This window comes from Pelophylax lessonae (genome assembly GCF_965119305.1).
Source record: "Pelophylax lessonae genome assembly, chromosome: 7".
Lineage (NCBI taxonomy): Eukaryota > Metazoa > Chordata > Amphibia > Anura > Ranidae > Pelophylax > Pelophylax lessonae.
Window position 1 is genome coordinate 178,693,724 of NC_138774.1, and position 72,089 is coordinate 178,765,812.

General features: G+C 44.6%; 1 protein-coding gene across 2 annotated transcripts; it reads right to left on the bottom strand.

Annotated features, from left to right (window-relative positions):
- Positions 1 to 5,357: 5,357 nt before the first annotated feature.
- Positions 5,358 to 57,804, bottom strand: LOC309560989 (protein CutA homolog). Of its 2 annotated transcripts, none has more exons than XM_082264693.1 (6): positions 57,615 to 57,804; positions 39,671 to 39,819; positions 29,397 to 29,456; positions 20,112 to 20,148; positions 12,066 to 12,115; positions 5,358 to 5,601 (listed from the first exon to the last, which is right to left on the bottom strand). In XM_082264693.1, exons 1-6 carry the CDS (start codon positions 57,675 to 57,677, stop codon positions 5,499 to 5,501), a joined length of 462 nt encoding a protein of 153 aa, XP_082120819.1. In that variant the 5' UTR covers positions 57,678 to 57,804; the 3' UTR covers positions 5,358 to 5,498. The 2 variants fall into 2 exon arrangements, with proteins under 2 accessions (XP_082120819.1, XP_082120818.1); XM_082264692.1 differs by having other exon boundaries at positions 20,103 to 20,148.
- Positions 57,805 to 72,089: the final 14,285 nt, after the last annotated feature.

The window sequence follows — 72,089 nt, forward strand, 5'->3', positions numbered from 1 at the left end:
ATGGAGAAGGAAAGGAACTGCTCATGATTCAAAGCATACCACCTCATCAGAGAAGCATGGTGGTGGTAGTGTCATGGCATGGGCATGTATGACTGCCAATGGAACTGGTGCTCTTGTATTTATTGATGATGTGACTGCTGACAAAAGCAGCAGGATGAATTCTGAAGTGTTTCGGGCAATATTATCTGCTCATATTCAGCCAAATGCTTCAGAACTCATTGGACGGCGCTTCAGAGTGCAGATAGACAATGACCCGAAGCATACTGTGAAAGCAACCAAAGAGTTTTTTAAGGGAAAGAAGTGGAATGTTATGCAATGGCCAAGTCAATCACCTGACCTGAATCCGATTGAGCATGCATTTCACTTGCTGAAGACAAAACTGAAGGGAAAATTAACCAACCCCCAAGAACAAGCAGGAACTTAAGACAGTTGCAGTAGAGGCCTGGCAGAGCATCATCAGGGATGAAACCCAGCGTCTGGTGATGTCTATGCGTTCCAGACTTCAGGCTGTAATTGACTGCAAAGGATTTGCAACCAAGTATTCAAAAGTGAAAGTTTGATTTATGATTTTTAATCTGTCCCATTACTTTTGGTCCCTTAAAAAGTGGGAGGCACATATACAAACTGTTGTAATTCCTACACCGTTCACCTGATTTGGATGTAAATACCCTCAAATTAAAGCTGAAAGTGCAATTAAAGCACATCTTGTTTAATTAATTTCAAATCCATTGTGGTGGTGTATAGAGCCAAAAAGATAACAATTGTGTTGATGTCCCAATATTTATGGACCTGACTGTATAAGAATGTGGCAACATACTATAGTATAATCTACTATTAAAGCAATATCTACACAAAATAAACCTTTAGATATACATTTGAAATGTTTTCTATCCTTAGCCGAAGAAGACAATTATTGTCACGGTTTGTTTCACTCACAAAAAACATATATATATATATAATACACACCCCCTTGCCTTTAGGATTCGACCAGTAGCACCCGGTTCCAAGGACACAGTGAGTGGAATGGTTGTTCTGCCCACTGTGTGACGTCAGAAACCAGAATTTACGAGGATTTTATCACTGCTGATTTCAGCCTCGTGTAAACAAGCCCACTGTCTTAAGCAAGCATCTGATCAAACCGATCTTGGTTTGATCAGATGTTTTGGAGGCCAGAGGACAGATATGGGATCTAGAAGACCCCAGATCTCTCTATAAAGAGGAGCTTTCATGGCTCATGCTATTACAAGGGTGGTTGTTCATCCCTTGTGATAGCAAAAAAGAAAGAAAAAAAATCTAAAGATACAGTGTAAATGTTTTTTTAAATAAAATAAATAATACAATTTAAAAGTAATTTAAACTGCCTTTGTTCCTTCATGCTTATGCTCAATTGGGAACGCATGCGTTGGTCCCGCACGCATATGTAAACGGCAACAAATCTGCATTTTTGTTTCGAAGCGGGGCTATTGGGTTTGGTCAAGGACCTGTTTGATGATTTCTAACAGCAGCTCTGCCCATATTAACCCCCCACAGTGTGGTATGGTAGTGATGGGGGCAGGGGTGGACTGACAACTCATGGGGCCCCCGGGCAATCAGAGATCATGGGGCCCCCTGTGTCTACACTCAAGCCACACAAAGCCCCACCTACAAATTGCAGCTCAGCCACATAGAGTGGGCATTTAAATATCTACCACAGCATAGCCTGCATGGAAGTTCCTGGCTTCTTTCTGTAGTATGTAGCCTCTCATGGGGCCCCCTACTGACCCTGGGCCCTCGGGCAGTGCCCTAATCCCCGAATGGTCAGTCCGCCCCTGGATGGGGGGCCAGGACTTTGGAGCTGATGTCTAGAGCCCAATGTTTCAGTTGTGATGGCTTTTTAAAAGTATCCAAACTTGTGTTCTATATTGGTGTGTTGTCTATACAGATGCAGGTTAAGGTGCTATATCAAGAAGCACCTCACACACCTGGTGTTTCAGGGCTGCATTTTTTAGGGCCTACTCCTGTCATCATAAGGTTTAATACGAGAAGCCAAGAGCATTCATCAGCCTTAGCATAAGAAGACCAAGAAAGACAGGCGGAGGCTCATCCTTCTCCTTTATCTGCTTCTTGAGTAGGTGCATACAGACCCTCTAAGCTTCATTCTCAAAAGGCCTGCTAGGCTGCAAGCAGGAAATCTTCCTTCAGCGTGAAGGATTCCTCTGTCTTTTCTAAGTTGGGGGGATAGTTATTAATCCTTGCATGTCACTGGGTAATTTGCCCTTCAGGTGTTCAGGTGCACAGAGCTTCTCTTTAGGTTCTCAGACAAATCCTTTGCCTCTGGCATTCTCTTTAGTTACTCACCCCTTCTACCCTGTGCCACCATACAGAAGAATAACGGACGTTCAGCTGCCCTTTTGGGGTCTCCTCAACCTAGACCTGGTTTTAGTTCTTTTTTCAATTTGACCGCTGGAGCCATGTCTCATTCTGGCCACCACCTCTGAAAATTGCTGATCCTTTGGAGCATGTAAGGTCTTCAGTGGTATCTGGTACCCCACATGTCTTTCCTCCACTTCTCCAGAAGAACCCTCTCTCAACTTGCTTGGTTCAATGGAGCCATCTTTAGATGTCCGGCTTTAACAAGGCTTTTACTCCTCACTGCTGCTCCTGCAAATTGTCCCAGAATGTGAACTCCTCTCTCTGTCCTAGTGCCTATTCTTGGCTCCCCCATTTTGGAACACTCGGACAATCTCCTTTGAAGAAAGCAGTCACTGTGGGCCCATGCCTCAACTTCTCGAGGGGCTGCAAGATCCGTCGTCCTGCAGCATTTGGCAATGGAAAGGGCCAGTTACTTGTGAGCAACAGTAACCAGCATAGCTCTGGTATGGTTGCTCTTAGACCCCTCAACATCAGACAGGGAATTACCATTCTCTCCTGTTGCTCTGGAGCATAGTGGGTTGGGGGGCTTTCCTATCAGAGGCACCATCCTTTCTGTCAAAGTCTTACTTGCCCTCCTGTTGGCAGCAGTTGTATATTTAGGTTTTGTGCTGCCCTAGGCCAGATTAAACTTGTGCACCCCCTAATTTAACTGATTGATTATTGATCAAATGCTCATTCACACCTTGCCTCTTCACTCATGTTATCTTAGTGTGAATGAATCTTGGGTTCTCTGCTGAACTTAGGATTCCTTTTTCACACCTTTCACAGATTTTGGTTTCTAGTCAATTTTATTTTTTTTTATTTTTTAAGGGTTTTCCATGGTGAGGTAGTTAGTAAAGTGGGGCTTTATTTATCCACTTGAAGACATTTCCCTTTCCTGACATTTGTTTGCTTACAAGACAGGTGCTTTGTCTGCAAACATCTGAATTAATTCTCAAGAAAAGTTGACAAGGCCTAAAAATCTTCTTATGACAATTACATTGGAGTCAACAAGAGGAGTATATAACAAGAGGAGTACATATTCCGGTGATCTGGGTATAGCCAAGCAGATAACCAACACCACTTCCTGAATGAACTAGAGGAGACATCCTATGAGCATATATATTGTTATATCTGGTAAGAGGCTCATTTGTGTGGTCACACCAGGGTGGATCTGCATGCCTTTTGCAGTGTTATATTGCCTAAGAGATACATATATCTGGTAAGCAGGATTAGCAGCTGGTGTTGTGATCTTAATTCACTTGGAAGTCACATTTTTTGGAATAATACTTCAAGCACCGTCACTACATTACTTCAGAACACCATTTTGTTATCACTTGATGGACTTTTAATTTGTTTTGAATCACTCCAAAGATAATTTTGTTGTTATTTTGGAATTATTTATGAACTGTTATTTTTCATATACTGTATATTTCACCTATGAAGAGTCACTTTATATGTCAACAAATTTGTTGAGCAATATAGTTACTTTTTCTTGTTTAGCGCACCAATCATCTTTTACATATTCCCTTACTTGTTAACCGTGTCCCCCATGTCCTTCCATTATTATTATTATACAGGATTTATATAGCGCCAGCAGTTTGCACAGCGCTTTACAATATGAGGGAAGACAATACAGTTACAATACAATTTAACATAGGAGGAATTAGAGGGCCCTGCTCGTTAGAGCTTACAATTTAGAAGGGATCAGGAAGGGGGAGGGGGGTGGTATCTGGTTCAGGCATTGGTTCCTCGGCAGCTCTTGGGCTTCTGGGAGTCTATAGCCCTTTTCGTGCTTGTTGTTGCTCGCCTGTGTTTATTTCTCCTGTAGGTGACAGTATAACCTGACAGTATAGGACTTCCTGTGTCCCACAATAGACTCCAAGAAAAGGGTTTTACAGTTAGTTAAAAAATATTCAGGTATGATATCTGCTTCCTTCATTAGCAAGAGGAGAATGAGAAGAGGCTGGAAATGAAGCCTCAAAAAAATTACGAAATTAATCATTCAGATTCTGATTTGGTATGAGAAATGTTGCCCCTGCTTATGTGAAAAAATCAACCCAAAATCATGATGAAGTGTGAATAATATACAAGTAGGTCTCACCAGAGTCAGCAGTTTTTGAGCTAGCTTATGGCTCTCTAATCCTGAGTGTCCGAGAATAACTGCATACCAAAACTTGAGGTCTGATATTATATAAGTATCATAGAACTATGCTTAAGGATGGAAAAATTAACATATCACCTATAGACTGATCAAGTCAGCAAGAAGTTGTCAGGCTGGTAGAGGGATATGTGCCTCTATTGATATAATTGAAAAGGACCAAAAAAAAAAGTTCCAGCTGCAATGTATAGTCTTTAAAGTTGACATATTGCAAACCACTTCATAGGCCTTTTGTTGACCACTTGGCCATGGAATATTTTAGGTACTTTGGCTCCCAGGACTAGCATGTTTAACATTTAGAGCAGACCTTCAAGAATTAAAAGAAATTCTTCTTTGTTGCAGTATTGCACATTAGAGGTGTTGCATTGCAATTCATTTTGTATGGCACCCAAAAGCACTAACACACCACAAAAATGTAAACGGCCCTTATAGTTTCTTTTATATTTTATTTCCATGTGGTATAAGGCACAAGTGCAAATTGTGTGAATACCTTTACCAACCATGTTTAAGGCTCTCTGCTGTCATCGTTCTGGTGACGCTCTTTATGTTTTAGTCTGCTTGCTTTGTCTTTTCAGACTTCTATTGTAAGCTTTTGTATCCAAGCTGTTTTTTTTCTTACATCCTTTCTATTTTGTCCTGCTTCTTTAAAGGTTGAATTTTCTCAGTGTACTCGAACTGTATCTTGCTTTACTGAATCACTTTCTCTTCTTGTCCACATTGATCCTCTTCACCTGGCCCCAGCTGTACAGCTTGTCCTGTTTTCTGAATATCTGGAGTATCTTTTTAGTATTAACTACCGTATTCATGGAAATGCTTATCTGAGGACATCCAGATCTGACTTTTAACTATATCTAACAATACTGACATTTACTCAGATATTACAAACTGAAAAGTCATAAAACTTCTTGAGAAAGCTATTATGAATGTCCAGACACACAATCCATGATCATTTCTCTGACATGACGTCTTCAATCCATCTGAAATAATCCGGGTTTCCATCGCCAATTGGCACAGTCAGAAAATCTGGTGCTTCAAAGGGATGAACATATCTAAAAACCAAAACATAACATGCCTAAATTTGTTTTATTCATCTATTTATGAATGGCAAATTGCAATGAAAAAAACCTGCTCAGATCTCCATCTTTAGAATGACTGATGTGATCTTAACTGATATAATATGCCGATAGGGATCCTTTCACACTGGTCACATGCAATGCAGTGTGGTACCCAACCCATTTTAATGTAGGCTGCAGTAAAGCAGCCCCTTTAATTTTATATAAGCTGCCAATACACCACCACAAAGGTTTAACAGACCTGCAAAATTCGCAGGTGGTTTGTTACAGGCAGCTACAACGTAAGGCCTCTTGCACACGATACTCCTGTTTGAGCATCTCGCAGCTTGAAAAAGCTCAGTACAGCTTTTTTTTTTTTACTGAGCTAAAATACAGCCCATTTATTGTAATGTGCCTGTGCACACAGGCACGTAAACTGTGCATTCTTCAGTTCTTCAGTAAGAACAATATAGAAAATCTGCATTTTTGGTCAGTAATTGTAGCCTCAATGCATGCAAATACGCACGAATACGCGCAAATACGTGCAAAAACATACAAAAAAAAAATGTCTGGAAATAGTAGCTGCTCAAACAGGAGTATTGTGTGCAGAAGACCAAAAGGAGATGCTCAAACAGGAGTATCGTGTGTAAGAGGCCTAAGTGTGCTGCAGTGAACTGCCACAGCAAGGTGTGTTATGGGGACAAACAATAAAACACATACTAACATTAGGCGTATGTCTAAACAGCCGCCTACAGGAAAGAAACAACCCAAAACCAAAATTGTAATACATTGCAGCTTATCTATCATAAGATGTGGTGGTTACGTCTGTTCTCTTTCCTTAGGCTTTTCTCCCTCTGTTTTCAACTGGTGATCTGACCAGTAACACATCTCCTGTAGTACAGTGCTCCCATTCTGAATGAATGAGCATGGGCAGCATCTTTGGACAGCAGCATTATCAGTCTGGAGGGAGGGGAGTGTTATATGTACTAGCAGATTTAAATACAGTAACAAATTGAAGTCAAGCTCCAGGTAATACTTTGCAGGCAGTTACACTAAATAGTTTTTCCCTCTGGGATAAAGCTTTTAAATGAATAAAACTGATCATTGTACGCACCCCTGCTAGTGTTAAATGGTTTGTCTAATTTCTGTGACTGATACATTTGATTGGAGAGCTTGTTCTTTTAAAAAATAACACACTTACTGGCTGGATCACCAGGTGGAAATAGACGAAAGAAAGAAAGCCTAAAAAAGAAAATGAATGCAGCCATCACATTAGAAATTGGTAAGCTGCAATATAATAAACATTGGCTTTGGGGTTTATTACCCCTTAAAACAGACTGGTAACTGTTAGGAGATGACTCCGCTCACAGTAGATTAAGTTGGGAACAAGAGACAGAGGTCCTGTGAAAGATATAAAATCTGGGGTAAATTGACCACCCAGGTGGGTAAGAGTGGGAGGAGGATACCCAGGGGAGGGCATTCCAGTAACAACTGAGGGAAAGAGGGGGTGCAGCTTCCTAACTAAGGAGAACTAAAGAAAACACCAATCTTCAGGCTATCCTGCCCTCAGGTGGAAGAGGAGTCCAAAGAAGAATACTACTGTTGATGTGGACAGAAAGGTATGATCGGAACTTTAAAAAATGCCCTTAGAGTGTAATCCTTCTATTTACAAGGATTGCTAGGGATGGCCCTGAGGTCATGTAGGAGTCCCATCGGGTGATAAGGAAGAACCCTGTTTAGAAGAAGGATGTACAAGAAGTGCAAGTTGTCAAGAGACCGGAAAACCATGTATGTAGTCTACCAGGATCTACAGGACTCCAAATGAATTGGACAGGTCAAAGTACAGTAATTGTACTGTCTCCCTTTATATTGTAAAGCGCTGTGCAAACTGTAGATAAGTAAGGGTAGGGAAAATGGCGCTGCCAAATTAGGGTGGGTAGTATAGTAATGAATTCTACAGAGCAGATAAACTCTCGTAGGTAAATCCCAAAAGGGTGGTAGTGTATAAATAGTATGTATACCCACGTAAAAAATTATTAAATAAGCAGAGAGTTATTAAAACGTGCAACACATCAATAAATAGTAAAAAGTTAAATTGAAAAATGTGCACCATAAATCACCATACAATGCATAAATATAATCAATATCAACAATATTAATATAAAGTGCTTAGTGACGTGGTCTGGTTAAATAAATCCCAGTAAAGTGACTTTGTGACATAAAGTGCAAACATATATATAGTGGTGTCACTAGTGGCTTGAGGGAGGTGTAGTAGGAGTTATGTTCATAGATAATAATAATAGACCGGTGACAATAAATAAATATAATAAAAAATTAAATATATATAAAACGGAGAGTGGAGACAAAATAAATATAAATATGTGTGAATAAGCTACACGGGGAATTAAGTGCAAGGTGGACAATATCAAATTGATATGTCATCATGGAATCATGGAAATAATGTCCATAAGTGGGGGTGCTTGATCTTCATGCGGCAATCCCAAATCTCTTCGTGTTATAAAGGAGGGTGCCTGGGGTGGTTGTAATAATAGATTGCACTCACCAAGAGTGCCTAACCCCACACAGGGGTATTAGGCGGGGTTAGATTTAGGCTGTATACCACAGCATGGAGATAGCTGGTCCTGTAGGTCCTAGGTAGTGCTCCTACATCCGTACGTCTTGGTACCAGGAGGGTGGGGGGGGAATAAATGTTTTTCCTCAGCAATCAGTATGCTCCCAGGTTAGACTCCAGCAATAAGGTATATAAAATGAACAAGGGGGGACACATTGTGTGATACCGTAACAACAAAATTTATTAAAGCTCTCAAAGTTACTTTTCCATATTAGTAAAAAGGCATTAAAAAAAAAAACATTCATGCAAGGGGGGAACCGTACAGGCAATCCACCGAATGGATAGGACTCCGGATCGCTGTGCATTCCACAAAGGCTCTGGATCAGGAAGTGACGCAACTACGCTGTACGCGTTTCGTCATAGACGTCCTCAGCAGCGTTTATCTGCTCTGTAGACTTCATTACTATACTACCCACCCTAATTTGGCAGCGCCATTTTCCCTACCCTTACTTATCTACATCCTTGACATAGCCTTTGGCTATATTTTAGGGAGGCTGCAGCCCTTTCTCCTCTTCCCATTATTTTCATAGTGCGGGACTTTCTTTACATATACGCCGTGCAAACTGTTTACAATATAAAAATCCTGTATAATAATAGTAATAACATTACCCTTTAGGCCCAACAGTGAAATATTAAAGTTGGGGAAAAACATTAAGAGTACAAGGACCCTTAACACTTGTGCCCATGAATCGCTTGCTTACATTGCACTGTGGTATGTTTTGTAGAATAAGAATGTAGTGTATATTACAGAGCCATCAAGACATGTAGCTGACAGACCTAGACCTGTATAGCACTCTAATTACACTTGCTGCACCATAGTGCTTGCTGCACCAGAGTGCCCAACACAGAATCAAGTGTGCAAAGCAAACATTACAGGCTGGCCCTGTGACTATGGGGTCCAGGGACGGTTCCCAAGATGTGCTCAAGTGTCACCGATCTAGAAACTGCTAGAGAGGCCTGAGGGCAGTAAGCAAGTAGATCCTGATAGAAGTGTCAATCGAAGAAAATAGTAAAAGCGTAACTCCACTTTTGTTGAGAAAAAAACATTCCCCTCTGGGTGATCTATATACATTACACAGATTTTAACACATTTTGTTGCAGATTTCTACCTTTCGTTATTCTAAAGAAATCCCTGTGTGTTTGTCTATATCCAGGGTGGAAAGTCAGTTTAATGGGAGTGGTTTCATAATTATCAACCAGCTGTGCACCTGCAGGGCTCTAATGAGGAAAGCTGCTGGGCATGTATCCCTTTAGATGTGATTTCCTATAGGGAGTATCTCACCAAAAATGACATGTTTGTTGCGGGGGATGCCTGAAATCTGATTAGTCTCTTAGTGCAGACTTCTGGGAAAATTGGTGAGCCAATCACAAAAGCAGGCAATGATGTTTCTGAGGGACGTTCTGTACACATTCTGTGTACAGAACAATTCCAGGTTGCCATATTGTATTGCATTTTCAGAACAATACAGAGCTAAAAATGGAAGAGGAAAGGTAATTTTTAATATTTTTAATATTTTAATGAGTATTTTTCAATTACAATATGACCTGTGCCGCAAATGTATACGCTATATTTTTTATTTTATTTGACATTTTCTTTCCCCATGAAAGTGGAGTTACCCTTTAAACCTGCTATATATAAAACTGCTCAAAAGAGGAAGAGCTTTCCCTTTAGCTAAGGACACTAGCAAACAAATAGGAGCCTCACAGAGTTGCCGGGGTATACTATATGGCTACACCAAGGGGTGGTCCCAGCGAAGCTTTTACCAGTGTCCAATCACCTGAAAGTAGTGATGTAACTCATGGTCTATGAACTGGTTCTTATGTCCTGTACTGTACAATAAAGATGAACAGTTTTACTTACCCAATGTCCACTTCCACAGTCTTCCTTCAAGCTGCTAAACCGGACCCATAGCCTTTTATTCCCTATGCTCTGGTTCTGGATTTTGCAGGCCCTCTGATGTCATCAAGTCCAATGCAGAACCAATACTCCTGCATTGGATGTGAGGATGCTGAGGGACAGTCTTTGACCAGAGTGTGGGGGGAATGGGGGGAAGGGGGGGGGGGGTAGAGGAGAGCGCAGGCTGCCAGAGGAAAGCAGGAACAAGTAAAGTAAATCAACTTTTTCCTGGTTCCCTAGATATGTATAGCTGCACCAGATTTTGGTTTCTCCAGTTTTAGTAAATAAAACCCATTGTCTCCGAAGATGAGATCAATGCTTACTTTCATAAAAAATGAGTATAGAGTTTTATTAGATAAGGGGGAATGTGGGGAGCAAGAGGGGGATGTTTGAGGTGGAATGTAGATGTTGTGACCTAGGGGGTGAGTGTTGCATGGCACAGATGCAGTAAAATTAAATAGGTTGGGGGGAGATGGGTAGGAGGGAAGTTATGGAGAGAAGTAAAGATGGAGGTATTAAGGTGGTATGAGAAGGAGGGGTTTGAGTTCCGAGTTACTGTGATCTGGGAGGTAAGGTAGTTGTCAGAGAAGCACAGTGACCAGGGAGGGAGTTGGGTGAAAAATATTGTAACTGGAGGAGAGAAGATGAGGTGGTATGTAAGGGGGGGGGGGGGGGCGCTTAAGGTGGCAAGAAGTTTCCTTAACTTGGAGAGGGGTCGAACAGCAGACTTTTTAGCTTCTAGCAGAGGCATGTTCTGTTCAGCAGACTCCTGAATCTAAGAGCTCATCCTTTAGATCCAACACTGCTGATTCTGCTTCTCATAGAGCAGGGGTGCCAAACCCAATTTCATCAAAGGTCCACATAAGCAGTATGATTGACCACAAAGGGCCAGCTGTGTCTAGGGTGCGCTACATACAGAGTGCAGAGTTCAGGAGTGCATTAGGTACAGAGTGTAGGGATTAGGGGTGCATTAGGCACAGTGTGCAATCCAACCTGCCCAAAGCTTTCTTGCATCTCTCTCTCCTACCTGGCCTGGCTCTAGCACCTACCTGTGTATGCGGATTTGTCTCGCCTTTCAAAAAAGTCATTTTCTCTCTCGGCTTCTGGAGATCCGTCCCTGCCATTGGTGTGTGCAGGGATCTGTTACTCCTGTGTTTGCAAGTGACAGCGGGGAGCGGAGGGCCGGAGCTGGAGGTGTTAGAATGGAATTTCACCATGTTCTGGCTGCAGAACTGGGTGCGAGGGCCACTTGATAAATCCTGGAGGGCCAGATTCGGCCCGCGGGCCTTGTGTTTGACATTTGTGTCATAGAGGATGCCAGAAAAGCCACCACCCTCTCCTGCAGTGATCAGTGCTGCTGGTCAGCCTGGGCCAGCAGAACAGCTCAAAATTGTTCCACCTGCTGTGATATCACTCCCTGCACTGTGGCTGAAGTGCAGGGCAGGGGTTCAGTGTATTTGCATTTGTTTTGTTTCTGGAGCCAGTAAAACTGTGCTGCAAACTGCCTGAACTGAGGTGTACTGATGCAATTGCAGAGTTGTCAGCACACCTCCGTCTGGTAGCTTGCTAGCAGTAGACTCCAGGAACTAAATGCCCGTGATCACACAGAACTTCTCCTCCCGCAACTCAGCAGCACAGAGCAAAGATTGATATGGCAGCAGTCAGCCTGCTGCAGGAGGATGGCTGGCTTATAAAAATGCAGGAGAGAGTGGTGGATTTGCTGAGGAGCGGGACCAGCAGCATGAAAAACACTGCATCTGGGACACATGCCCCTCCTGCCCATCCTTGCCCCAGATCTGCCGCAATGCTGCTATTTTTCAGGCTCAACTGTGACTTTTTTGTTATAAGCCCTGCCTAAACTGCAAGGGAAATTTCTATGTGCAAATTCTGTAAGGCCTTTTGGGAGCAGAGTAACATTCAGTGCATTCATACCTGACATATCCTGATAATTCGTTTATCTTTGCTGTCCTGGTTTTCACTAGCTGCACAAAAAAAAAAAAACATATTTAGCAACAACAAAAAAAGGTAAAATAGAAATTTTAATTTAATTATAAAACTATTTTTTTAAATGCCTATAGGATTTATCAAAATATTAACAAAGAAGTCTAAGTTGTTAATGTTAGCTGACGATGGTTTGATGGCCAATCAGAAAGTGGTGTTCAGTGCACTCTATAGAAAACTGCTCTATGACGAAGCATACATAACATTGTGACACACCAGGAAGAGATCAGATCACTCTGCAAATGACTGCTGCTGCCCAATTGCAAATGTACAAAGTGGTACTCCAGCAGTTTTGACTAGAGAGGGGAATGATTAAAACCTCATTCAGCTTTCATTCAGTAAAAAAAAAAAAGTTATGTTGCTATTACACTTTTAAGGGGTGTTGTGGAAATTTTATTAATATTTATGTGGACGTTTCTTTAGGATGTGTTTTTAGTTAAATTGCCATTATGTCTCCCAGTGTCAGTTTACCGGTAATTGCTATGCACAGAGAATATTGCTTTAACTGGCCTTGAGGAAAGACCTGTAATTGTGGAAACCTTCCACTGCATGCTACTTGTAGCCTGAAAATCCGTATCGGCGGTGCCGGTCCGGATCTATGGCAGTGCAAGGAGAACTCCACTGCACAAATGTATATCAGCCAGCTGGGGCCCTGGTATTCACTGACGGTGATATGTTTGTGATGTGGAATTCTTATCGTCTTGATAATATCTGCCCTTTCCCAAGAATAATGGCCGACATCTTTCTGTTATATTAGATCCATATGATTGATTGATATACTGCTGCTATTGTCTTTTGCAGATATAGTAAAGTCCCATTCACTGGAACAGTGGCACGATCACTATCAAATATGGTTTTTATGAACTATATTATATAGGATTCATTTTTAACAGGTTATGATGAGAGTGCATGCTTGTGAATTAGCATGGCTGAGTCAATGAGAATCCATGTGGCAGCCATGTTGCTTTGTTTCACTTGGAAGTTGGAGTCTCGTGCACACTACCCTTTCCTATTGTACTTTTGAAAGTATACATGTTTGTGATTGGTGGTGTTGACGCCACCTCCCCTGTAACCCCCTTTTGTTCTCTGACTATAAATAAACCTGGGCTCTGCTCTAAAGGCACAGAATCTTCAGTTGGCATTGATTTGACACAGCATGCGCCTGTTTCTTTCTTTGTCGCCGAGTGCTTGGATAACCTTATACAAAAGAGCTGTACATTGTACTTTTCAGTACAAGGGATTAATATCCACAAGTGCGCTTTTGATCGCTCGCTTCTCAGAGTTAGAGCCAAGGGGGACAGATACAGCATCAGACTGATGCTGCATCCACCTAGGTAAGTATTAATCTGCAAAAAAAACAAAACAAAACCATACTTCTCTTTTAAGGGGATAACCTAGACATGACCTTTAAAGAATGGGTTCTGTGTTGGGTGATCTCCAGATTCTGTTCTGCTAAAAATTACCTACAGATCGCTTTACAGATCCAGAGCACTGCCTCATAACTTGCTGTGTTTCGGAAGACTTATTGAATAGGTTTGTTAGGCCAACCACCAGGGGCTTTCACATTTGCATAAGTTGCTGGGTGCCACTATTAACTGTTTCCTGACAATTTCTATGCAGAAGAGATTAAACTTAACCCAGAGAATGTTGTCAGCGCTCAATCCCACACAACATTCTCTGGGTTATGTGTCCCGTGTGCATACTCCTCATGCTCTTTTATAACCTCAAACTTTGAGGAAGCATCTCCCCACTGCTGCTCCTGCCTGTAAAGAGCCACATGTAATTTCAATCTTCCATCTGCTTCCTCCAATCCAACCATCACCTGTTTCCAGCTGGCCAGGTTTCATGAGTGTTTGAGGCCTTGCCTCTTACCCTCAGTCTATACATTGTCCTACAACCATGCGGTCGCAGGATGCCTGATTGTAGACCCAGGGGAGACAGCCTTGCTGTTTCAGATGCCCCAACTCAATTGCGCTAACAGCTCCAGGGCTGCTTGCAGTGTGCCCACTGAAAGTATGAAAGCCTGAAGCCTGGACTCAGGCTTCCTCTAGTTTTTCCCATTCTCGTAGACTTTTTAAGCACTGTCAAGTGTGGCTGGATCTTCTGCCCATTTGACTGAGGTTTTCAATCATGGTCATTCAGGACATCATGGCCCAAATCACCCAGTTATTTGCTGACTCTGATTGTAGAGGCCACAAGCTTATTCCTGCACCCATGGGCATCTGCAGAACTTTTTTCAGGGGGGGCATCATTTTAAGGTCACCCATGCTCCAACCCTTTTCAACAATGTCATTAAGGGGAGGGGCTTAGTCATTATACTTATTTTGAGTATTTATTTTTAAAGAGCAAGCAGCAGCATTTGTTTTTACTTTCAATAAGTTTTTATTGGTTTAAATGCAAAGGAAAAGAGTACACAATAAAACAGTGTAGAGGACTTCCGTTGTGAAATACATAGGTACAACTTAGAAAACAGAACTAGTGATACAGTCCCCGAAGGGATGCATAATAATAGTCAACAGTTCTAGGCGATACATTGTCTGCTACGTCCCCGGCCGTGCGGTCCGGGCCAGGCTCGGACCCGCCCCCCTCTCGGCGCCCCGCAGGGGAACACACTGCGCAGCATTTGTTTTTAAAGCATTTGTTAACCTAAAAAAAATATTGATCCTGTTCCCTTAAGCACAGTGTTTTGCTGTGGAATTTGGCCCCATCTATCACCTAAAATACCTGAATGATCCTGCCTGACTTTTTCCTCCTCTGTGTAAACTGACCATGGTATACCATGGCTGCTGAGCCCTGACAGCGTGGTCAGTTTATGTGCCTCTGTCATCCGCAGCCCTCCTGTCCTCCTCTGTCCTCTCTCCCGCCTCCCTCCCTGCCTGTCCTCTCCTATGTCAGTTCCCCTCCTGCTGCTGTAGTTTCATTTAAAGTTTAATATCCTGTCTACAGTCTGTTTATTAATCCTGTGTGCCCCTGTGTCTGTTTTATAAAAAAAAAAAAAAAGCCATTCTTTACTCGGTCCTCGGTCCTGCCCACTGCAGGCAGCTGTCAGACGGGGAGAGGAGAGAGCCGGCGGGTTTTTATGGTTTATGAGCCAGCAACCGCAAAGTCTCTGTCTGATTCTGAGTCTAATACAGTACCTAATACAGTACAGTCCAAAGTCTGCAATTGAACAGCCACAGACAAGGCCTGTCCTGTCTGTCTGGAGTGAGTTGTGCACATGCCAGTTTGTAGCCTTTTGGCTATAGTCAGTTGTAAACAAAAGCATAAGGTGCACCTGCTGGCGCTTGTGTTAGCGTGCATGGGTGCGCATCTCTGAAGATGAGCATGCTCACAAGCCCTGTAATACAAGGATTCCTAAACTACGGCCCTGCAGTTGTTCAGGAACTACAATTCCCATCATGCCTAGTTATGTACAGTATGTGAATGTCAGGGTTTTACAATGCCTCATGGGATGTGTAGTTCTGCAACAGTTGCAGGGCCGTAGTTTGGGAATCCCTGCTGTAATACCTTAAATACTTTCCCTCCTTGTGGCTGGTTCTGTGTCTTTACCAACTACCATATGCTTGAGATTGCTGCTGTTCTGATTACCCATTGCAGGCTCGAATGCCGTAAACCTGCTCATGTATCCAGCACCTATTGCCAACTCTGCTTCTTCTTGTTATCCTCTTGCTAGTCTCCTGCCTTGAACTCTTCCTAGATTACGACTACTCTCTTTTGCATGCCACTTGCCTTGACTTTTTATTTGTACACTGACTACTACCTGCCCCTGCCTCAATTTTTGCCTTGATACTGGCTTGATAAAAGAAAAGGAATTGGCAGCACTTCAGGTTGAGTCAAAATCCAGATTTATTGACTGGACATCCAAATTATGACAATCGTGACAAGGTAGTACCTTGTCACGATTGTCATAATTTGGATGTCCAGTCAATAAATCTGGATTTTGACTCAACCTGGAGTGCTGCCAATTCCTTCTCTTTTATCTACCTTGTCACGATTGTCATAATTTGGATGTCCAGTCAATAAATCTGGATTTTGACTCAACCTGGAGTGCTGCCAATTCCTTTTTTTTAATCAAGTTTTCACGGAGGCGAGCCGGGGCATGCACTTGTGTGAGTCATCAGGCAATTACACCACTTTGAGCAGTGAGTCCTTGTCTCTTCAATTGATACTGGCTTGCTGTCTCATCTCATCCTGTCTTCCCAATAAAGCCCCTTGCTCCTGCAACCTCTTGGTGGAGCAAACTTGAGGCCACAACCTGGTTTTGCTTAAAGAAAAGTAGCCTGGGGGTCACTAGGGTCTCAGGCTCTTTACCATGTGCTCTGGTAAAGACCATGTTTTCACTGAGATTCCTCACTTTTGGGGAGTCCATGTGGCCTGCTATGGGTGTCACCCATACCAGAGTTGCTTAAGTCGATATAGGTAATCTGTGATGGTTTTTTGGAAGCCTCCCCTCCTGTCCATGGGTTTCATTCATAACAGCTGTGCTTAGTATTGTAATGCTGTGATTGGCTTACAGCTATCATATGGTACCTGAGCCAATCACAGCACCCTATACCATGTAATAGCTGCGGGCCAGTCACAGCATACGATAGTAATAACAGCTGTTATAAATGTAACCCATTCACGACAGTTCAAAACATTGCTGTTACAGTGATCACTGTAACAGCAATCAAAGTGTAACAAAAAAACTCTGATTACCCCCAAAGTAGTACAGTGTCGCTATGGTGACATTAAACTACTCAACATACTCTAATGAAAGCATGTAAAAAAAATGTAAAACAAAAAAAGAATAAATGTTAAAAGAAAAATGTGTTTTTTTTTTTTATATACTGTCATCAGTCAGTATCCCTGATCACCACCACACCAATCATATGATGACGCTGTAATGCACTGTGGTGACAATATGTAAAATAGTTGAAGTTGTGTAGAATTGTGGAAAAAAGCTAATTTTATTTATTTTCTTCCTTTTTCCAAAAAATTGTGACAAAAGATCACAACTATGCCCCTTACTATATACTATAGATTGTTTATGTTTCAAAAAGGGGTTATTTGGGAGGTATTTGTACTGTCCTGGCATTTTAAGGGCCCCAAGAAATGAGATAGGCCTTCAGTACAGCAGGGTTGATCAATTTTCAAATATACAGTATATATATACTATAGTTTGTAGATGCTATAAATTTCACCCAAAGCACTTCATATACACTTATTGGCATTTTTTTTTTTTTTACCAAAGACATGTAGCAGAATACACTTTGGCCTACATTTTGGAAGAAATTTGATTTTATTAGATAGGTTTTATACCAGAAAATTTAAAATATAGGATATATATATCTTTTTTTGTTTATTTGAGAGAGAGAGAGAGGCCAGGTGAGAGGGTGAGAGAGAAGGAGGATGAGAGAGAGAGGGAGGGTGAGAGAGAGGGAGGGAGGAAGAGAGGGAGGGTGAGAGCGAGAAAGGGAGGGTGAGAGGGAGGGTGAGAGCGAGAAAGGGAGGGTGAGAGGGAGGGAGAGAGGGAGAGAGGGTGAGAGAGAGGGAGGGAGGGGGTGGGAGGGTGAGAGGGAAGGAGGGTGAGAGGGAGGGGGTGGGAGGGTGAGAGGGAAGGGGGATGAGAGGGAGGATGGGAGGGAGGGAAGAAGGATGAGAGGGAGGGAGGGTGAGAGGAAGAGAGGGTGAGAGGAAGAGAGGGTGAGAGAGAGGGAGGGTGAGAGAGAGGGAGGGTGAGAGAGAGGGTTGGTGAGAGAGAAGAAGAGTGAGAGAGAAGGAGGATGAGAGGGTGAGAGAGAGGGAGAGAGGAAAGGTGGGAGGGAGAGAGGAAAGGTGGGAGGGAGAGGGAGGGTGAGAGAGAGGGAGGGAGGGGGTGAGAGAGAGGGAGGGTGAGATTGAGGGAGGGAGAGAGGGAGGGAGAGAGGGAGGGAGGGAGAGAGAGGGAGGGAGGGAAGGGGAGAAGGGGGAGGGGAGAGAGAGGGTGTGGAAGAGAGAGAGGGGGGTGGGTAAGAGAGAGAGTGGCAGGTGGAAGAGAGAGTGTGGGGTGGGTGAGAGAGAGGGTGGTGAAAGAGGTTAAGAGGGGGGTGGAAGAGAGAGAGGGGGGTGGGAGGGAGAGAGAGAGGGTGGAAGAGAGAGAGGGGGGTGGGTGAGAGAGAGATAGGGAGGGTGGGTGAGAGAGGGAGAGGGAGGGGGAGAGAGAAAGGGGGAGGGAGGGGGAGAGAGAGGGAGGGTGAGGGAGAGTGAGAGGGAAAGTGAGAGGGAAGGTGAGAGGGAAGGTGAGAGGGAAAGTGAGAGGGAGAGGGAGGAGGAAGGGTGAGAGGGAGGGGGAAAGCGAGGGAGAGAAAGGGGGGGAGAGTGAGGGAGGGAGGGGGAGAGAGAATGAGGGAGGGAGGGGGAGAGAGAATGAGGGAGGGAGAGGGAGAGAGGGAGGGAGAGAGAGAGGGAGAGGGAGGGAGAGAGGGAGAGGGAGGGAGAGGAAGGGAGAGAGGGAGAGGAAGGGGAGAAGGGGGAGGGGACAGAGAGGAGGTGTAAGAGAGAGAGAGGGGGTGGGAGAGAGAGGGGGGTTGGGTAAGAGAGAGAGAGTGGCAGGTGGAAGCAAGAGTGTGGGGTGGGAAAGAGGGGGTGGAAGAGAGAGAGGGGTGGAAGAGAGAGCGAGAGAGGGGGTGGGTAAGAGAGAGTGGGGGGGGCAAGAGAGGAGGGGGCTGCAAGATAGAGAGAGGGGGTGGGTGAGAGAGAGGGGGGTGGAAAAGAGAGAGAGGGGGTGGGTAAGTGACTGGGGGTGGAGGAGAAAGAGGGGGGTAAGAGAGAAGGGGGTGGGGGAGACCCCTAGCGATGCCTGCAGTCCCTCCTGGGCCTCCCTGTCTGTGGGTAGGTGTGTGTGTGATGCACCTACCTCCCGCCGTCTTCGTCCTCTGGGCCCTCGGTCAGCCTATCTTTCTTCTTGTTGAGGACAGTGACAGCTGGCAGCGGAGGTTGAGAAAGGAGTGCAGGCTCTGACTGGGAGGTGGTGGCCTGCTGGGGATGCTGCGCCCACTGCTGCTCGGGTCAGGTCTTCTCCCACTCCCTCCCAAGTCCCGGACTGTTCCAAGGTGCCGCAGCGGCGGAAAGGGCTCAACTTAAGGCGCAGCTGCTTTTGGCCCCAGGAAGCACCCTCGGCGCGTGGAGGAGGAAGTTAAATCCTCTGCTTTCAACGCTGGGCAGGGAGGGAGCACTGGTTGCTAGACGCCAGGCGGCTCTAGCAACCAGTCAGTACTAGTTATGTGGGGGCGGAGCCGGAGCCAGCGCTAAGGCGTCCGCTTAGTCCGCCCCTGTTTCCTGCATTCTGCTCCCTGACAACCCCCCCATGTGTGGCACCCGGAGTGGACGCAGCCCCCCCCCCCCTCCCGTAGTGCATTAGGCAAATTAGGTGGCTGCAAGGCCCCCGTGAGTGTGAGGCCTTAGGCAACCGCCTAATTTGCCTAAATAGAGAGCCGTCTCTGTTCACTTGAAGTAGCACGATTTCAAAGTAGCAGGTCAGCATGTTTTCAGGTGCTACTTGAAAAGACATCTGTGTGACTTTGTGCGCAGGTGTCTATTGAAGAATCACCAGAAATCGGCAAAAGAAGTTCAGGAACTACTTTTGCAAATCGGTGCGGCGCCGCAAAGTCAGCGTCACACTGATTGGAATGATGCCATTGCCAGCAATAGGCGACGATTTGTTATTGACTTGGCAAATCGCATGGCAAATCGCTCCAATGTGAATGAGAGCTTAGGGACTGATTTACTAAATGTGTAATTTTCAGTTTTGATGGAGTCAACTTTTGTTTTCTTTAAATGTTCAATCAAGTGCAGGTGACTGTCATCTTTTAGATTGATTGTCGGGCACCTGAATGGGCTTTTGAAGAGAACACAGACTCAACCCACTAAAGAAAAAAAAAGAGCGAAACACAAACTGGGTCAGAAAGCATTATCACCAATATCTGTGAACAACTGAGAAACACTTACTAAAAGTACCTCAGAAGATTCCTCTATTTCTCCTTTCCAGATGTACCTGTGAAATATCAATAAAATATGTAGTATATATAACAGTATATATATGTTAAAACCACCTGGCTGTATTGAACACAGTAACTATATAATAGGGGTGCCTGTTCTGTTATGATTCATATTCAGGTATTTTCTATCTTTGGATGGACTGCGAAGGGTTAGAGCCTCTGTCAGGTTGCTATTACTGTCTATGTCTGAACTCTGCACTACCTTTCGCAAATAGAACAGAATAGAAAGGGGGAATTTCTCCCATTAAAAAAAAAGCAATGCAATCCTGAAAGTAGAACTCCAGCCTAAATCTATTATCTTTAATGTTCCTTTTTCTCATTTTACCTGTTGATCCTGCCTGTCCTTTTGTTGTGTCCTAATTTTCACTCTTTGCTAGCAATCCTGCAGACCCACTGCTGAATTTGCAGCGCTGTCAGACAATCATATTTGTGTCTTCCTATGTGATTCAGTAGTGATGCCATCACGTTGCCATATACTCCATTACACATGTGTTGTTGGCCAAGATACTGTATGTTGCTAACAACCGCCACAGTAGAGGTACTGTGGGGTGTCATTGGAATCTCCAACTGACCGGAAATAAAAAATAAGATGTTAGGGGTCAGAGGTCATGTGACTGGAAATGATTAAATTAAAATAAATGTATTCATGAGGAGTTTTAATCATAGGGTGATGTACTGATGAATAGAGGTAACAATTAAGGACCAATATATGATATATGCTTATTGTTGGAGATTGGGCTAATACTTAAAAGAGGTTCTCTTCCTTCTTCCATCCAATAGTACAGTATAAAAACGTTTTGGCTGCATCTCCACTTTTAAAATATATAAAAAAAAAACAATTAAAATACTAATGTAACATTTTAAACAGTAAACACAACATTATGGAATACTGTGCTCACAAATTTCTGTTGAACATGCCATTGAAGTCAACCTAATGCAGCTTCCAGTGATGGTGTAGCATCCATGCTGCCCTGCTCCTGAGTTCAGATTAGAGATGCCACTCTTTTGTAGTCTGTGCCTGCCTAAACTAAAGCTGGATGATAAAATAAATGCAGGGGCATGGCCATCAGTGTTATCACCATAGATTGTCAATCAGCACCACACCTAGTCCTGTCTACAGTAAACCCCCCTCCATTGCGGGGGTTACGTTCCGGACCCGGCCGCGAAAAGTGAAATTCCGCGAAATAGAAAAACCCTATTAAAATGCATTGTAGGCATGTTTTTTTTACTGTCACTGTACATGTAAAAGCATTTTAAACACACTTTTAAAACAATAGAAACTCATTTAAACACATAAAAGATACTAAGAGACATAGCAAGAGCTATGGAAAACACAAAAATATTTCATTTTTAATGATTTATATAGTAAAATAACATTACAAAAAAAAATGCGAATTACCGGGACCGCAAAAACTGAACCGCGATGGAGCGGGGGGTTTACTGTATTGCTATCTGAATTGACAGCACTGCCTCTGTTAGAGAAACCTCCTCCCACATTGGGTCGCAGTGTCTGTGAAGGGGAGCATGTGAGGCACAAATAAGGGAGGATTTGCCTCTGTTTTGGAAGGTAAATAAACCTTTTTTGTTTACTTTATGGGTCTTGTGCATCACATAAAAACTGGATTTAGTACATATTTAGACTGTCACACAGGAGCCTTTGGTTGTACTTTTAAAGTGTACTTTGCAAGAAAATGCAAGGCCTGCTTATCCTTGAACCTTCCCTTCGTTAAAAAAAACAGAGTAAATATAGAGAATAAATTAGATGGAGTTGCAGGCTTTCCAGCGAGATCTCAGTAAAGCTGAGAATCCCAGGAGGACATTCCTACATTGTTCTAAAGGCTATTCCCATAAGCTTTACCAGGATTCTGGGAGAAGGCCCAGTGATGTCATCCTTACCTAGGCACTGCGAGTAAACACCAGAGTATAAGGTTAGCATATGCTACACTGCTCAAAAAAATTAAAGGAACACGTTAAAAACACATCAGATCTCGAAGGGGAACACTATCATGCTGGGTATCTATACTGATATGAACTGGTTAATGTGTTAAGAAGGAAAGGAAGCCACATCGTTTAATGGAAATGAAAATTATCAACCTACAGAGGCCTGAATTCAAAGACACCCCGAAAATCAAAGTAAAAAAATTATGCAGAAAGGCTCATCCATTTTGCTGAAATTTTATTGCAGCAACTCAGAATGGTCATCAGTAGTTTGTATGGCCCCCACGTCCTTGTATGCATGGCTGACAATGTCGGGGCGTGCTCCTTTTGAGTTGACATATGGTGTCCTGGGGTATTTCCTCCCAGATCTGGACCAGGGCATCACTGAGCTCCTGAACAGACTGAGGTGCAACCTGGCGGCGTCAGATGGACCGAAACATAAGAGGTGTTCTGTTAGATTTAAGTCAGATGAGTGTGGGGGCCATTCAATCCTCCAGGAACTGGCTGCATACTCTTGCCACATACTCTCGCCACATGAGGCCGGGCATTATCATGCACCAGGAGGAACCCAGGACCCACTGCACCAGCATGTGGTCTGACAATGGGTCCAAGGATTTCATCCCAATACCTAATGGCAGTCAGGGTGCCATTGTCTAACCTGTAAAGGTCTGTGCGTCGCTCCATGGATATGCCTCCCCAGACCATTACTGACCCACCACCAAACTGGTCATGCTGAACGATTTTACAGGCAGCATAATATTCTGCATGGCTTCTCCAGCCCCATCACATCTGTCATATGCTCAGGGTGAACCTCCTCTCATCTGAGAAAAGCACAGAGCGTCATTGGCGGACCTGCTAATTCTGGTGTTCAATGGCAAATGGCAATCAAGCTCCACGGTGCCGGTCAGTGAGCACAGGGACCACTAGAGGATGTTGGGTCCTCAGGCCACCTGAAGTCTGTTTCTAATTGTTTGGTCAGAGACATTGACATCAGTGGCCTGCTGGAGATCATTTCGTAGGGCTCTGGCAGTGCTCATCCTGTTCCTCCTTGCACAAAGGATAACGGTCCTGCTGATGGGTTAAAGACCTCCTATGGCCCTGTCTAGATCTCATAGAGTAAATGTCTGTCTCATGAAATCTCCCCCATGCTCTTGAGACTGTGCTGACCTTTACACTGCTGTATTTAGGCCTAGGCCGACAAGGCCTAGGCCTAGGGCGGCACTTTGTGGGGGGCGGCAAAAAAGCCGACCCCCGCATGTAAAAATCCCCCCGATCTGCCGATAAAACCTAAAAAAAAAAAAAATGGCCACGGCCGGCCAGACATGCGCACTGCGCGTGCGCCGCCGCCGTTCGGGAATACCCGTACACGCTCGGCAATTTCCGGGCAGGCGCCAGGCGGCTCATGCACGGTGACGTAATGGCGCCGGGCGGCGCCATTTTTAAATGGAAGGAGCCTCAAGGTAAGCGAAACTCCCCCGCAGCAGATGCAGGTGCTGCGGGCATAGTACAGGAGATTTTCCTGTACCATGCCCGCAGCACTGCATCTCCTGTACCATGCTGCCCACATGTACTTGCAAAGTAGAATACCAATGTGACATTAATTTGCCAAATGACTGGGTTCTGGCCTCCATATAAGGAATGCACTCCTGTAAAGCTGTGGATGTACACACAGTATAGCATGCATATGGTTTGTTAACCGCATAGTCAGCTATGTGTTAAAGAGAAATGTCCATGCAACAATTTTATGCTTGAAAAACAAGTAGCTAGATCAAGATCGCAAGATTTTACTCTGTTATCTAATCTGTACTGGAACTTTAGTCTGCCTGTTCAAATTTCCGAACTAGTGCAAGGTGGAAAATGTACTCCCAGTTCAAGGCACACCGTGGACTACAGCTGTACAGACCAGGCTGTTACTGACAGAGTGACACATGCTGCAGTCACTCAGACACTTGCCATTGCTACAGCTGTTATTCCCCTCTTTGCCTGTCAGTAAGGAGGGAAGGGGAGAGAGGGACAAATGCCTGAACATTTCCAGGGCTATGTGCATCCACAGAGATGGCTAGAGGAAAACCCCACCCACCACCAGGGAGAGTAGAAGAAGCTGTAATGTAAAACTTTGAAGTCTGGGAAAAGAAAAAAAAAACTGCTTTGAGGGGCATGGACTTGTGGAGGACATAGTCCCCAAAGAAACTGAGCTTCTGTTGCTCTTGATATACAGATATCAGCAGATCCAGAGCTCTGCTGAAGAGGAACTGTTCCTGGGGTTGTGGCAGGGAAGTTGTTGTAGAGTAGATCACAGATCATGTAGCTGGCTGTGGATGAGACAATTTGCTGATATTTTCTGGTCCATAGTAAAGCCACTTTCAAATATGGTGTCACTGCCTAGCTGTGGGGAGGATGTCACTGCAGCTGGTATCGCTAAACCCCAGATAGAGAGCAGAGACATGTTATCATCCTATGTGACCATGAAAGGCCGCTGGCCATACCCTCTTCTCACTACTTAAAGAAACTATATTGGTTTATGACACCAATTATGTGCCTACACCTGGATTTCTGGGACTCTAACGCCAGATTTGAGCCCCAACTCACTGACCAGTGGGATGGGGTTTTAAAGAGGCTATCAGACCACTATTTCTACATTTCCTCTTAGTCAGGACCCCTTATAGGGATTAGGGGTCAGCCATTGGTCCCTTGTTAATTACTAAATTCATATATTATTTTGCAACTTTTTCATGTATTTGTTGACATATTTATTGCTGCTTTCTATTATCCTGTTCTTTGAATTATTGTGCATTGTTAAAATATATATTCCCTCCCAGCCTTTCGTGTGTCACAGGGTGTGGAAGGTCATTCATCCGGTATCGGGGACACCTTTGAGTGTACATTTAGGCCTCGCTGTCTTCTTACTCCCCTTACCTTGTTTCCCATGTCAGAGAACTCATGGTTTATTAAGGAAGTGGGTCATAAACAGTAAGGGGTGTGTCCTTTACAGGAAGGGGTGTGTCATATTTAAATTAGGCGGCGCACAAGTTTAGTCAGGCCTAGGGCAGCACAAGACCTAAATACACCACTGGACCTTTACAAACCTTCTGGAAATGGCACGTATTGATGTGCCATCCTGGAGGAGTTGGAATTCCTGTGCAACCTCTATAGTGTCCAGGTATCGCATCATGCTACCAGTAGTGACACTGACCCTAGCCAAATGCAAAACTAGTGAAAAACAGTCAGAAAAGATGAGAAGGGAAAAAAATATCAGTGGCCTCCACCTGTAAAACCATTCTGTTTTGGAAATCGTCTCATCTTTGCCCATCTAGTGCCCCTGTTGTTAATTTAATTAACACCAAAGCAGCTGAAACTGATTAACAGCCCCCTCTGCTACTTACCTGGCCAGATCAATATCCCAGGAGTTTAATTGACTTGATGCTATACTCTGATTAAAAAGGGTTCCTTTCATTTTTTTGAGCAGTGTATTTTTCACTTTTGTTCGTCTGTTTTTTATTTTAACTACTTCCTGACTGCCCACTGTGTATTTACGTGGCTACTTTGACATTAACCACTAGCCGACCGCTCACATTGCTGCTACTGCTGGATTTCGCTCTATCTCGGCGACGAGCGTGCGCCGCCGGAGGCTCGCTCCCGCTGTATTCAGACACAGCGGTAGTCGGGTCAGGGAAGGAGAGGCGGTGATCACCACCGCTCTTCCCCGATGTAAACAAAGCGGGCGGATCTCCTCTGTGACAGGCAGGGACAGATCACAGGATTCAGCATAGCTGAACCTGCGATCTGTGTCTGTGTCACACAACCCCCTCCCCCCACACACGTCAGTAAGCATGAGGCACACATTTAACCCCTTGATCACCCACAGTGTTAACTCCTTCCCTGCCAGTGTCATTATTACAGTAACCGTGCATATTTATAGCACTGATTACTGTAGTAATGTCACTGGTCCCCCCAAAAGTGTCAAAAATGTCAGTCAGGGGTCTGATAGGTCCGTCGCAATGTCGCAGTCCCGCAAAAAAAAAATCGCAGATCGCTGCCATTACTAGTAAAAAAAAAGTAAACAATAAAAATGACAAATCTTTCCCGTAGTTAGTAAACGTGATAACTTTTGCACAAACCAATCAAAATACGCTTATTGTGATTTTTTTTTACCAAAAATATGTAGCAGAAAACAAATTGGCCTAAAATGTTAAAAAATTTTGATTTGTAAATTTTTGGGGGGAATGTTATATATCAGAATGTGAAAAATTGTTTTTTTTTTTCAAAATTGTCGCTCTTTTTTTCAAAAATTAAAAATCGCACAGGTGATTAAATACCACCAAAAGAAAGCTCTATTTGTGGGGAAAAAAGGACATAAATTTAATTTAGGTACAGCTTCGCACGACCGTGCAATTGTCCCATAAAGTAACGCAGTGCCGAATTGCAAAATATGGCCTGGTCAGGAAGGGGGTAAAATCTTCCGGTCTTAAAGCGGTTAAAAATACGCTCATTGAGAATTTGTTTGTCAAAGACATGTAGCTAAATACATTTTGGCCTAAATATATGACAAAAATTGAATATATTGGATATTTTTTAAGTGTCAAAGTAGAAAATGTAAATTTTTTCGCAAAATTTTCTCGCTTTTTTTTTAATAATATCGCAAAAAATGAAAAGCGCAGAGGTGATCAAATACCACCAAAATAAAACTCTGTTTGTGGGAAAAAAAGGACGTAATTTTGTTTGGGTACAGGGTTGCATAATCGTGCAATTGTCAGTTAAATTTGCGCAGTGCCAAGTTGAAAAAAGTGGCCTGGACGTTAAGCAGGAAAATCATCTGGGGCTAAAGTGGTTAAATACCGGGTTATGGCAGCAGATAGCTGCCATAAACCAGGTATTCTTTTACACGGCTGGCGGGCCTCTTTCACATAATAGTGGTCTTATCAGCGGATTCGTCCACAGGATCACTTTTTTGGGCGGTGGAAGAGGTGCCCACCCCCCTCTCACCACTTCCCGGTTGTTTTCCCTGCTTACAGGAGCTTTTATTGCTTTTAAGTGTAAATGTGAAATCTGAGGTCTTTTTGACCCCAGATCTCACATTAACCGCTTGCCGACCGCCGCAAGTACATTTACTGCGGCAGTCAGCCCCTCCTGGGCAAAGTGACGTAGTACTACGTCACTCGCCCAGGAGCCTGTAGGGGGCGAGCGCGCGCCGCGGGAGGCACGCTCCCGCCCCCGCTCGTTCACGGGCATCCCCGTGCGAGTGACCAGCGGCTCCGATGTCCGCCGGTCACTCGCAATCTCACGCTGGAGAGGGAGAAAGGCAGGCGGCTAATGTAAACATAGCCGCCTGTCATTCTCCCTGGTGTAACAGCAGAGACTATACGATCCTGCTATGTAGGATCGTATGTCTCTGTGGTTACATCAAAAGCCACGCCCCTTGACAGTTAGAAGCACGCCCCTAGGGACACCCTTAACCCCTGGATCTCTAATAAAGTCAACCCCTTCCCTGCCAGTGTCATTTTTACAGTAACAGTGCATATGTATAGCACTGATTACTGTAGTAATGTCACTGGTACCCCCAAAAGTGTCAAAAATGTTAGTCAGGGGTCTGATCTGTCCGCCGCAATGTCGCAGTCCCGCAAAAAAAAAAAAAAACGCAGATCGCCGCCATTACTAGTTAAAAAAAAAAAACAATAAAAATGACATAAATCTTTCCCTTAGTTAGTAAACGCAATATCTTTTGCGCAAACCAATCAAAATACGCTACTTGCGATTTTTTTTTTACCAAAAATATGTAGCAGAAAACAAATTGGCCTAAATTGTTAAAAAATTTAGATTTTTACATTTTTTTGGGGGGAATTCCATATAAAAAATGTGAAAAATATTTTTTTCAAAATTAACGCTCTTTTTTTGTTTATAGCACAAAAAATAAAAATCGCACAGGTGATCAAATACCACCAAAAGAAAGCCCTGTTTGTGGGAAAAAAAGGACGTCAATTTAATTTGGGTACAGCGTCGCACGACCGCGTAATTGTCCGTTAAAATCACGCAGTGCCGAATCGCAAAATAGGCCCTGGTCTTTGAGCAGCCAAATCCTCCGGGGCTTAAGTGGTTGAAGAGGACCTGTCATGCCTATTTCCATTACAAGGGATTTTTACATTCCTTGTAGTAGGAATAAAAGTGATCAATTTTTTATAGGGATATGTGAGGTGTTGCCGAGATCGTTAGATTGAGAGCAATAATTCTAGCACTAGACCTCCCCTGTAACTCTAAACTGGTTACCTGGAAATTTTTTAAAGCGTGGCCTATGGAGATTTTTAAGTACCTAAGTTTGTCGCCATTCCACGAGCGTGCGCAATTTTGAAGCATGACATGTTAGGTATCAATTTACTCTGCGTAATATTATCTTTCACATTATAGGAAAAAAAATTTGGCTAACTTTACTGTTTTCTTATTTTTTAATTCAAAAAGATGTATTTTTTTAATAAAAATTGCTTTTGTAAGACTGCTGTGCAAAATACGGTGTGACAAAGTATTGCAACGATCTCCATTTTATTCTCTAGGGTCTCTAGCAAAGAATACTGATTTTACCTTGTAAACAACAAATGTCAGAAATAGGCCTGGTCCTTAAAGCAGAGTTTGACCTAAAAGTGGAACTTCCGCTCATTTGCTTCCTCCCTCGCTTCCGGTTCCACATTTGGCACCTTTCAGGGGGGAGGGGGGAACGGGTACCTGTTTTTGACAGGTCCCCATCCCACTTCTGGGAGACGGCGCCGCCCCTCTGAAGTTTGGCCCCAGATCTCACATTAACCGCTTGCCGACCGCCGCAAGTACATTCGGTTCCCCCGTCCCTGAGGCAATCTGAATGCGCAGCGCGCTTCGCGCATGCGCAGTAGGGACCAGCCCATGAAGCCGCAAGGCTTCACTGATGGGTTCCCTTACCAGCAATGGCGGCGACAGCACCTGACAGCCGATAAAAACATCGGCTGCGGTGCTGACATCGCTGGACTCAAGGACAGGTAAGTGTATTAGTATTAAAAGTCAGCATCTACAGTATGTGTAGCTGCTGACTTTTAATTTTTGGAAGGGGAGGCTGGAACACCGCTTTAAGTGGTTAACTCTGTATTTTTACATGGAGGGGGGTTCTGTACAAGGTCCACTTTATTATTTTCACTTTTTAGATTTTCCCCTCTTACAATATGTTTATGTTTGATATAAACTATCCACTTAGATGCAATCTTGATGAATGTTTTCAATGGCCTTGCTGGTTGTGACATGAGAATTGGTGTGTGAATTATTGATAGTCGAATGCACATAATGCACTTACAGCGATGAGCTTTTTGGCATAATATTCACACTGGCTGCCAGTTTCTTCTCCAGAATGCCCCTAAGGAAATTATACAAAATAAATATTTTTACGGCCATAGTCATACATCATGTATTTTCCTGATCTACAATGCATTGTTCTAGTTCTATACCATGAATTTCCATTGTAATAGCTATTCTTCAACAACTGTTGTGCATAAAGCTACTGTCCATCCCTTTATCCCTCTGTGTGTCATTTTATCCATAGGTACATACATCATGAACTAGCAAGCTTCACAGCAGTTACCAATTGCTGTAAGCAAACAGATATACTCTTTGATGAAGAACCCAGCCTGTTTCTAGAATATCACATTTATTACTGAGTTTGTAGGCAGGTGCTTCCAAGAGGGTTCCAAAGGGTTAAAGGTCTTTCTTCTACTGGGTTCATGCTCTGAGGTTAAAAGCGTTTTTTTACCCCCCCCCCCCCCCCAAAAAAAAAAATAAAGATCCTGTTCCTTTAAAGCATGTTATATAGCACAGTGCTTGTGCTGTGTAATTTGGCACCCTCCATCACCTAAAAAACTTGGATTATCCTGCCAATTTCTGCCCTCCCCTCTATAAATTGACCCCAGTGTATCATGGCTGCTGAGCCCTGACACTGTGGTTTGTTTACGTGTGTGCTGTTACACCAATATGTAAGATGTAAAATATAATGCTTAGTTGTGGTAATGTCTATATATTTGGTCATTATACTGCAATCTTGTGGTTATTTTGGTTGTAGCACTTTCCTTTCTGTCTTTCTCTTCTGTGTTCCCTCCTGTCCCCTCCCATTGATGATGTATTTCCTGTTCCTGCTTCTATATGCTTGTGGGAATAGAGATAGCCACGTCTGACTCTAGGCCTTCATACAATCTGCTCGCATCCGGGAACACATTATCATGTTTTGATCTGCAGATACCATCTTCAATCATCTGCCACATTTTGTTGTCTGCTTTACCTACTGCTTGCAATAAAACCTACGTGGATAGAAATAAACAATGTCTGGTGAGTTCAGCTATCTGATAACGATTGTCCGCGGTAATTGCATCCGCTTATACAGGCCAGGAATAGGTCTCAGCGCAGGATAAGTCACTATTACAACAATTGGAGTCAGAATAGTCAAAACATGGTAGAATTCCTACAGCCTGCTGTGTGGATGTGTATGTTTAATCCGCAATCAAGCTCAGTGCCACCCGCCATCTTGTGAAAGCACATGGTTGCACAAGCTTACTGCAAGTCATCTGTGAATGTTTAATATTATTTCTCTGCATTGGACTGTGTTATCTCACCTGTCTAAGCTGCTGTTCGTCTTCTTAAAGAGATAGTAACCATTTTTTGCAAATCTTGAAAATTGTCTACACAAGGCTCTGAGCACTCTTTTATCGCTGAATCAACACTGATACATCATGCCTCTGACCACACAGATGCACAGGGAGCAGATTCTGCAGATATCGCAGAGCAAATACACAATATGCCAACACAGAAACTTAGAGAAAACTACGAAACCAATAGAGATGAGTTCTCCCGCCATCTGTCAGATCTGTGGGACAGAACTACATACCACTTGTCAGTTTTTCCACGCTTTAATGATCAACCAGCTAAATTAAGAGACTCTATAGATCACTTATCTACAGCGTACAAACGCTACCAGCAGCTGTATACTAAGTACACAGCTTTCTTAAAGGACTCTAATATAGATGGCTCTTTAGCAGAACTGACAAAGACAGATGAACTAAACCAACGAAAAGATTACTTAGTGCAAGATGCTGAGGATAAGGCAGAAATCTGCATTGCTCAATTGTAGGAGACCAGATCTCATAAATCCACATAAGTCTGGAAGAAAATAAAGTGCGAAACTCCTTTGCCATAAAGGAAGCAGAAATGGAAGCTCAGAGCAAAGCTTGCCAAGCCGAAATGGACACTCAAAGCAAAACTCTTCAAGCAGAGATGGCAGCTCGCCAAGCAGAGATAGAAGCTCAGACCAAAGCTTGCCAAGCAGAGATAGAAGCCCAGACCAAAGCTCGCAAAGCAGAGATAGAAGCTCAGACCAAAGCTCGCCAAGCAAAGCTGGAATCCCAAATAAAGGTTCTGCAAATGGAAAGGTAGGAAGCAGCTGCCCTGGCAAGACTAAAGGTCCTTGAACAAGCAACGGGAGTACTAATTTGGACTGTTCTATTCCAGCAGAAATGGAAGATCCAGTTGAATGCACCAGTGAATATGTGCCAGTGTTAATTTCGTCGACTAAAACCGACTAAAACGTTTTAGTCGACTAACACAATTCAGATGACTAAAATACGACTAAAACTAAAATGGCATTTTAGTCTTAAGACTAAAATACGACTAAAACTAAAATGGCATTTTAGTCAAAAGACTATAACTAAAACTAAATTGAAATGTGCTGCCAAAAATTAACACTGGTGCATGCTCAAAGCATAAATAATAACATATTAGATTTTTCACTCCAGGACCAGCAGTAGTATATAATGAGTTTGGAAATTGTAGAGAAATGCTTAAATAATGCATTACAAATTACAATTGAACTACACCCATTTGATTATAGATGACTAAAATGAGTTTTAGTCGACTAAAATGTAGGGCGTTTTAGTCGACTAAAATATACTGGAGTTTTAGTCGACTAAATACGACTAAAACTAAAACACCTGCAGAAGACTAAAATAGGACTAAAACTAAAATGCCATTTTAGTCCTAAGACTAAGACTAAAACTAAATTGAAATTTGCTGCCAAAATTAACACTGATATGTGCTAAGACATATTGTTTACAATGATACAGAATCATCTCCTGCATCGATTACTAACATTACTGTTCGGACTCAACACAGAGAACTCCAACCTACAAAAGCCTGAGCCTCTTCAAGTCCACAACGCACCTACACAGCAAACCACATAACCTCCTGTCAACGACAAGGTGACTCCAAGCGACAAGCCACAGTTCAAGCAACAGCCAGCAGAAGCCTTAGAGCCAAAGTTAAATGCTCTTGCAACGTCATTTTATCTTGGTAAACCTCACCCTTATTCACCAGAGAACTTTCATGCCCGAGGGGTCCCACAAGTTACTTTGGGACCAAAGAGAGAGAGATCAGACCTATCTGACTTTGCCAGATATATGATAGGTAGTAAAGATCATCACAAGCTTCTAGAACTAAGCGACCTCCTCATGGAGTTAGAGTTGGCAAAGGCAGACCCTCAGCTACCTGGGCTAAGCTTTCTGGACATTGCTCATGGCATGAATCCAGTGGTGTCTAAACTGCCATACAGCCTGCTTGAGAAATGGGCACAACAGGACTCAAGATATAAAAGAGACTAAAATGTATCCTTTCCTCCATTCTCATATTTGTGCAGATTCATCAGTGAACAAGCCTGGATGAGAAATGATCCCAGCTTTAGCTTTAGTGAGTCTAGCCTGTCTGCATCATCATCATCATCATTAAGGTATGATAACAAAGCTAAACAAACAAACAGACTTAAATAGAGCTGTATCTACTAAAAAGATAGACATCTCACCTAGACTAACCACACCCTGTTAAGAAATGTCGTGGGCTTAGGGCAAAGTCTGTCCGAGAATGCAGGGAGATTCTCCACAAACTTGGAATATGCTATAGGTGCTGTGCTTCCTATGACCATTTTGCTAAAGATTGTAAAGTTGTCATCAAGTGCACAGACTGCAGTAGTGACAAACACGTAACAGCAATGCATCCTGCACAACTTCCAGACAATCCACAGCAGCCATCTACATTCAACCCTGCTTCAAATCATGGCGGGGAGCAACAAAGCCATGCTCCAGCCACAACAAATGTTTCATCTTCATGTACTGAAGTCTGTGGAGAAGGATCAAGCCACAAATGCTGTGCCAAGGTATGTCTAGTCAAAATATATCCAAAGGATCAACCTGAGAAAGCTACAAGGATGTATGCCATAATAGACAAGCAGAGCAACAGATCCCTGGTTAAACCTAAATTCTTTGAGATCTTTGGTATAAAGAGAAATGCTTCACCATATACTCTCAACACTTGTTTTGGTCGTGTAGAAACATGTGGCAGAAGAGCCAATGGGTTCATGGTTTTCCATATTAAGGCGAAGAAGGGCATACCCTTACCAACATTAATTGAGTGTGACCAAATACCAGACAACAGGGAAGAGATTCCTACTCCAGAAGCTGCATATTACCATCCCCACTTAAGACACCTGGTTACAGAGATTCCTCCAATGGACATGGATGCCGAAATCTTAGTGTCACGGTTCTCGCCATGGCTTACAGACAGCCAGGCGTGGTCACCGTTAAGTACCTGACATGGGCTTTGAACCTGTGTACTTTGACATTCTGTCCTGTTATCCTTTCTCTGAGCCACACTTCAACTCATATGGATCCTGTCTTGTTAATCTGGTATTGCCTGCAGCACTAGGGGGCTGGACTTCACCTGAGTATACTCCTGTCTCTCATTGTCCACCTGAAACTAACTGCTCAATTAAGCAAGCTATAAAACACTGCCTCTCGTTTAGAGCAGTGTCAGTTCATTGCTGATCTTTGTTCCAGATTGTTCCTGTTTGACAGACTTTGTTCCTGTTTCCTAAGCGTGTGTTCCAGACTGACTCCGGCTTCCATCCCTACCTTCGCTCCTTGTTGTTCCTGCAATCCTTATCCGGACTCGTGTCATCCAGTGACTACAGTTATTCCTGGACTTCCCTTCCCATTGTATTCCTGTCAGTCATGCTTATTGGAGCACCTTCCCTGCCAAGCCCCCGTGCACGGATTCACAGCCCAGGTGGCTTTCTTACCTGGTCACCTTGGACTGTGGATATCTGCAAGGGTGAGCGTACTCTGCATTACAGACTCCAACAAAGGTAAGCCCCGTGACACTTAGTCATGCTGTGAAGAAACATTCTCAGAGTAAATAAAGTACGCCAGCAGTGCAATGAATCTGACAAAGCCCCATGTGCACAAAGACTTGATCTGGGCTGTGTGATAGTGGGCGATGTATGCTTGAACAGAATGTGCATGCCATCCGAGATCAACTCCTTTAGGACTCATGTGCTAAGAAATGGGCATGCATCTCACTTCAGACAATGCCCTTATTATTATGAAGTAAAGGAGAAGCCGCTTGACATCATCCAAGTATCTGATGTTATTCCCATTACTTGTGATGACAATTTAGGTAGAACAGTGTTTTGTATTACACGTGATGACAACAGAATAGCCTTGTCAATTGAAGATAGTGAGTTTATCACAATAATGGACAGTGAATTCTTTAGGGATAAATCTAACAGCAGTGTTGCACCATTACCTCTTCGTGCTGCAAGAGTTAGACTTCCAGACAATCGTGAACAAGCTTTATCCAGATTCAACACACTTCAGTGAACACTAAAGAACAGGCCTAAAATTAAGGATCACTTCATTGCCTTTATGAAAAGGATCTTTGACAATGATCACGCTGAGCCAGCTCCACCTCTTCTAGAACATGAGTGCTGGTATCTGCCTTTCTTTGGAGTGTATCATTCACGTAAACCAAAGCAAATTAGGGTAGTGTTTGACTCCAGTGCCAAGCATCAAGGCGTATCCCTGAATGATGTTCTCCTGGTCCTAACCTAACCAACAACCTTGTAGGAGTACTTATGAGGTTCATAAGAGAGCCAGTTGCCATAACTGCTGATATTGAACAAATGTTCTATTGCTTCATAGTAAGAGAAGACCATAGGAACTTCCTAAGGTTTCTGTGGCACCGTGACAACAACAAACAATGAAGTGATTTTATACCACATGAAAGTACATGTATTCGGAACCAGTCCCTCACCTGCTGTTGCAACATATGGCCTACTAAGGACTGCTCTTGATGGTGAAAAGGAGTATTGCGCAGATGCTCGACACTTTGTTGAGAGAGACTTCTACCTGGACAATGGACTCAAACCCTTATCCACAGATGAAGAAGCCATAGACCTGCTCCAAAGGACTCAAGGTATGCTTTCTGAGGCTAATCCCAGACTCCATAAGATTGCCTCAAACAGCGCTGCTGTAAAGAAAGCCTTTCAGCCTGGTGATCATGCCACAGGATTTAAGGATTTAAATATGGGAACGGACATGCCTCCTATTCAGAGAAGTCTGGGCTTACGTTGGAACATATTAAAAGACACTTTCGGCTTTCAAGTCAGTGCTGCAGACAAGCCATTCACCAAACGAAGTGTTCTGTCAGTGGTGAACAGTCTATACGATCCACTGGGATTTGTGGCTCCCATCACCATACAAGGTAAATCCCTATTAAGACAGCTATCAGAGACTATTCAAGATTGGGATGCTCCGCTACAAACAGACAAATATTCAAAGTGGGAGTCCTGGAAACAATCTCTACATGCCTTAGATAGAATTGACATACCACACTGCTATACTTCAACTTCCCTTGCTGTGAGTCAGAGAAAAGAATTTCACATCTTCTCAGATGCATCCACTGAGGCCATGGCAGCTGTAGGGTACCTCAAGGTAAGAGACTCTCACAATCAAACCCATGTAGGGTTTCTGTTTGGCAAAGCCAAGTTAGCACCTAAGCCTAAACACACAATTCCCAGGCTTGAACTTTGCGGGACTGTGCTATCCGTAGAAGTTGCAGATTTTGTACTGCGTGACCTAGACATTCAGATAGATGACATCAAATTCTGCACAGACAGCAAGGTTGTTTTGCGCTTTATATACAATCGGACAAAACGCTTCTATGTCTACATAAGTAACCATGTAGAAAAAAGTCTGAAAATCTTCAAGGCCTGAGCAATGGCATCACGTTCCATCAGAGTTTAATCTTGCAAATCATGCCACTAAACCATTGTCTGCAAGTGCCTTTGCAAATTCTTCTTGGTTAACATGACCTGAATTCCTGCTGGATCTTACAGAAGAAACTTCAGCTAAGGTCTTCAGTCTTCTAGATCCTGACAAAGATGCAGAGTTCTCAACCATCCGTACTCCAGCTACTCTTCCTACCCAGAAGCTTGGGTCTCTTCCTGTTCCACCTGCAGACGTGAAAGGGGGGAAACTTATACCGTGAGCAATGGAAGCGAGTACAACACCTTGCCAACTGCTTCTGGAATTGTTGGAAGATGGAGTATCTTTCTCTTCTGCAAGGATGCAGAAAATGGCAACGTCTGAACCATAACCTGCAAGTTGGAGATCTTGTTCTCCTCAAGGACCAGCAAGCCAAAATAATTGAATGGCCCATGGTACTCATTGTAAGGGCCATGCCTAGCGATGATGGTATGGTACATAAGGTAGTGGTGAAGGTTGCCAGACAAGGAACTGTAAAGACTTTCCTCAGACCCATTACAGAACTTGTTCTACTCTGGCCTTTTGGAGACTGAACTTCCCTCCTGGGTTTGTTGGATTGAGTTTCTGTCACAAGAAGGTACCTTAGACTTTGACACTTCTTCATGCATTATCTAGTTATTGTTGTTGCATATATATTCATGTTTTTCTCTTGTCTTTCAGGTCTTCAAGACCACTGCAAATTGCACTATTGTTTATTTGCATTTGCATAACTACCGTTATGATTAACATAGTGATATTTACAATACCAGATGTGGAGTGTGCTGTTACACCAATATGTAAGATATAATATAATGCATAGTTGTGGTAATTTCTATATATTTGGTCAATATAATGTCATCTTGTGGTTATTTTGGTTGTTGCACTTGCCTTTCTGTCTTTCTCTTCTGTGTTTCCCTCCTCTCCCCTCCCATTGATGATGTATTTCCTGTTCCTGCTTTTTTTATGCTTGTGGGAATAGAGAGGGCCACATCTGTCTAGGCCTTCATAAAATCTGCTTGCATCCGGGAACACATTACCATGTTTTGACCTTCAGATACCATCTTCAATCATCTGCCACATTTTGTTGTCTGCTATATCTACTGCTTGCAATAAAACCTACGTGGATGGAAAGATACGGTGTCTGGTGAGTTCAGCTATCTGATAACAAATATCCATGGTGATTGCATCTGCTTATACAGGCCAGGAATAGGTCTCAGCAAGGGATTAGTCACTATTACAACAATTGGAGTCAGAATAATGTGCCCAGCTCTGCTGTCTCTCCTCTGTGCTCTCTTTCCTCTCCCCTCCCTGCCTGTCAGCTAGTGACAGTGCCTGCCCTCCTCCCCTGTGGCTGGAACAACTTTAAAAATCGTATTTAATCCTCTGTGTCTCGTTATGCTAGGTTCTCCTGTCTCTGTGATTTATAAAAAAATGCAGTTTATAGCTGTTTTCAGAGCGCCGAGGGACGCTGATGTAGGGAATCTCGGCTCACCTATCTGCAGCTGTAAGACGGAGAGAGGAGAGAGGCAGCGGGTCACGTGAGCTCCAATCGGTGTTCTGAAAACAGGTATAAACTGCATTTTTTTAAATAAATCACAGAGACAGGAGAACCTAGCATAACAAGAAACAGAGGATTATATAAAATTAGCAGAGTGGGTTAACAACCACTTTAACTAGGCCAACCATGCTGCAAATTGTTATAATGTATAAATGTTGCACTGTGTCCTCAGGTTGACCTGCTGAGCTGGTGATGTCTGATAAGAAAGTGTTACAACTGTTGGTCAGGTTTTTCGCTCTTTTCAGAAAAGTCTTGCCCCCTGAAGGTCTGAGAGAGTGGTCCAGGGAAAGACTGCCAAAATGTAGCTGTTACTCTGCTGGAATGAACCACCTCCTTGGTGGGGGTGGGGGTTTGGGGGGCGGGACCTAGTCGGGGGTTCCCAATGGGGTCTGGAACCTGTGGATCTTTATGAACTTATAACTGCCACTCATGGACTTACTGTCCTTTGTGGATTATTACCAAATCATGTACTTTAATGGATGGCTTGCTACCCTTTTGTGGATTAATGCCTACTATGGACTCTTGCCCTAAAGATTTTTTATTGATATAGCCATCTGCCTAAGGTACAACTTCTTCATGGTGCAATAAAGAGATTTTGTCTAGCGACTTCATATCTGTCTTGAGAACTGTTACTTCTTACCTGCAACTTCTTCATTAAAAGAACTTTATTTGGTTATCAAAACTGCCTGGTCTCTAAAGGGGTGCATCTATGGCGTATCAAAAGAAAAGGGCTTGCAACCAGGGGACTGAAGTTAGGGAAGATACAGTACACAGGTCTAATGAGAGGAATGCTGTCCAAAGGAAGCTAGATTGCTGTTGCTTATGAATACCATATCTGTGTAATTTGCTAAAGCAGCCAACCAACCAGGAAACAGGTGACATGGCAGGGGTGATGGATATTCTGGTAGTGAAGAGTGTTATATTTGGCCCCTTCAATAGTGACCGGTTCCCACACATACTGGGACAGATCTCGTGGCACAGAGTACTTAGGTACCTAGCCTGGAAGTCACAGGAGACAGATATGAAGTAGCAAGGCCTCGTAGGAGAACAAGCATGAGTTATGAAAAAAGTGTGAGTTGGTAGAGACCGGTACAAGCTCCATGGTACCGGCTAAGAAATTCTGCACATCGGGAGGGAGGAGTGTTCTCTAACAGAAGTTGTGTCTGAAGTGCTTAGTGTTAACAGTGTGAGAAGTACGGCCACAGATTACAAGGTGTTATTTGTGCAAGTGTGTCGCTTGCTTCTAAGTTTGGAATTAATATTGATTGCATGTGACCGCAGCTCCTGCCTATGATTTATGAATTAGCGAGTGCAGTTACAGTGTCCCTGCTAAAGCGATTTAAAGAAGTTGTAAACCTGATTTAAGAAAAGGAAATTAATGAAGAATGAAGCCCTGCAGCGGCGCCCCGCATGCCGCTGACACAGCCGACATCTTTCTCTGTATTTCTTCTGCGTTCGCGGGCTCTGGGGCTGAGATTGGCCAGAGACGCAATGTTGTCACTCCCACGCATGTGCGCGGGTGCTGCTGGTCACGGCACAGGCCCTGAAGAAACGGCACAGAAGGCGCTTCAGAGCACATGCGCCAATGACGTAATCGGTGCAGTGTACAGTAAATAGCTCCTAAACAGTGCAAGTTTAGGAGATATTTACAGTACCTATAGGTAAACCTCATTATAGGCTTACCTATAGGTAAAAAAAAAAAAACAAGGGGAGTTTACTTCCTCTCTAAGCCCTGCCCAAAAGGTAATAAAGTGTGTAAATCACTTTCATGGTATTCTAATAGCATATTGTATATCCTAATGTAAATGATGACAGATCAATGTACCTAGTCGCCCATTACCAGCTCAGTCCAGACGACATACAGAATGTAGTCTGGTAGTGTTTCTTGTATTATTTTACCTGGCAATATCTTTAGCGACCTGGTCGTTTGGACAATTGATGAAAGCCAGAGAGTGAGACCCAGAGATGTATCCTCCTGTGACCGCAGCATGAATGTGGCACAAAATGCTCTTAAATACAGGGAACAGTAAACATGAAGTAGTCATTAGCTGCAAAGCAAACACAAAGATTACCAAATTAGTGAAGATGGTACAATGAAATGTAACATTTTTACACACCCAACTGAGTTATTGTCCCATAACCCCACAAAAGAACTGTGCACCTTGTGTAATGTAAAATGGCAGCTAACATATTTTAGATCATACAACAGCTACCTAATTGTCAGATAATTCTTGTACACGTGCTATGAGTGTACCCCTCTTATCCTAAACCGAGGCAAATATTGCAATTTAGTTTGACTGGGCTGTAGTTAGCTCAGGATGATTATATTGTTTTTCACCTGGTTTTTTTCTAAAGCTTAAAGTGTTACTAAACCCACAACAGTAAAATCAGTACATATTTTCAGTAAAGCATGCTCACTGTAGAACCTAAGGGGATAATCCTCTGCATTGTGTAAAAAAGGCTGTTTGATCCTCTCCTTCCATAGTCCCCAAACCATTTCCTGATGCAACAGACCCTTGGGGGCAAGCTTCACATGTTCAGTTTGGTGTGTATTGAAAGTAAGAGTGTAAGAAAGTTTTTTTTATTTTTTTTAAAGAGTGCATGTAATCAGCGCAGGGCCAATCAGCACTGTTTATACAGAAGGTTAGGGGTCCTGCAGCCTCATAGGACAAGCAGGAGAGAATGAAAACTCCTCTTACAAGCTTTAACCAGACACTGATAGAAGTCACAAGATTGCTATACACTGCTGATGAGAAAGGTATTTAGCAGTTTATATTTACTAAAACTATTGCATTTCCATTTTCTGTGTACTGTGGGAGACCAGATATAGTAAATGCAGGGTCCTGGGTTTAGTAACACAGTTTAGGTTGGCTTGTGATTTCTCACGGTCTCCAGTAGATGTCATTGGTATTACCGGTCATAATATGAGATTTCACAAACAAAACTTATGAATATTTATGTCTACTTCAACCAATCCAGTAGGAGGTTTTTGCCACTGGTGTATGCTGGGGGCAGATATGCATATTTGAGACAGGTCATGTGATCTCTCTGTTCCCTGGGCTGAGGCCTAGGGTTTGTGCTGCTGGATGGAGCTCTGCTGTTAGGCCTGGTTTGGTGCCTAACATGTGCTGAAGTGGCCCTGAAGCTGTCCTGCCTGGTCTGGACGAAGCTGCGCCAAGGAGCAGACCCAGGAAAGTCCCCCTGCTGGAAAGAGCCATGAAGAAGACTGGTCTCTCAAAAGGGCCTGGTGACTCACTTGGAGGATGCACTGAAATGTAGGATTATGTTTACAGTGTTGCCAGGTCACATTAATACCTTTAAGACCGCCACTGCTGCATTTACTGCAGCAGGCAGCCTCTCCTGCCCGAACCAACGTAGCCCTGCACCGGTCGCGCCTGTGGTGCTGGGGCGCTCCCGCCCCCACTAGGCAGCGGTGATGCCGATGCATGGGGCCGGTGGCCGCGATTGCCGCCGGGCACCAGTGATCGCTCCCCGCTGAGAGAGAAGAACGGTCAGCTGTTTGTAAACACAGCTGACCGTTCTTCTCTCTGAAATGATCACAGAGCGCCTGTGATCCTGCTATATAGGATCACAGGTCTCTATGATCATTTTACAAGCCCATCCCCCATACAGATAGTAAACATTCCCCTAGGCTCACATTTAATCCTTTGATCACCCCTAGGTTCACCCCTTCCCTGCCAATGTCATTATTACAGTTACAGTGCATATTTTTAGCACTGATTACTGTAGTAATGTCACTGGTCCCCCCAAAAGTATCAAAAATGTCACTTCGGGGTCCAATCTGTCCGCCGCATTGTTGCAGCCCCGCTAAAAAGCGCAGATCGCCGCCAATACTATTAAAAAAAATAAATAAATAAAATTGACAAATGTTTCCTCTAGCTTGTAGACGCAATAACTTTTGAGCAAACCAATCAAAAGAGGCTTTTTGCGATTTTTTTTTTTTTACCAAAAATATGTAGCAGAATACAAATCGGTCTAAAAGGTTGAAAAATTTGGATTTTTCTATTTTTATTTTTAGGAATGTGTGAGGATGACCCCTTTTCGGGTTCGTTACACAGGGAGATAGCCGAGAATTGGTTGCAAACAACAGTGTATGAGTTTTATTCTTGCAATTTTTCTTCACACAAGTGCAAGCATCAAAACGTCAAAAATAAAATAAAAGATAAAATAAATCCTTGCCACTGTGGGCGGCTACCTTCTCACACACACAGGAACCTACCTACAGAGTCTGTCCCCAACCTACTGTTGGGCAGACTTTGCTGATCCTACAGCAAACCATCAATAGTCCATTTATTTTCTCTTCACATAGGAAACATCCATTGTTTTTCACCTTCACATAGAAAATGTTCATTGACCTCTTCACATAGGAAACATTCCTTTGTCTTTCCCTTCACAAGAAAAACATTCCTTTGTTTTCTCTTCACATAGAAAAACAGTCCATGTCCTCACCTTGAGAAGTCTTCAGCCTTTTTTACCCTCCTCAGCGCACATTGCTCCAGGAGGTACATTCCTCTCCCATGCCCACACAGCGTTAGGAGGCATACATCTGACTGCTCTCCTGTCCCCAGCTCACACAGCTTCAGGAGACAGCTTCCTGAGGCAGCCCTCCATAGACTTTCTCTGGACAAATTATAGAGGCCTTGATTTCCTCTTTCTGAAAAGCTGAAGGTTTTTCAACTTCCTTAAACCTTCCTGCTGGCTTTGCAGCCGACACCCTATAGTAATTGGTGAATTGTCTAAACCAAGCAGAAGTGTATCTCCCATCTGTGACAACACTCACAGATTTATCTGACGTCCTGTCACAAATGCTATACAACAGAATGTGAAAAAATATTGTTTTTTTTTTGTTTTTTTAGAAATGTCGCTGTTTTTTAGTTTATAGCGTAAAAAATAAAAATCGCACAGGTGATAAAATACTACCAAAAGAAAGCTCTGTTTGTGCGGAAAAAAAGAACATCAATTTTATGTGGGTACAGCGTCGCGCGACCGCGCATTTTTCCGTTACAGTAACGCAGTGCCGGTCATTAAGGGGGCAAATCCTTCCGTCCAGAAGCGGTTAAAGGTTCTGACACTGTGAAGCTGGACATTGATCTGGAGAGTCTATAAGTGATCTGCTATGGTATCTGGAACCCCTAACCTTCACCTCCTTAACTGTTCTGCAATAAAATAAAAAGACAAAAGTGACTAGTGCCCAACATCTTTTCTCTATTCCCCTTTAGCCATGGACTCAGCCCTCGGGTGAAATGTTCGCCCGCCCCTGCCTCTGGAGGTGCTATCCTGCTTTTGGGGTGTCAGAGGGGTGCTACATGAGATTTCTATATAGCCATGAACAGTATGAATGGCACTTTCACCCAAAAAGTGTATTAGAGTTTCAGAATTACTGAAAGAATGGTTTCCCATTTTTTTTTTTTAAACTGCAACTTTATTGGGTTTTGTTACACAATAAACATACAGCACAATAACAGAGAGCATATAATACTGTAGGTGCCGATACCATAACCGAATATACAAAGCAATGGCAGAAGTTCAGAGAGTGCTGTGTCACATAACTATAAACATCAAAAAACTGTAGAAAGAAAACAATTAAATAACGTCAGCCAAAAAGGCAGTGGTATGATGTATTATATCACTACAGGCAAATCAACTAAAAGAACGAAAAACATTAGAAAGTGGTCAGTACAGCAAACATACCTCCAAGTGGTGTGCAGAACCAGGGATGGGACCCCCCGTGCCTGCGCGACCCTCTTCAGTTAAACCAGAGTGGAATCACAAGTTATAGCCAGGTCAACCCATCCGCCCCAAATCTTTGTAAATTTCTCTGGGCAGCCCCTGGCTTCATACGTTAATTTGTATAAGGGCAGAACCTGATTAATTAAATTCTTCCAAAGATCGAGAGGGACTCTGTATGTATCCAATGCATCACCACCGTTTTCCTGGCATAAAACAACAGGAGTCTAAGAAATTGTTTCTGGGGAGACCGAAGATCAGTGTCTCCAAAGATCCCCAATATGCACCATTTAGGGTTGCATACAATAGGAAGACCAAGAGATGTGGAGATGAAGTGGGTAACCTGAGACCAGAAGGGTCTAATTTTAGCACAGCGCCACAGCATATGAAGCAAGTCACCAGGCGCAGCACAGCATTTATGACACTCCGGGCTGGGTCTTGTTTCATCAAAAACAGCCTATAAGGGGTATAGTAGGTTCTATGAAAGATACGTAGCTGTATCAGTCGATCCCTAGCAGATATTGGGGTCTTGAAATACATTTGAAACAGCTCTTCCCAGTCATCACTTAAGAGATCTGGGATGTGTCTTGTCCAACTGGCCCTGGCGTCCAATCGAGACGGCACACTGCGAATCAGTAAGAGCTGGTTAATTTGGTGTGCGTATTCCTCAACAACTCCTTCTCCAATGGGGAGTTGACAAGAGAGACTGGGCCAGGCCTAAATTAGGCCATGGCCGCGTGCTGCAATTGTAAATAGCGGAAGTGCCAGGAGCTGGGTATCCGAAATCGCTGAAACGTCTTAAAAATCCCCTCCGCAAACAATTGGTGGGCATACTTGAGGCCCCTCCTCGCCCACAAAACAGCATCCTGAGATTCAGAAAAATGAGGTAAACTAGGATTACACCACAGAGGCTGATTCGGAGAAAAGAGTTCCAGTGGTGCAGGTAACAGTGACTCATACCTAGCATAGATCTTAAGGGGGGATTCCAAAAGCGCCGTACCCCCAAGGGAGGCAACAGTGCAGCGGTAAATAAGGTTAGTCAGGGTTTCGTATGAGAAAACCACCGCAGCTTCAGCAGCCATAGCCGGATTGCCCCATTGAGGGAAGAGCCACCCATGGATATATACCAGCTGTGCAGCATAATAATACAGGCGCAAGTTCGGAAGAGCGAGGCTCCCAAGCGCCACTGATTGTTGAAGCGTAGCAATGGAGAGCTGGGGTGCCTTGGTGTACCACAGGAACACAGAAAGAAGAGAGTCAAGCTCCACAAAAAACGTATTCGGTATAAAGACCGGGGAGTTGGCAAAAATATACAAAAACTTAGGTAGCATGACCATTTTAAACAAATTACTCTACCGGTCAGAGTCCATGGCAGATGCTTCCAGTGATCCATTTTAAATTTAAAAAGATCCAAGCATGGAAGGAGATTATTGGCCACATATAGGGAGAGGGGTTGTTGAACCTGAACACCTAAATAAAGGAAGGACATGGTGAGCCACAGAGGGCATCCCTCAGGGAGGGAAAGAGGGGTGTCCACGTTCGCCGGAAACAAACTGGACTTGGTCCAATTAATCCGAAAACTGGAGAAAAACCCAAAGTCCCGAATAAGTTTAAGCACTATAAGTCATAAGTGAGCCAGGAGGGTGAGACAAATAGAGCAACATAGAGTCTCTTAAAATTGTAGATGAGCGATAGCCTCTAATTCCGTGACGGGGTCACTAACGAAGAAAATCAAACAAATGTGTTGTCACTGGTGTGAAAAAGTGCTCAGGGTGGCCTCTTAACAAAAAGTAAATACCAATAGCATCAAAATAAGTGAACCAACGGTGAATAATGACAGTGACACCCTGAAGTGAAGGTGGGTTCTTACCACAAATAAGGGAGAAGTGAGCTGTGACTGAAATACCAAAAAGATCCACTTCCTGGTCAGCTTGGAATGAAAATATTCTCCACTGGGATGGATGGATCAGACGACTCCTTTATTACATGGTTCCGGAGTGCTTCCGGATGTGGGAATGCATGGAAAATCCACCATAAAAAAGGAAATAAATATTTGGGTAACGCACTATCAGTCCCCTCCTCCTTTTTTATGGTGGATTTTCCATGCATTCCCACATCCGGAAGCACTCCGGAACCATGTACTAAAGGAGTCGTCTGATCCATCCATCCATCCCAGTGGAGAATATTTTCATTCCAAGCTGACCAGGAAGTGGATCTTTTTGGTCAAAGCTCACTTCTCCCTTATTTGTGGTAAGAACCCACCTTCACTTCAGGGTGTCGCTGTCATTATTCACCATTGGTTCACTTATTTTGATGCTATTGGGATTTACTTTTTGGTAAAAGGCCACACTGAGCACTTTTTCACACCATTGACAACACATTTGTTTGATTTTCTTTGTTGGTGACCCTGTCACGGAATTAGAGGCTATCACTCATCTACAATTTTAGGAGACTTTTTGTTTCTGCTATAATTATTCACTATTTGTGTTTAAAAATTATATATGGTGATGTGATATGTTTGTTTATTATTTAGGAAGCGCACTTTATAACTGATATTTATTTATTCGTTATATTCTTTTCACTTACTTACCTTATTTCACAGTGCTGCTCCTATTTCATATTTTTTGGTTTTGCGCACCTTTGACTTTCCACTTAAATAGAGCGGTGGACACTAGAAGGGGTGGACACTATCCCCACTATGGATTTAATCACCTTATTAAGATGTAGCGCAAGGATTTTAGTCAATATTTTAAGTTCGACGTTAATGAGCGATATTGGTCGGTAAGAGTCCTAATAGTGTAGGTCCTTATGTGGTTTGGAGATCAGGACAATAAGGGCCTCATGCAACGAATCGGGTAGAGAGCCTGTATCGTAGATTGTCTTGTATAGTAGCAAAAGACAGGGTAAAAGAAGCTCCCTGTGATGTAGATACCACTCCACAGGAAAGCCGTCCGGGCGCGGGGTCTTATGTTTAGGAAAGGTTTTGAGAGCAAAATCTATCTCTCCCAAAGTAAACGGCTCGTCGAGACTCGAGCTCTGGGCCCTGGTGAGGTTGCAAAATGGAATAGAGTCCACATTGTCATACAGCTCCGGGGGCGTATAATGGGCACTAGAAGTATACAATTCAGTATAAAAAAGGTGAAAGGATTGTAGAATATCAGCAGTGGAAGAGCACGATTGCCCGTGACGATCAAAAATGACAGGTATAGTAACCGTTTCCGGAATGAGTCTGGCCAAAAAGGCCAGCAGATGGCCATTCCTGTCCCCAGATTCAAAAATACGCTGAGATTGGTAAAGAAGCCTCTTCTAAAGAAGCCGCTTCTGAGTCTTATCCACCAGGGCGAGCTCATACGCGCGCAGTGCAGCTTTCCACAGCCGACGATTCTCTGGGGTCGGGTCTAAAATATAGACTCGTTCGGATCCACTCAAAGCATCTGCCAGTTCCTCAATATGTGCCGCCACACCTTTCTTAAAAGTAGCGACACTCTTCATATATGCCCCCCTGAGAACAGCCTTAGAAGCATCCCAACAATTTAGATCTGCCACCCCTTCAGCCTTCTCCTCCCAGTAATGGGACAAAGCAGTAGCGCACTCAGCCGACACCATCGGCTCCATAAGCCAATACGGGCTCATACGCCACACTGCCTTTGACGGCTGTCTGGCCACTACCAGGTCCATCGCCAGGGGTGAATGGTCTGAGATCGCCCTCGGCAGGTATTCAACCCAAGTGAGTTTAAAGAGCAGTTCTGAGGTTACAAAGAACCTTGAGAAGGTACCATGAGAGCCGGAGTAGCACAAATATTCCCTTCGCCGGGGATATTTCCAGCGCCAAGCTTCAATCAGACCATATGCGGCTGCCCAGTCGGTCAAGGCCAACGAAGGCCTCGCAGAACCATGGAACCGGTCCAGCAGGGGGTCCAACACTGCATTGAAATCCCCCCCCTATAATTATAGATCCCTGGGCTATCAAGAGCACAGCTCGCATACAGTCATCAAGTGACCAAGCTTCAACAGGCAGAGGGAGATATAAATTAACAATAGTATACAATTGATCTATATATGTCAACACTATGATAACATAGCACCCAGCCCAATCAGTTTTCACTTCCACCACCTGCCTGTACAGGACAGTCCCTAGAAATCAGGGTGGACACACCCCTGGAGTAGGTGGAATTGGTGGCGTGAAAGGCATGAGTAATACGAGGCCTTTTCAACACCCTTGTTTTGGTATCCATCAAATGGGTTTCCTGCAAAAGGAGGATGTTGGCCTTAGTGCGTTTAAAATAGTCAAATACCAGGGACCTCTTAATTTTGGAGTTTAAACCCCTAACATTCCAGGTTAACAGTTTGAGAGTCATAAGTAGGCAATAAAAGACATGAATGAGCAGAATGTCCCAAGGAGGGGTCCCCCATTGGTACAGCCCCACCCATAAGAAACATGAAATACATACCAAGACCTGAGGAGCGCGCAGGCAAGGAACACCCCAGGGGGGGCCCTCCTGGTCCACAACACCGCTAATAACTGACCATAGGAAAATCTGACCACCGCTATAGAATATAAGGCTATGTAGAAAAAAGAAAAACTGACCGTAATAATGACAACATACCACAGAGCTCAGTATTCCTCCCACCACCCACCCAATGGCGCCCTGCCATAAAAACCGTCAGAGAGCTTTAGCCCAAAAACAATAACCGCCCAAAATGGCATAACTACGCCAGAGTGTCCCCAAAAAAAAAAAAAAAAAGGAAAACAAAATGAGAAAAGTGAAACACCCTAAAAAAGAGGGAGAAGAAAAATTGGAGAAGTCCCAGGGAGGTGCCCGGGGGGGGGGGGGGCAAGCCATGTGCTGCTTCTGGGTAGAGGCTGAGTAATCCAGATAGATTGAAATCTTGACACTATTATATTGGAGGTCCAGGGATATTACGGGCAGCTCTCAGAATATTTTCCTTATTCCGGAAATGAAGAAATTTTGCCAACATAGATCTCGGGCGAGCCCCTGGGGGGAGGGGGCGCATGGGGACTTGATGTGCCCTCTCTATGGCAAACAGGGCGGAAAGGTGATCCACTCCAATAACATTCTTTATCCAGGCCTCCAAAAAATCCTCAGCATCCCTGCCCTCAGACTTTTCAGCAAAGCCAATGAAGCGAAGATTGTTTCTAAGCATTCGATCTTCCAGGTCCCCTAATTTATCAGAATGGTCTTTCAAATCCCGCTGCTGATAGCGTACGTCAACATTCAAAGGGTTAAAAGGGTCCTCCATATCACTAATACGCCGTTCAGCAGTAGAAATCCTAGCACAGATTTTTTTGCATTTCATGTTTACCTTTAGAAGGGTCCAGCCGGATAATCTCTATTTGTGTAGTCAGGGCAGCCTGACAAGTATGTATAGCTTCCATAATGTGTTGTAGCGTGAGCCCCTCACAATCAGACTCCCCCACCTCCGCAGTCCCGTCCTGAGTAATAGCAGTGTGAGGCACCCCTCATCCCATGTCCCCTCAGCGTCCCAGAGATCCGGCCCCTCAAGCAGACCCGGGGAAGCAGCGGAAGGTCCACGGGAGGACACAGGAGAGTCCGCAAAATGCTCCTTGATAGTGGCAGGGGGTCGGGGTTTCGGGGGTGCGGTGCCAGGCTTGCCAGAAGGCGCGGGGATCTGCAAATTACCTTGTCCGGTGCGTCCCTGTTTCTCCCTGGGCGGGAGCGCAGGCTGTGAGGACGGTCCTGTGCCATCTTGGGAGGCTTTGCGGCCCGGATTTCGTCCCCATGGTGCCAGCAGCGGGAGATGGTAGGCAGATTGAGGAAGCAGATCTGGGGGATCAAAAGTCAGGACCTGTGCGAGGTTCCCTGTAGGATCTATGGGTGCCGTCGGAGCTCAGAAGCCACGCTGCTTACATCTCGGCCACTAGCCACGCCCTGGTTTTCCCATTTTATGTAATTGTCTGCTAAAGGTCTCTGCTACACTTCAGGGAAAATTAAACATTTATCAGAAAGCTGAGAATTGAGTCAGCCCATATTCCCGATTTCAAAAACTCTGCTTGGGATTTCAGTGCAGCAGGGGCAGAATTGTAAGAATTGTAAGCTTGCTATGAAATATTAGGAACTCGCTGGTTTTTTGGCAGATCAATAAGTATTTTTGTTGTACTTGCAAAGTTTTCAAAGAGAGAAACACGGGGAAATGTATGTGTACTGCATACACCTTAAATCTAACTCCAATAAATGTATTTTTACCCTTTTGGTTTTGAAGACCTGTCTGCTTTTTCCTAGTCAAAATGTAAGGTTTAAAGGATAAGTTCACTTTTTTTGTTGTTGTTGCTTCAGGAGCCTGTAAAGCATTGCACCAGTGATCAGCAGATCGCTGATATAATTTAGGTCTTCTGCAGATCTGTCAGTGTATTGGCTTGCTCATACCTCATACAAGGAAGTAGAGGAAATCCGACAGGAAGAATCAATGAACTATTACAGCGCTCATTGAAAACTACAAGCCGACAGCCGCAAAGGCTTCCAGACCTTGTAGTTTCCATCCACAGAGGTCTGTGAATGGGTGACACGGCCGAATTGGCAGAGCCCAGCGCGGCTGTGTCTTTATTGAATTGTGGCAGCAGACACGAGAAGATTCCCGTTCTGCTGTCACACTGGGGATCTGGGGGGGTTGGTGCATTCATAACATGTTACATGTTACACCCTGAATATGGGTGTAACATGTAACATGTTATAAAAGGTGAACTTATCCTTTAAATTGAAAATTCCAAAGGCATATTATCATTTTTTCCAAGATATTTTTGGTGTGAAGAAATAAACATATTTCTTTCCTATGCCAGAAAATTGCCTCAATAAATAAAATCTGTTGTATTATGAGACTTAAAGCAGAACTTTACCCATAATTACTTGATAAAAAATAATGTTCTTTAGCAAGGAAAATACATTCCACATTAATATGTATGCTACCAAAATTGTGTGGGCTGTAAATTGTCTTCAGCATTTCGCCAATTTATTTTTGCTGGAGCCCATAGCCCCTGGACAGCAGTAAATCATAGAGCGGAAATAAACCTATCAATTTAATGGTTTAATAAAACTGTTAGATCCCTGGAATGCCAGGATTGCTAACTGTCACATTGTGTCCTGTCAACCCATCAAATGGCTGGGGCCATGATCACATGTGCAGCACCATGGCAGTTGCAGAAAGCAGAAGCAGCTTCCTTGGCTGTAAAGAATACAAGGGTTTAATTCCACTTTAACCAGTTGCCGACCACCTGCCACAGTTTTACAGCGGCAAGGTGGCTCAGCTGCGCGAATCGATGCACCTGTACGTCGGTCGCGCATGAGGGTGCGGGTGAGCGTGCGGCGGCACTCGGCGGTGATCAGACTCGCTCCAGAACCGATCACTCGTCTGGTCCAGGCCAATGATTTATGGCCTAGACCTGCTGATTGGTTCTGGCGAATCACAAAATGTCCTGTGCCTATGTAATGTAATCTATGCAATCTCCTCTCCTAGAGCCCTTTTTGGTTCCAGGGTGAGAGGAGAGAGCATCTACCATGAGTACACTAGCACACATAGGAACATTTACCACCCTCTGATCACCCCCCAGTTACCCTTTCACTCCCTGTCACAGTGTCACTATATACAGTACAGTGTACAGATAATTTACTGATCGCTGTAGTGTCAATGGTGACGCCAGTTAGTGGTAGTTAGTGGCTGTCCCAGATAGATATATCCCCTAATAAAGATTTAACCCCCTAATCACCCAAGTTAACCCCTTCACTTCCCTGTCACAGTGTCACTATTATAGTGTACAGATCTTTTTTCTGATCACCGTATTAGTGTCACAGGTGACGTCAGTTAGCGGTAACGTTAGTTAGCGTCACTCCAGGATAGCGTCAGATTGCCCGCCACATATTTAGTAATACATTTTAACCCTTTGATTGCTAGTGACACACACACTAAACACCTCCAATACTAGTATAGTGCCTGAATGGATCATTATTTTTGACCAGATTAGAATTATACTAGTGTCCCCAATAGTTTAGTATAGTGTTCCCAAAACGAAGCGTTAGCAGAATCAGCCCATACACCTGCTAGCATGTGCATTTAGCCCCTCTGTCCAGCCCCCAATAAGTGCAGTATCAGCATATCACTGTCACTTCCGATACACAGCACACCAAACACAGCATTAGCAGAGTCAGGCGTGATCTCTGCTAGCGCTAGCAGTTACATTTTTTGGTAGCGGTTCAAACAGTCCTTGACAACCAGATGCTTTTTTACTTGTGAGTCACACTAGGTACCTTCATTACTAGTACAGTGTCTGAATGGATCAATATCTTTGATCTGATCAGAACTATACTAGCGTCCCCCAAAGTTTAGTGTTCCCAAAATGCAGCATTAGCAGGATTAGCCACGAAACCTGCAAGCACCTGCGTTTAGCCCATCTGCCCATCCCAAATGTGCAGTAATCAACAGATTACTGTCACTTCCAATACACAACAAACAAAACTGCAGCATTAGCAGAGTCAGGCCTGATCTCTTCTAGCACTAGCAGTTTTTTTTTTGTAGCGATTCAAACAGTCCTCGACAACCAGGTGCTTTTTTACCTGTGAGTCACACTAGGTACCTGTAAATTTATTGGCCAAAATGTCAAACGAAAGGTACACTGGTGAAGAGGCCTACACAATGCTAAGCATTACAGATGAGAGCAATGGGGAAGCCTCACTGTCAGAATCTAGCTCAGTATTCAAACCTGTGAAGAGCAGCGGCACCCTGATAGATAGCTCTGACAACAGGGTAGGGGTCCCTGCAAAGGTCAGGCATACCCAATCCCGTTCTTCTGTTGCTGAGGTGCAACAATCGCATAGTTTCGTATACAGCAGTGTGTCGGTACTAGTGCCACTCAACCTTCTGGTGAACTGGCAAGCACCAGTGGCCTAGTACATCCTGGTCATAGACAAACCAGCTCTGCAGAAACACTGGGTGACATGGCGAGTCCCATAAGTGCAGTTCAAGTTGGTGCGGTGACTAGCACAAGTAGTGTCCCGCAGCCACCAAGAATTAGAAAAAAGGCCTGTAGAGCCCATAGTGTCCTTCCTGATGCGCTTGCAAATCCTGATTGAGAGCCCACCACTTCTGCAGTACCCGTACTTCCCCCATTCACTGCCCAACCTGGAATTCAGGTGGAAACAGCCGATTTTACTCCCTTTGGTTTTTATGAGCTGTTTTTTACAGAAGATCTGTACAGATGTATTGTGGCCCAAAGAAATTTATATGTTGATCAATTTATCGCCGCAAACCCAAATTTGACCCTTGTCAGAGACTTTGCAAGGAAACGTATCACTTTTTCTGAATTTAAAACCCTACTGGGCCTCTCCCTCATCATGGGCATTACTAAAAAGAGTGAGTTGCGGTCATATTAATCCAGTGACCCAATTCATCATCAGGGGCTGACTGGCAACTTTCGGCCCAGGGGGCAAGTACAAAAAAGAGGCCCATGGTGCATGGCCCCCTCCCACCCTCCCTCTTCCCAGCCTCCTCCTCACCCCCATTCCAGGCTGATGCCCTGCTCCAGATACTCTCTACTCACCGAGCCAAATCCGGGTTCCCAATCTGGCCAGCAGGGAGGAGCTGGGACAGCCCAGACAGGACTGGCCGGGGGGAGGAGAGTCTCCATTGGGGCATTGAACTGGCCAACGTTCAGGCACAGCTTAGACCATCCATGCTCGGTGGGGGAGCCTGTGCTCTGCCCTTATCTTCATTCTACACTGGGGACTTTTACTTCTCTTCGCCAGGAATCCTTTAGGCATGTCTGTGGCAAAAGCAGTGCAGCCTTTTTATGGGAAATTGCCCCTCTGCCCCCTGGCCCAGTCCTCCCCTGTTCATCATATGCCCATATTCTCTGCTGCTATGGCCAGGACTAGATACGAGCAAATCTTGCGATTCATGCATTTCAATGACAATGAACTCAGTCGTCTTTGGGGTGATCCTGGATTTGACTGGCTCCACAAAATTCGGCCCCTCGTAAATCACTTCAACCAAAAATTTGCAGCCTTGTATATGCCCCAACAAGCTGTCTGCATTGATGAGTCCATGATTAAATTGCCGGGCCGCCTTGTTTTCAAACAGTTTCTCCCCAGCAAGCGTGCCAGATATGGGGGGTCAAGATGTATAAGCTCTGTGACAGGGCAACAGGCTATACATGTAGTTTCCGGATTTACAAGGGAAAAGATAGTAGTGTGGAGTCCCCCGACTGCCCAGACTACATAGAGAGCAGCGACAAGATTGTTTGGGACTTGGTGTCACTCTTATTCGGAAAGGGGTACCATTTTTACATGGTCAATTATTACACAAGCGTGCCACTTTTTAGTCACCTTTTTGATTCTAGAATTGGTGCATGTGGCACAGTAAAGTGGAGGGGACACATTGAATGTTTTCGTTCTGTCTTCCATTCACGCAGATACGACTGTCCAAATAACAGCAGCGACTGGTGTTGTTGAGAAGCCCCTGTGTGTCCAAGAATACAACCGTAACATGGGAGGGGCGGACTTCAACGACCAGATGATGGTGCCATACTTAATTGCCCATAAGACTATACACTGGTACAAGTTAGTGTCTGTATACTTATTCCAACTGGCTCTGATGAACGCTTATGTGCTATACAAAGCGTCAGGAAGAAGTGGATCCTTCGTAATATTCCAGGAAGAGATCATCACAGCCCTTCTGTATCTAGAAGGTGCTGTGGCCCAAATTCCCAATCTAGAAGCAGTGAGCCAGCTGCATGAGAGGCATTTTCCGGATGTCCTCCCTGGTACCTCCACCCACAGAGCACCCCAAAGAAGATGCTGTGTCTGTATAAAATGCGGGTATAGGCGTGACACTTGCTATTTTTGTCCCTCCTGTCCTGGCCAACTTGGTCTCTGCAACAGGGACTGTTTCCGTTGCTACCACACACTAGTAGAGTTTTAGTATAGGGTACAGCTAGGCACAGTCTAGGGCACACTTTCACACAAGGTCTCAATAGATGTTAGATGGCTATCGCATTTTGAGAGACCCCAGCCTGGAACGTTTAAAGTTTTTTACAGTTACAAAAAAGTGTAAAAAAAAAAAGAAAGTTACAAAAAAAAAAAATAATAATAAAAAAAAAAAAATGAAAAAATAAAAAAGCCAAGAATAGTTGTTAATTTTTTTTTAGTTAATTTTCTGTTCTTACTGTTTTACTATACTTTATAATATACTGTTATACTGTAATGTTTTATTGTTACTGTTTTTCATTGTTAACCATAGTTAGCTTTGAAGATACCACCATTCTACTGTTTTACGATACTGTATACAATTATAATGTAATGTTTTATTGTTGCTGTGTTTTTCATTGTTAACCATAGTTTGCTTTGCAGATACCACCATTCTACTGTTTTACTGTACTGTATACTATTATAATGTAATGTTTTATTGTTAGTGGGTTTTTTATTGGTAACCATAGTTTGCTTTGCAGATACTGCCATTCTACTGTTTTACTGTACTGTATACTATTATATTGTAATGTTTTATTGCTACTGTGTTTTATTGTTGACCATTGTTTGCTTTGCAGGTACGCCCATCAGCTGCAGCACTGATTTGTTTATCCTGCAAGCAACAGCGTTTGCTCCCAGCATAAACGTAAATCAATGATTGCAGCGCTGTAGGAGGTGATTCCCCCCCCCCCCCCGCAATTTAAAAAGAGAGTATACAGTAAACCCCCGCTCCATCGTGGTTCAGTTTTTGCGGTCCCGGTATATTGCGTTTTTTTTTGTACTGCTATTTTACTATATAAATCATTAAAAATGAAATATTTTTGTGTTTTCCAAAGCTCTTGCTATGTCTCTCAGTATCTTTTATGTGTTTAAATGAGTTTCTATTGTTTTAAAAGTGTGTTTAAAGACCTTAAAATGCTTTTACACGTACAGTGACAGTAAAAAAAACATGCCTACAATGCATTTTAATAGGGTTTTTCTATTTTGCGGATTTTCACTTTTCGCGTCTGGGTCCGGAACGTAACCCCCACAATGGAGGGGGGTTTACTGTATATGACGAAGCATAGGGGATGGGGGTAGACACAGAGGGTGAATCTCCCCTATGCTTCACCATATATTTTTTAACACTTTTCGTGGCAGAGATTTCTTCATCAAAATTAACTGATGTGAATGGAGGAATCTGTTATGGGCTGAATGAGAAAAAAGACCATTGCATGTATGCTCATCAATAGAAGTGGGTGGATGCTGGGAGGTCTATCGGGGGGCATACCACACACTTTCTGGCAGAGATTTCATCATCCACATCATTCAATGTGAATAGAGGAATCTGTTAGGTTATCTTTTTTTGTTCAGCCCACAGGCTGCATGAATATAAAAGAACCTTACAATATATGCCCAACAAGGACCAGCAACATCCTGGTACGTTGTTGGGCTTTGAGTGGTCATATTGGGATGATGCCTGCAGGTTAAGGCATCATCATGGTATAGTTTTTTGTAGCCAGTGGTCCGTTTTCATGTAAAAGCAATCCTAGTGGCTAATTAGCCGCTAGACTGCTTTTACAAGCAATGGGAGGGGACTCCCCCCCTTTCCTGCTGCCTTCCACTGTTTTATCGGGCTTTCCTGTGCCACTGGATAACCCAAGACTGCAGTCGCTGGTTCAATCCACTGACCATAGAGCTGATTGGAGACCAGAATGGCTTCAATTATCTCTTTGGCTTAAGATACCGGAAGTAACGAGCATTTAATGACTTTAGTTTTACCAGATATAAACAGCACCATTGGGAAAGCATCTTATCACACCAATCTTGGTGTGGTCAGATGCTTTAAGAGCAGAATAGACCCCTTTTTTTTTAAAAAAGAATACCTGTCACTGCTTATTGCTATCATAGGGGATATTTATATTCCTTGTGATAATAAAAATGATAGAAAAAAAAATGAAAAGGAAGGCTTTAAAATAAAAAAGCAAAATAAATAAGAATACAAAAATAAAATAAAATGAAAGCACCCCTGTTCCCCCGTGTTTGTGCGCAAAGTAGAACGCAAGCATCAGTCTCGTGTCATATGTAAAAAGCAATTCCACCATGCATGTGAGGTATCGCCATCAACAACAGATCAAGGGCAGTAACTCTAGCAGTGGACCTCCTCTGTAAATCCAAAGTGGTAACCTGTAAAGGCTTTTAAAAATGTACATAGTTTGTCCCTGCTGCACGTGCGCAATTTTAAAGCATGTCATGTTTGGTATCTCTGTACTCTGCATAAGATCATCTTTTATTGGTCAATATATAGTGTATTTGAGTAATAAATAAAAAAAAAAAGTGTTTTTTTTTCCGAAAATATTGCGCTTTGAAAATCTCTGCGCAAATACTGTGTGAAAAAAAAAATTGCAACACCCACCATTTTATTCTGTAGGGCCCCTGCTTTAAAAATATATATAATGTTTGGGGGTTCAAAGAGCCGTATTACAAATACACAGTGCAGAATAGCTTATGAACCTGCCACCTTTTGCATGGGAAAACTATGCTTCTACAGGTGTCCCATTCTATGCCTGTCACTGCATTCCAGTTTTGCCTGTGGAATCATCCTTTCTGAATAGTAACAGCTGAATCAGCAGAAGCCCCAAATATCCCAAATCCAAAAATGTTATCACAACTTTCCATCCTACTTTCTAACTGTGTATTAAACATGAAAATATGCAGAGAATGTACTAACCCAGTGTGTAATAATTGTAATCTGTACTGAAGTTTAATATCCAGCAACACACAGCGCCATAATTGGGTAAAGGTAACCCTTGTGTGCGCACAATGGATTCTGTGTGCCTGCGACTATCCAACTCGGTGCCCACTGCAGGGTTGAGTTAGGACACTAGACGCCCCCAAACCACCTGTCAGATGGAATTTCTTTATCTTCATCTCCACATTAATGATTTATATATTACAGACAGTGTGGAGGTACCATGCCTGGAAAAGGAATTGGAGAAGTCTGAAAAGTTGGCATTTTAAATCTGTTCAATGAACTATATTACTTTATTGCTACATTTTCAGTTTTAATCTTTTCTATACTTGTACAGCAATCTAAACTTAGAGATGTGAATAAAATCACTCACCAGCAGCACGATCATCCAGCCTGGGCGATGCCAGTTCTGGGGAGGTGACCAGCACCCCGTCATTCTTTACCGTCTCCTGCCACGAGTTCCTTCATGACCCAGGATGGTGGTGAGAAAAGGGAGGAGGGAGGTGAGTCCTGTGTGCCAGCCTGAGCATAAGCTGGGTCTGTGCCTGTGAAATATGTGAGTCCTCCCCTCTCTCTCTGTTTCTCTTCTCCATCTCTATTTCTGTCTCTCTCTTATTCCATCCCCCATCTATTTTTCCCTTTCCTTCTCTCAGCCTCATTTACTTAAAGTGGAACACCAGCCAAAATGTGCTTTTAGTTTTGGACAGAATGGGAAAGGATTAGAAACTCTGACAGATGTTTTCTGCTTTTAGTTTCCTCTTTGTTTTTTTTCTCTTCAATTCCTGTGTGGTCACTGGGACAGGAAGTGAACAGAATCTCTCCAGCAGAGATACATCAATGGAAACCACCATGATCACTCTATCCAAATTTAAATCCAAAATAGCTGGAGTTCCACTTCAAGGTTCTTCTCCCTACCTCACCAATCACTTAAATACACAGCTACTATACTTTGACACATATAAATTCACATTGCTGCATTTGGATCGGTTTGTGAAAGGGTTAAACAAAAGCTTGCTGAAATCTTGGAGAAGTATTGGATGATGTTGCTCAGTTTCTAGATTAAAAGAGTCAGTTGGATTGGGAAAAAATTATATACTTTATATACACTCACCAGCTACTTTAGTAGGTACACCTGTTCCAATGCTTGGTAACACAAATTGCTAATCAGCCAATTATTTGGCAGCAACTCAATACATTTGGGGCATCTAGACGTGGTGAAGATGACTTGAAGTTCAGTCCAAGCATAAGAATGGGGAAGAAATGGAATTTAAGTGACTTTGAATGTAGCATGGTTGTTTGTGTCAGACAGGCTGGTCTGAGTATTTCAAAAACTGCTCATCTACTGGGATTTTCACACACAACCATCTCTAGGGTTTACAGAGAATGGTCCGAAAAAGAAAAAAAATCCAGCGAGCGGCAGTTGTGTGAAGGAAAATGCCTTGTTAATGTCAGAGGTCAGAGGAGAATGGGCAGACTGGTTTGAGATGATAGAAAGGCAGCAGTAACTCAAATAACCACTCGTTAAAACCAAGGTATGCAGAATACTATATCTGAATGCACAACACATTGAATGGGGCTACAGCAGAAGAAGACCACACCGGGCGTAACTCCTGTCAGCTAAGAACAGGGAACTGAGGCTACAATTCGCACAGGCTCACCAAAATTGGACAATAGAAGATTGGAAAACCGTTGCCTGGTCTGATGAGTATCAATTGCAGCTGCGACACTCAGATGGTAGGGTCAGAATTTGACATAAACAACATGAAAGCATGGATCCATCCTACCTTGTATCAACAGTTCAGGCTGGAGGTGTAATGATGGGGGGATATTTTTTTGGCACACTTTGTGCCCCTTAGTACCAATTGAGCATTGTTTAAATGCCACGGCCTACCTGAGTATTGTTGCTGACCATGTCCATCCCTTTATAAATTCAGTGGACCCATCTTCATATAACTCCTTCCAGCAGAATAATGCACCATGTCACAAAGATCAAATCATCTGGAAATCAAGAAATCAAACTAGTTTCTTTAACATGACAATTAGTTCACTGTACTCCAATGGCTACACAGTCACCAGATCTCTATCCAATAGAGCATCTTTGGGATGTGGTAGAACGGGAGATTCATATCGTGGGTGTGCAGCCGACATATCCGCAGCAACTGCGTGATGCTATCATGTCAATATTAGAGATCGACCGATTATCGGCAACACCGATATATCGGGGGCCGATATGCACTTTCCCCGATATATCGTAATTGGCCTTTGGATTACCGATATATATTTTCATGACATCATCGCGTATGTTGTGCCACGCGCCTCCGCGCACTGGGCAGCTCTTAGGCCACCTCCTTCAGCCTCGTTACAGTGTGTTTTACCCACCGCAGCCACACTGGAGTCTGCATGCTGCACAGTCAGTCGGTCGGGGGACAGTGAGTGATCTAGTAGTTCTTCAAAATCACAGTGACCAGTGACAGCCTGACACACGTTCTGTAACACAGCCGCTGCGGCTACCCACCTGCCCGGTACCAGCCGGCAAGCACCCAGTCCCACACACCCACTGTGTACCAGCTAGCCAGCCGAAGGGCTTGGGCCTGTACGTGCCAGCCACTCACCACACATTGTGCCAGCCAGCCACAAAAGGGTGCCAGTCAGCCAACCACCAAAGGGTGCCAGCCAGCCACCAAAGGTTGACAGCCAACCACCCACCCGGTGCCAGCCAGTCATCCATCCAGCCACGAAAGGGTGCCCAGCCAGCCATCAAAGGGTGCCAGCCAGCCACCACAGGGTGCCATTGCCAGCCAGCCTTGAAAGGGTGCCAGCCAACCACGAAAAGGTGCCAGCCAGCCACCAAAGGGTGCCAGCCAGCCAGCAAAGGGTGACAGCCAGCCAGCCACCATAGGGTGCCACTGCCAGCCAGCCACCAAAGGGTGCCAGCCAGCCACCAACCACAGGGTGCCAGCCAGCCACCCACCACAGGTTACCAGCCACCCACCACAGGGTGCTAGCCAGCCACCCACCACAGGGTACTAGCCAGCCAGCCAGCCACCACATGGTGCCAGCTAGCCAGACACCCACCCACCCACCACAGGGTGCCAATCAGCCACCCACCACAGGGTGTCAGCCAGACAGCCACACACCAGAGTGTGCCAGCCAGACAGCCACCCACCACAGGGTGCCAGCCAGCTACCCACCACAGGGTGCCAGCCAGCCACCCATCACAGGGTGCCAGACAGCCAGCCACCCACCCACCACAGGGTGACAGCCAGACAGCCACCCACCACAGGGTGCCAGCCACCCACCACAGGGTGCCAGCCAGCCAGCCACCCACCACAGGGTGCCAGCTAGCCAGCCACCCACCAGAGTGTGCCAGCCAGACAGCCACCCACCACAGGGTGCCAGCCAGCCACCCACCACAGGGTGCCAGCCAGCCACCCACCACAGGGTGCCAGACAGCCAGCCACCCACCACAGGGTGTCAGCCAGACAGCCACCCACCACAGGGTGCCAGCCAGCCACCACAGGGTGCCAGACAGACATTTTGTTTTAGCCTATATTAGTGTCTTTCTTGTTTCAATGGAGATGGATGGAGATAGAAAAATTAAAAGTGTGGTCTGGGACTATTTCTCTTTCCCATTCTCCAGGAAAATCAGCAGCACTGTGCAACACTTGTAAAAACAATGTAAGCATGGGATTAATAACTGCAAAAACCAAATATACGTCAAATCTTTGGGCCCATCTAAGAGTTCATCATGTTGAATTGTATAATGCAGGACAGAAAAAAACAAAATGAATCACAAGGTGAAACATCCCTATCCCAGGCAACAATAACAGATAGGTTTCAGAAAAAAACAGGTGGCAAAAATCCCAAATATTAAAAACAGGGATGACCAGCGCTATGGAGTGTATAAAGCAACGAATGGAGAATCAAGTAAAATAGGTGTAAGCTGCCACCAACCAACCCCTGAATAACAGGGGTTGAAATATGGAATAAAAGGAAAAAGGTTGGTAAAGGGCGCTACCTATGACTATGTTTTTAAAAGGTACTTAATATAGGTTGTGTATGAAACAAGTGGTGATATTAAATTATTATAAAGTGCACAAGTGCCAGTATACCCCCATAATCAAAGGGTAAAAATCACAATTCCCCAATAGGTGCTCAATATACAAAAAGGTGTACCGTGAACAGAATGAGGTGCAATAGGCAATACATTCGGCAAAAGTGCATGAGTGGTGATAAATTTTATTATAAATAGTAAATACTATATGGTGCAAGTGTTCAAATTCCAATATTAGATTAAAGATGCACAGGTTAAAATACAAAAATTAAAGTAAAATTCATATACATATTTATATTTTCTAAAAAATGAATGGTGACAAAATAAATAAAATTAGGAAAGGAAAGGATCCTTCCTAAAAGTGCTGTGTGCAATGTTCGTAGAAAAATTGTTCCAGTGAATAAAGGAAAAGAAAAGTGCTTTCACCTGTGAAGACCACTAGGTGTCGCACTACTAATACAACCTGTTAGTGTGTAGTATGATGGGATTAAAACAGGCTGATATATCCAGGGGCCCCCTCCGATCTGGATGAGCAAGTATTCATACGATCTGTGTGCTTAAACGTAAGGGAAGTCCCATGGTATAATGTGCAAGGTAATCGGACAAACAATAGTATAGACTCACGGTGTAGGCTGGTCGAGATCAGTAAGATAGCCGGGAAGCTTCCGCGTTCCACGGCTCAGGCTCCGAGACCGGAAGTGACGTTTGACGTTTGGAGTCTAACTGAAATGCTGCAAAAGATTCACCAAAAGGTCGTTGACAAAGACTATGCTGCAACCAGAGAATGCTGGCAACTCACTGATTGCTGGTCAGGACAAGCAGAATCACTAATGAGTCTTTCATGCCACTTCATTGACAGTGGATGGACAAGAAGGCATTTGGTGTTGAATACAAAAGTGATGCAATGATCCCACACTGGAGAGTACATTAGAGAAATGTTTCTAGGCATGCTAGAAGAATAGGGAATCACCAAAGACCGAGTGATGCTCATGCTGCGAGACAGTGGAGCGAACATGGTTAAAAGGTATGAGACTTGCTGAAGTGTCAGACCTCAGTTGCATGGCACACACCCTCCAACTAGTGGTAAATGAAGGTCTGTCAAACCAGAAAGCTTTGCTGGACATTATTAGCATGCTGAACAGTGGTGGCTGGTGCGTTGGGGGCGCAGGGGCGCCGCCCCCCCCCCCCCTATCCATGCGTCCACTGTGACATGTATCCACTGTGACACGTGTAGCTGTTGCCTTGCTTTTTTTCTAGCAGTTTTGCACCAACTGCACTAGTAGTTGCAGTGAGTGCCATACTGCAGAGGTAGTCCTCCACTGACCCCAGCCCAATCCACTGTGTATGTGTAGCGGTTGTTGCCTAGCTTTTTTTCTAGCAGTTTTGCACTAAATGCAGTAGTTGCAGTGAGTGCCATACCGCAGAGGTAGTCCACTGACTCCAGTCCAATCCACTGTGTAGCTGTTGCCTAGCTTTTTGTCTAGCAGTTTTGCACTGACTGCACTGCAGTAGTGAATTAAAATTATTGCAGTGAGTGAGTGAGTACACTACTGCAGCAGTTTATTATGCATTAATGCACAATCAGATGATGTGAAATGCAAATGTCACAGCAATTTAAGTTTTCCTATCAGTTTTTATGCAGTTAAGGTGTGAAGAATGAGCCTTTAATGTTAAAAAAATGTTAATAAATAAAGATTTACCTGGTCAGTAACAGATTTGTGTTGAAATTTGTGTTTATTTTGCAAAATTTTAAATGTGTGAAAATATCGGCCAATACCAATATGCGATCGCCAAAATATCGGTATCGGCAACGAAAAACCGATTTTGGTAGATCACTAGTCAATATGGACCAAAATCTCTGAGGAATGTTTCCAACACCTCATTGAATCTATTCCATGAAGAATTAAGGCAGTTCTGAAGGCAAAAGGGGGTCCAACCCAGTACTAGCAAGGTGTACTTAATAAAGTGGCTGGTGATTGTATATATATAGAGAGAGAGAGCGAGCATGGGCTGCATTCTTTCTCATCTATTTGTGTATCTAGCCTCTTTGTATGTTGAACTCTATAGGGTTCCTGTATGTAATTTTCCTTTACTCACTGAGTTGTATGTGTGGGAATAGAGTAAAGTTCAGTTCATGCTGCCTTGCTGCTTTTCTTCTATTTGGAGAGTGTAATCTTGTGACTGGTAATCTGCGTGGAAGGTGAAAATTTCCTTAGAACATGTGTCTGGTGTATAAAGAAGCCATTCAGAATGGCAGAGCAGTTGGAGCCTGGCACAGTGTGTGTATTTTATTCCTCATACAGACTGCCTTTCCATTGACCCATATGCTACAAAAACAAAAAGTCCTCTGTATGCCTGACCACCACCACAGAACTGTCCATCCTGTGTCCACGGGGGGAACTCACTGAGCGACTATCCATCACAGAATGAAATAAAAAACTGTATGAAAATTGGAAAAAAGAAAAATGCATATTGGACAACCTTCCTCGGCGAGAAAGAGGAACCCTTTTTTTCTCCAATGATTTTGGGTGTAGCTGTTGGCCGTACTCCCAACTACTTTGGCCAAGGAAGGATGGTCATTATTCACTGTGCAGAAAGCAGAGATTTGTACTTCTCACCTTTCTGAGACTGTAAATCAGGATATATTTTATTGCTGCTTTTTGCAGCACACCTGATTATCTGAATATCAATATCTGATAATGATGACATGTCTGAATAAGTACAATTGCAGCTGTATTTTTAGTGTAGGATTGGTCACTAGTACTGAAGGTATATCAGGCAATGTTGCTAGGAAATACAAGTAACTAAATCCGGCTTGTAAATGTATGCCCATCACCTGGGATTTTGCCAAACCTTCTACTGAAGCCGTAAAATAACTCAAAGGCCCCTTTCACACGGGCTTTCCGATCAGGTCCGTCTGTCAGTTTTTCAGGCGGACCTGATCGGACGCTCCACTCACCTCTATGAGGCAGCGGATGTCAGCAGTGACATGTCCGCTGACACCCACTGCTACTTGATCTGATCCTGTTCGTAATATCCAGACTGATAGTAACCTCAGTCTCAGCATAGTGAGCAGAGACAGACCTGTCATCTGCCTGCCCAGCGGGGATCAGCAGATCGATCCCCCGCTGAGCAAAGTGGAGTCCACCGGGCGGAACGCCTGTGTGAAAGGACCCATAGACTACGCAGTTTTCTTTTGCCTGGTCTAATCAGTTCAAGGCTGGTGGCAGCGTAAGGTCGTATGCGCAATTAAAGATAGATAGCCCACAAATGACTGTTCTCCCTTTGGGATTAGCCTACTTATTGGCAAACTATGGATTTACTTGATGCGCTTGTAAGAGGTAAGTTAGCAGGTGGGTGTGGTTGTTTGTCATGTCCTCCATGTTTTCCCATTAACTCGTTGGGTACCAGGGGTCACATAGAAGGGCCTACCCTGCGTGGGTTCTTCTGGACTACATTCGGCACTTTGTCACAGGATCGCTTTATTACACACATGGGGTACCCTTGTCTTTGTGCCGTTTTCATCAATGCCCTGGCACAAGGCTGAGGATGCCGTGGGGGAATACTCAACTTTAAGGCTGACCTCTACTCTTAGAGATGAACGTACACCATGTACACTGGCACCGTAACTGTTCTCCAGTTAACTTTAGATTCCCTTTCACAATGCACACCTTTATAGTGGGACATGCAGAGTCAATGTCCACAACCACCTGTCCAGCATTTTCCACTACTACTCCTATGTAGCAGAGTGGGCCACGCTGTGCACTCTGCACGGGCTCCACACGGTGAACCTCTGTAGTGCAATTTGCTCCCATTGCCATGGGAAACAGACCACTGGCAGAAGGACTGCCGACTACATCCTTCACGCTGCTAGAGGCTGTGCCATCTATAACAGATACCAGGGACAGACTGACAACTCATGGGGCCCCCGGGCAATAAGAGATCATGGGCCCCCATGTGTCCCCGTCCACACTCAAGTCACACCAACAAAAAGCCCCGCCTACATCTTGCTGTCAGGGTCCGGACTGGTAGCAGGAGCGGTGCAGGGAGTGGATCCGCTGTGTCCGTGAGGGATTGGCGTGGACCGTACCAGAGGATCGGTTCTAAGTAGTAACTGGTTTTCACCAGAGCCCGCCGCAAGGCGGGATGGGCTTGCTGCGGCGGTAACTACCAGGTTGTGTCCTCTGGTAGCGGCTCAACCTCACCGACTGCTGATATAGGCGTAGCACAAGAGGGACAGGCAGAGGCGTAGTCAGATGTAGCAAAGGTCAGGGCAGGCAGCACAGGTTCAGAGGCGGTAGTCGTTAGCAAAGGGTTCGGCAACAGGCAAAGGATAACACAGGTAACGCTTTCACTAAGGCAACAAGGCAACAAAGATCCGGCAAGGGCAAGAGGGGGCAGGTCACTTATATATGAAACAGGAAACAGGAAACAGAGAACAGGAAACAGGAAACAGAGAACAGGAAATAGGAAGGGAGGTTTGGACCAGGCACCAATTACTGGTGCACTGGCCCTTTATATTTCAAACAGCCGGCGCGCGCGCACCCTATGGTGCAGGGACGCGCACGCCGGGAACCACGTGAGCGGGGAGCGGAGGAGAGAGCTGGAGCGGGCACAGGTGAGTGGATCTGGGACGAACGCCGCGAGCGCTCCGGTCCAGGAGCAGGGATCGGAGCGCTCAGCGTTACAGTACCCCCCCCCCTTTGGTCTCCCCCTCTTTTTGGTACCCAGAAACTTGAGGATGAGGTTACGGTCCAAGATATTCTCCTCTGGCTCCCAGGATCTCTCTTCAGGACCGCAGCCCTCCCAGTCCACCAAAAAATATCTTCTCCCCCTGACCAATTTAGAGGCCAATATCTCCTGAACGGAGAATACATCCGAGGTACCGGATACAGGCGTGGGAGGAAGATTCTTGGGGGAAAAGCAATTAAAGACCGCAGGCTTGAGGAGGGAGACATGAAAACAGTTGGGAATTTTAAGGGAGGAAGGGAGATGGAGTTGGTAACACACAGGATTGATCCTCTTCTTGACCTTGTAGGGTCCCAAATAACGAGGACCAAGCTTGTAACTAGGAACCCTGAAGCGGACATACTTGGAGGAGAGCCAAACTCTGTCCCCAGGAACCAGGACAGGGGGAGACCGACGTTTCTTGTCCGCTTGGATTTTCATGCGGGATGAGGCCTGTAAGAGGGACAGGCGCGTCTCACGCCAGATGGCAGAAAAGTCTTGCACCAGGTCATCCACTGCAGGTACACCGGAGGAGGAGGATAACGGCAGAGGATGACGACCGTAAACCACGAAGAAGGGAGACTTGTTGGTGGCGGAAGAGTCTTTGTGGTTATAGGAGAACTCCGCCCACGGGAGGAGGTCGACCCAATCGTCTTGACGGGAGGAAACGAAGTGGCGAAGGTAGTCGCCCAAGACTTGATTGACCCGCTCTACTTGTCCGTTGGTTTGGGGGTGGTATGAAGAAGAGAAATCCAGCTTGATTTTAAGCCGTCCACAAAGAGCCCTCCAGAACTTGGACACAAACTGGACTCCTCTATCGGAGACAATATGTGAAGGCAGGCCGTGTAACCGGAAGATGTGTCGGAGGAAATGCTTGGCCAACTGAGGTGCGGATGGTAAGGCTGGCAACGGGATGAAGTGCGCCATTTTCGAGAAGCGATCTACGACGACCCAAATTATAGTTTTCCCATGAGATAGTGGTAGGTCCGTAACAAAGTCCATCGCGATATTGGACCAAGGGGTCTCTGGTATGGGAAGTGGCTGGAGAAAGCCGGCGGGTCTTTGGCGAGGGGTTTTGTCTCTGGCACATACAGAGCAGGATTGTACAAATTCAGAGATGTCCTTCTCCAAGGATGGCCACCAATATCTCCTGGAGATAAGTTGTAGAGTCTTTCGGACGCCAGGATGTCCTGCGAGAAGAGAAGAATGTCCCCACTTAAGAACCTTTAGGCGAAGACGGGGAGAAACATAGGTCTTTCCGGGAGGGAGGTTACGCAAGTCTATAGGTGCCACAGTGATCAGACATTCCGGGGGCACAATGTGCTGTGGCTTGACTTCCTCTCCTGTGACATCAGACGAACGAGAAAGGGCATCGGCCCTGAGGTTCTTGCTCGCTGGACGAAAGTGGATCCGGAAGTTAAATCTGGCAAAAAATAGAGACCAGCGAGCTTGGCGGGGATTTAGTCTCTGAGCAGACTGGAGGTAAGATAAATTTTTATGATCTGTGTAGATGTTCACGGGATGTACCGATCCTTCCAGTAAATGCCGCCACTCCTCCAAGGCCAGCTTGATGGCGAGTAATTCTCTATCCCCAATAGAATAATTTCTTTCAGCGGGAGAGAAAGTCTTAGAGAAAAACCCGCAAGTAACCGACTTGCCTCTCGTAGTCTTTTGCATGAGCAAAGCACCAGCACCAACAGAGGAAGCGTCTACTTCCAGGTAGAACGGCTTAGTAGGATCCGGTCTGGACAGAACTGGGGCGGTGGCAAAGGCAGACTTAAGAGCGCTGAAGGCCTTCTCGGCCTGGGGCGGCCAAGATTTCGGGTTAGCCCCCTTCTTGGTTAGGGCTACAATTGGTGCCACAAGGGTGGAGTAATGCGGGATGAACTGTCTATAATAGTTCGCGAATCTGAGGAATCGCTGGATGGCCTTAAGGCCAGAGGGACGAGGCCAGTCCAGGATGGCAGACAGTTTGGCAGGATCCATTTGTAGTCCCTTGGCAGAAATGATGTAGCCCAGGAAGGGAAGACTGGTACGGTCGAACAAGCATTTTTCAAATTTAGCGTAGAGACGGTTCTTCCTGAGACGGGAGAGTACTAAGCGGACATGAGCACGGTGTTGATCCAAGTTAGTAGAGAAGATGAGGATGTCATCCAAATAGACCACGACACAGGTATAGAGCAGGTCTCGGAAAATGTCATTAACGAACTCCTGGAAGACCGCTGGAGCGTTACAGAGTCCGAAAGGCATGACTAAGTACTCAAAATGCCCATCTCGGGTGTTAAAAGCCGTCTTCCATTCGTCACCCTCTCGGATGCGAATAAGGTTATAGGCCCCTCTGAGATCCAACTTGGTGAAGTACTTGGCGCCTTGTAACCGGTCAAAGAGTTCCGTAATCAGGGGAAGAGGGTAACGGTTCTTTACAGTAATGCTGTTGAGACCCCGAAAGTCTATGCAAGGCCTAAGGGTACCGTCCTTCTTCGCAACAAAGAAGAATCCTGCTCCGGCAGGAGAAGAGGATTTCCTGATAAATATCTCCTGGATATACTCTGACATGGCTAGAGTCTCTGGAGGGGAGAGAGGATAGATTCTTCCCCTAGGCGGCGTAGTGCCAGGTTGCAAATCAATGGGGCAGTCATATGGCCTATGTGGAGGCAACACCTCCGCTTGTTTCTTGCAAAAAACATCTGGAAAATCCGCATATGGTTCAGGCAGACCGGGAGGAGGAGAAATAACAGGTGCAGACTTGACTCGTACTGACTTGAGACATCTGCCGAAACAAGCCGAACCCCAGCTTCGAACCTCTCCGGAGGTCCAATCCAGAACGGGACAATGGCGCTGGAGCCAGGGCAGACCCAAGAGGAGTTCTGAGGTGCAATGGGGTAACACAAAAAACTCCAATCGCTCAGAATGCAGGACTCCGATGTCCATCTGGAGGGGTTCTGTACGGAACTGCATCATACCGTCGAGTCTCTCTCCATTAACTGTGGAGATGAAGATGGGCTTCAGTAAACGAACCACAGGGATGTTGAACTTGTTCACCAGCGAGGCGTCGATGAAGTTACCGGCTGAACCGGAATCCAGAAAGGCAGAGGCAGCAAAGGAGATTTTGGCGGACACGGAAATCCGCACGGGGACAGTAATGCGTGGAGAGGAGGTATTCACACCTAGCAACGCCTCTCCCACGTTGACTAGGTGCGGGCGTTTCCCTGACGCGGTTGGACGGAGAGGACAGTCCTTTAAAAAGTGCTCAGTACTGGCACAGTACAAACAGAGGTTCTCGTCTCTACGGCGGTTCCTTTCTTGCGTGGTCAGGCGAGAACGATCCACCTGCATGGCTTCCTCGGCGGGAGGCCCAGAAGAGGGTTGCGGTGGATGCTGGAAGATAGGAGCCAGACGAGGAAAGCGTCTGGGACGAGCACTTCCCTTTTCCTGTAGCAGTTCCTCTCGTCGCTCAGCAAAACGCAGGTCAATCCTGGTGGCCAAATGGATGAGGTCACTCAGGTTGGTAGGGACTTCTCGTGCGGCCAGGACGTCCTTTATGGCGCTGGACAAGCCTTTCTTAAAGGTAGCACAGAGCGCTTCGTTATTCCAGGAGAGTTCCGAAGCCAGGGTGCGGAAACGGATAGCATAGTCTCCGACAGAGGAACTTCCCTGGGACAAGTTCAATAATGCAGTCTCTGCTGAGGCAGCCCGGGCTGGCTCCTCAAAAACACTCCGGAATTCCTGAAAGAAACTCTGGACACTGGCAGTGGCAGGATTGTTGCGGTCCCAAAGCGGTGTAGCCCAGGCCAGGGCCTTCCCCGAAAGCAGGCTAACGACAAATGCCACCTTGGCTCGCGGGGAACTGGTCAGCCGACATCTCCAGGTGAAGGGAGCATTGGGATAAGAATCCGCGGCACAACTTGGGATCACCGTCGTACTTGGCCGGCATGGACAGACGAACTCTAGAAGTGGCGGCGGCCACAGGCTGCGGTGGTGAAGCAGATGCAGGCGGTGGAGGCGGCTGCTGCTGTGCTGGAAGAAGCTGCTGCAGCATGGCGGTCAACTGTGCCAGCTGTTGACCTTGCTGAGCGATCTGCTGCGACTGCTGGGCCACAACTGTAGTAAGGTCCGCGATACTAGGCAGAGGCACATCAGCGGGATCCATGGCCGGATCTTACTGTCAGGGTCCGGACTGGTAGCAGGAGCGGTGCAGGGAGTGGATCCGCTGTGTCAGTGAGGGATTGGCGTGGACCGTACCAGAGGATCGGTTCTAAGTAGTTACTGGTTTTCACCAGAGCCCGCCGCAAGGCGGGATGGGCTTGCTGCGGCGGTAACTACCAGGTCGTGTCCTCTGGTAGCGGCTCAACCTCACCGACTGCTGATATAGGCGTAGTACAAGAGGGACAGGCAGAGGCGTAGTCAGACGTAGCAAAGGTCAGGGCAGGCAGCACAGGTTCAGAGGCGGTAGTCGTTAGCAAAGGGTTCGGCAACAGGCAAAGGATAACACAGGTAACGCTTTCACTAAGGCAACAAGGCAACAAAGATCCGGCAAGGGCAAGAGGGGGCAGGTCACTTATATATGAAACAGGAAACAGGAAACAGAGAACAGGAAACAGGAAACAGAGAACAGGAAACAGGAAGGGAGGTTTGGACCAGGCACCAATTACTGGTGCACTGGCCCTTTATATTTCAAACAGCCGGCGCGCGCGCGCCCTATGGTGCAGGGACGCGCACGCCGGGAACCACGTGAGCGGGGAGTGGAGGAGAGAGCTGGAGCGGGCACAGGTGAGTGGATCTGGGACGAACGCCGCGAGCGCTCCGGTCCAGGAGCAGGGATCAGAGCGCTCAGCGTTACACTTGCACTGCCCACATTACATTTGTTCGGCACAGAATTTCTGTACACTATGTTCAAAATAAATGTTTATTATAGAAAAAAAAAGAAAAATAAACTTACATTAAATAAAGTGCAACAATGGTACATTTCTAAAATAAAGGTTTTCATGAATTAACACAATATAACAGGTGCAACAAATGTCTTCTTAACTGAACAATTTAATAAAAAAGATACAAAAAATAAAAAATAAAAAGCTCTGACCAGCATGTTACAAAATTATGGCCCTAGAATTACTCTCACTTCCGATGTTCCCGACGATACCATACATATGTGCCGCCATTATTGTTTACATACGTGTGCTCATCCTACATAGCACTCTACCTGGATGTGCTTTAAAATCATTTTTTTAACAATTTTTATTTACTTTATATAATTTTCACTGGCCACCAATATAAGGGGGCCATTCCTCCCAGCGACCACCATTGTAAGGGGCATTCTTCCTACTGACCACCAATGTAAGGAGCATTTTCTTCACTGACCAACAATATAGGGACATTCTTCCCACTGACCACCAAAGTAATGCCCCGTACACACGTGCAGATTATCTAAAGACTTTTGTCTGCAGACTTACCAAAACCATATAATATGAGGTCAAACCTAAACACTTTCAATTTGTATGCAATCCGGCAGGCCCTTGCACTACATAGAAAAGGTAAATCTGAAGACAAAAGCCTTCATATAATCTGCACGTGTGTACGGGGCATAAGAAGCGTTCTTCCACTGACCACCATATTAAGGGGCATTCTTCTCACTGACCACCAATGCAAGGAGCATTCTTCTCACTGACCACCAATGTAAGGAGACATTTTTCTCAGTAACTACCAATGTAAGGAGACATTCTTCTCACTGACCACCAATACAAGAGATATTCTTCTCACTGACCATCAATGTAAGAAGATATTTTTCTCACTAACCACCAATACAAAAAATATATTCTTCTCACTGACCATCAATGTAGCAAACATTCTTCCTACTGACCACTAATGTAAGGAGACATTCTTATCACTGACCCCCAATGTAAGGGACATTCTTTTCATTGACCACCAATGTAAGGGACATTCTTCTCACTGACCACCAATGTAAGGAGTATTCTTCCCATCAAAGTGTACAGATGTCAGTATTATGGGAAAAGCACTCAGTGTACAGATATGTGTTATATATAGGGAGTAGCACTCACTAAGTGTTAT

What these genes read in the sequence shown, in the direction of transcription:
- LOC309560989 (XM_082264692.1), bottom strand. Translation starts at nt 57,677, where the DNA reads ATGACGGGGTGCTGGTCACCTCCCCAGAACTGGCATCGCCCAGGCTGG. An exon ending in GCTGGATGATCGTGCTGCTG is followed by an intron (nt 39,820 to 57,614) that starts GTGAGTGATTTT and finishes TTTGCTTTGCAG; the next exon opens with CTAATGACTACTTCATGTTT. An exon ending in GAATTATCAGGATATGTCAG is followed by an intron (nt 5,602 to 12,065) that starts GTATGAATGCAC and finishes TTTGGTTTTTAG; the next exon opens with ATATGTTCATCCCTTTGAAG.